Source organism: Gossypium arboreum, chromosome 11, assembly GCF_025698485.1.
Source record: "Gossypium arboreum isolate Shixiya-1 chromosome 11, ASM2569848v2, whole genome shotgun sequence".
Classification (NCBI taxonomy): domain Eukaryota; kingdom Viridiplantae; phylum Streptophyta; class Magnoliopsida; order Malvales; family Malvaceae; genus Gossypium; species Gossypium arboreum.
Genome location: NC_069080.1, coordinates 23820370 through 23892458, shown reverse-complemented (window position 1 = coordinate 23892458; position 72089 = coordinate 23820370). Strand labels below are relative to the sequence as shown.

General features: G+C 32.3%; 4 protein-coding genes and 1 pseudogene across 7 annotated transcripts; 3 read left to right on the top strand and 2 right to left on the bottom strand.

The window, feature by feature from the left end:
• Window positions 1-17249: 17249 nt before the first annotated feature.
• LOC108466016 (autophagy protein 5) lies at window positions 17250-23091 on the bottom strand. 3 transcript variants are annotated; one of them, XM_017766392.2, is made up of 8 exons: window positions 22819-23058; window positions 22623-22747; window positions 22453-22519; window positions 21975-22064; window positions 21198-21285; window positions 19099-19233; window positions 18112-18240; window positions 17250-17889 (listed from the first exon to the last, which is right to left on the bottom strand). In XM_017766392.2, the coding sequence occupies exons 1-8, from the start codon at window positions 22915-22917 to the stop codon at window positions 17552-17554; spliced, it is 1071 nt and encodes a 356-aa protein (XP_017621881.1). In that variant the 5' UTR covers window positions 22918-23058; the 3' UTR covers window positions 17250-17551. The 3 variants fall into 3 exon arrangements, with proteins under 3 accessions (XP_017621881.1, XP_052877160.1, XP_052877159.1); XM_053021200.1 differs by having other exon boundaries at window positions 22623-23091; XM_053021199.1 differs by having other exon boundaries at window positions 17250-18240.
• Window positions 23092-25410: 2319 nt separating this feature from the next.
• Window positions 25411-30332, top strand: LOC108466011 (syntaxin-61-like; annotated as a pseudogene).
• Window positions 30333-38330: 7998 nt separating this feature from the next.
• Window positions 38331-40123, top strand: LOC108466005 (protein ALTERED XYLOGLUCAN 9-like). Its single transcript, XM_017766379.2, has one exon. It carries the CDS (start codon window positions 38464-38466, stop codon window positions 39592-39594), a length of 1131 nt encoding a protein of 376 aa, XP_017621868.1. The 5' UTR covers window positions 38331-38463; the 3' UTR covers window positions 39595-40123.
• A 2618-nt stretch (window positions 40124-42741) lies between these two features.
• LOC108466015 (UTP--glucose-1-phosphate uridylyltransferase) lies at window positions 42742-48115 on the top strand. Of its 2 annotated transcripts, none has more exons than XM_017766389.2 (22): window positions 42742-42888; window positions 42996-43080; window positions 43182-43229; window positions 43317-43408; window positions 43493-43583; window positions 43688-43748; window positions 43851-43928; window positions 44022-44072; window positions 44193-44266; window positions 45085-45157; window positions 45264-45321; window positions 45421-45467; window positions 45545-45610; window positions 45981-46013; window positions 46496-46548; window positions 46617-46692; window positions 46763-46819; window positions 46904-46987; window positions 47076-47174; window positions 47251-47355; window positions 47476-47547; window positions 47874-48115. In XM_017766389.2, exons 2-22 carry the CDS (start codon window positions 43028-43030, stop codon window positions 47898-47900), a joined length of 1398 nt encoding a protein of 465 aa, XP_017621878.1. In that variant the 5' UTR covers window positions 42742-42888; window positions 42996-43027; the 3' UTR covers window positions 47901-48115. The 2 variants fall into 2 exon arrangements, with proteins under 2 accessions (XP_017621878.1, XP_017621880.1); XM_017766391.2 differs by having other exon boundaries at window positions 42759-42888; window positions 43019-43080.
• Window positions 48116-54806: 6691 nt separating this feature from the next.
• On the bottom strand, window positions 54807-59537 carry LOC108466014 (isocitrate dehydrogenase [NADP]). The gene is made up of 16 exons (XM_017766388.2): window positions 59314-59537; window positions 58575-58618; window positions 58362-58471; window positions 57878-57915; window positions 57646-57723; window positions 57501-57554; window positions 57309-57410; window positions 57095-57186; window positions 56883-56986; window positions 56718-56786; window positions 56522-56637; window positions 56358-56392; window positions 56029-56171; window positions 55821-55943; window positions 55532-55627; window positions 54807-55055 (listed from the first exon to the last, which is right to left on the bottom strand). The coding sequence occupies exons 1-15, from the start codon at window positions 59360-59362 to the stop codon at window positions 55549-55551; spliced, it is 1236 nt and encodes a 411-aa protein (XP_017621877.2). The 5' UTR covers window positions 59363-59537; the 3' UTR covers window positions 54807-55055; window positions 55532-55548.
• Window positions 59538-72089: the final 12552 nt, after the last annotated feature.

The window sequence follows — 72089 nt, the reverse complement described above, 5'->3', positions numbered from 1 at the left end:
CACCTTTTAAAACAAAAGCATTCCACATCTATTAATTATTTTTTTATGGTTGAAATTATCCAATTTGGTACGTAACCTTTTTGTTTATATTTTTAAGAAGTTGGTTTTAGAAATTAACTAAATACCATTAAAAATAATAGAAATTAAAATTTTAAAATATAATATATATAATAAAATTATATAAATAATTTAATATTTGTAAAATAAATAAATTTTCACTCGACTAGCATGATTTTAGTTTTAATTAATTTGGTAAATGATTTGGCGCTAAATCAGATTATTAGTGATACGTAAGAGTTGTTGTGGATTTAAAATTAAAAATAATTAATTAAAATAAATAGAACACATAATAATCTCTTAAACAGTTTATAAAATTAAAAAATCATTATCAATATAACAAAAGGAAATTCAACTAATTCTTTTACATTTTTTATGAAAATTAAATATTCATACTTTTTTCTTATATAATGAACAATTAGATTTTTCATAGTCATATTTTTAACTTTGGATTTAATTTCCAATTTCAAGAACCAACTTCGAGGACTATTTTTATGTACCTTGAAGAAAATATCATCTTATTAACAACAAGAATAAATCTAAAGTGTTTTTTAAAGATTTTTCTATTTTCTTTAGCAAAAATTTTATCAATCAAAGGGTTATAAAATGTTATATTTAGAAGAAAACTAATGAAAACAAAAAAGAAATAAAGTTTCAAGATAAACTCATTGGTATCAGGAATTGGTTAGGAAAATGGCTTGTTAGTTGAGAGAATTTTTTTGGGGGTTTTACAAATTTATAAATGTGGAATACGTCTTTTTAAAAGCTGAAAGCTTTAGTTAGAAAGTTTGAAGATCAGGTTGATAAAATTTATTAAATTATTTAGAATTAGGATCATATTGATAGAATATGTAAGTATGGAGGACTAAATATGTTATTATACTAGTTATTTTCGCTATCAATTTAACGACGAATGACCAAAACATGAACGAATTCAAACATTAATACCTAAATTGAAATTTTATAAAATTAAGTGGCCAAAACAGAAACATAAATATAATTGGTCACCGTATACTCTTATTATTATAATAAAAGCACAAACGTCAATGTTCGACATGCAAATAAAATAATTCATAATAACGTATACCTTATTCTTCGACTTAAATTTCAAATTAATTTGATTTTTTATAATAACATATTAGAACTTGACTTGATACCAAAGGAAAAAGATTTTGGAAACTTTAAAATTCACCCACCTTAATAATCTTTAAAAATAATAATAAACATGAAAGCAATATGTGTATATTTTTTTTTAATTGGGTGAGTTTGGATGGGCGGTGGAATGTAGTGCGGTGCGTTTAATTTACTTTTTGTCTTACGCTATAATATCTAATCTCACCGTTACAGCTGTTTTTACACTAACCGTAGATAAACAACGTAAAGACCATTTAACTTCATCCTATATTAACAATTTTAATCAAAATTAATTTATTTTAAAAATTGAATTGAATAAGTAATTTTTAAGAAAAGTCACACATTTACCTAACCAGAATATAAAATCTCAAAGCTTTGACATTGTCTTTACCTTTAAAATAAATAGAAAACAACAAGGATACAAACTAATCTTTAAATGATTTTATTTAGAGAGCATATGTAGATAGAAAATCATTAAAAATGGTATTGATTAGACTATTCAAAAGAAAGGACTGTTGAATAAGGAAATGAGAATGTTATGGAACCGCATCTTGCGAGGACAGCATATTCACCTAACAAATTACTTTTATAATACAAAAGAAAGTAAAGGTGATCCGTTACATCCATCCTTTCCTTTCTCACCTTCGAAAACTACTCATCCACCTCTCTTACATCTCCAATGGACCTCCACTCCTACTATTATTATTACACTACTAATACTACGTATATAATTTCTATATATTTATATATATGCATCGTCAATTACCAAAATCATTACACCCTTTTGATTTACTACCTACGTTACGCATGTAACTGTTTGTTTCTTCTTACAAGCGTGCATCCCATTAATCAATAATAATGGTAACCTACGTCAGCATATATAGATTATGCATGGTCATGTAGATATATATATGTGGGTGCCAAGTTTGTGAGAGTAGTGTTATAATTAATTCTAAAATTGTCAATTCGTTTTCGAAATGCCATTGGGCATTCCAGCTAGAAGAAGACAGCAAGGGATGAAACAATACAAATGCAAAAATGCATGTAAATTGGAGCATGTCCATGTGCATGTCCTGTTTTGTTATGAGCAAAGGACTAAGTTTTTGTAGGCGGTGAAAGGGAACAATTTGGCATGAGGTGGGTCTGTTTCCTTGGTAAACCTAATGGTATGGGCATGACTTTTTCTTGATATGGCTGTCCACATGCATTTGGCCACCATCGACATGGTTTGCGAGAAAACATTCACAAGCAGTTACCAAACATGCTCCAAAGCTGCCTTGCCCACCACCACATGCAATTTTCCTCTTGTCTTGTAGTAATTTTTATTATCATTATAAAACATCCAAATCTTGAGTTGAGAGCCTCCTACTTATCGTCCCTCACCCTCGTGCTATTGGGTAGCTAGGTCAATCGCCATGCATGCAGCAAATAATATATAGCTCCATTTTCATGCGATCACCAACCACTCAATGATGACCACAAGAGATGATTAGCCCTCTCTTCATCGGTCTTTATTTCTTAATACGACAACCAAATTTTAAATATAAAAGCAGCTATACGTTGACGTTGTACTGGCTTTCAAATTCAATCTTTGATATATAGAGAGAGTTGGCATCGGGAATTTTATCAAACAAAGTTTTTTTCTATTACGTATACATGGATGTGACATGGTGTCCATATATATATACAAGTTATAATTAAGTTCAACATTCATGAATCCAAATCCAAATCTTTCAAATTCATTGTGGAGAATGTTGGTTGCATATATATGGTGGTTCCAAACTTATTATCACTACGTCTTTCACATTAACACAAGCCTAACTCCTAATCATTTTCTTTTATTATGACGTGTTATACAAATAGCTGTATATAATTATAATGGATAGAATTAACCTAAATGATTTTTTTTTTTTTTGCAAGAACATCCGCCATACTGTTTGTCTTTATATGGATAACTCGTAAAGATAGATCGGTTGCAATATTATATACAAATCTTCCATCATGTTTCTTTCTTGGGTTCGTGCTTTCACAATGGTATATATGGGATTACATTGCATTCAAGCTTGTTCTGGATTCTGCTGAATGCACTTTGAGGTTGTAGTTTGGACAATATTAATTGTTGTTCATCTATCTTTTAGACATTTATACTCATATTGCAAATCTTGGCTTTCCACTATAATCTTGGCACGGGGATTAATAACCATTTACAAATATATATTTTGGGCAAATTTTTAGGTAATATAATATCAATATCATGTATTATATATGATTCCGGTTGGAATTCAATCCAACACTGTAAAAAAGTCTGTCTCCTGCACATTCAAATCCAGCATATCAAGAACAGCATAAGATTGTGGGCAACTATAGAATAATTGTTTTATAGACAAGAAAGATCAAGAAGATTTACATGTATAATTCATAGACAAGAAAGATCAAGAAAGATATTATGGCACATATGCATTCACCTCAACCCGCTAAACACAAGCAGGGAAAACTATTCAAAACAAAAGGTTTTATATAGATAAAGAATAATATATTTCTCATTGTCTAATTTATAACATATAAGTTTTATATACAATTATATTTATTTTCATAATAACTAATAAAAATTAACTATCCAACTTTCTATTTTAAATTTTAAATTAGTGTAAGTGATAAAACACATACAAATGTTGCTTTTATGATTATTCTGAGAATTTCATGAATTTAATAAATTCATATCTTCGTACTTATTTAAGCTGCACTTTCAAGTAACTTATTTATAATTTAAGCATTTCAATTAGTAAATAAAATTTCAATTCGAAATTTTAAATTAATTTTCTCAAACATCATAGCATTATAACTTTAAAATATCACAATTTCAAAATTACTTATTCTAAAATTATAATTATAATGAACATGCAATTGCTTTATGCACTCTTTACACCTTAAATTTTAAACATTAATCATGTACATTACTAGTAAACAAACAAATGAAACATATGTAATCATAACAATAATCAATCATATAGAATTTTGAACTAATCTATTTGAGAGGCAGTGTATGGACTTAATAGATTTTCTCTATTACTTTAATTATTTGAAACCAAAAACCTCTTAAATTTATTAGGGTTACGACGACTCTCGATGAGTTATCTCTTGAAGAACAAGATCACTTGGAACGCAACACCAAGAAAATTAATGTTGTAGATGTAGTGGAAAGTCTTTCTCCTGCACCGCCATCTCGATCTTATAAGGAGTCTTTGTTGAAGCCACTAGTTTCCAATGATTTATTTTAAGGAGCTTGCTCGGTGAAGAAAGATGATGATGATTCGAACTTAGATATGGAGGAGCTCTCTGATGTGTTTGCAAGTATTCCGGTGGTGGAAGTGGATAAACAATGGAAACGAAATATGCGAAAACTGTGACGAAAATCTATAATTATTAAGTTGTTAGAAAAGTCAATCTCATACAGGACCCTTACACAATGATTAACATTTATGTGGAATCTAGATGAGGAGTTTGATTGCATTGATTTGGGACATGGTTTTTATGTTGTCAAATTTTCAAACGTAGATGATGGTTTGAAGGTGATAACAACGAGTACTTGGAAGATTATGGATCATTATCTGACGATACAAAAATGGAAGTCGAACTTTCACCCGACTATCAGAATGATTGTATCCACAGTTGTGTGGATTCAATTGCCTAGTTTACCTTTGGAATATTTCAATGAAGTACTTGTTAAAGTGGGGAAGATTGTTGGAAAACCCATTAAATTATATTCTAATACGACTTATACTATTAGGGGGAAATTTGCAAGAGTTTGTGTTGAAATTGATAACGACGGGTACTTGGAAGATTATGGATCATTATCTGACAATACAAAAATGGAAGTCGAACTTTCACCTAGCTATCAGAATGATTGTATCCACAGTTGTGTGGATTCAATTGCCTGGTTTACCTTTGGAATATTTCAATGAAGTACTTGTTAAAGTGGGGAAGATTGTTGGAAAACCCATTAAATTAGATTCTAATATGACTTATACTACTAGGGGAAATTTGCAAGAGTTTGTGTTGAAATTGATTTGTGTAAGCCTTTGATTCCATAGATTAGAATTGGTAATTTCGTTCAAAATATTAAATACGAAGGGCTTCATAATATTTGTTTTTCGTGTGGTTGTTTTGAACATCGCACAGAGGCTTGAGTCTTAAAAAAAAGGCAAATAACCTTGAAGCGTCATTAGAGATGGTACAAAAGATGAATACAGAAGCAACAAGTGAGAAAACGGACAAAGTGATGACATGAGGTAAATTTGGCTCGTGGATGCTTGTACAACTCCCACAAAGGAAACAAAGAATTTTGATAACTAGGTCTCATGATTCATGTTGGGAGATGGGACAAGAAAATAGGTTTTCTATTTTTAATAATTAAAATATGGGAGGATTGGAGAATAATACGGAGGAAATGATGGAAGTAGAAATCACTAATGATGGGCTCAAAGATTTGGGAAGTCAACGTGTGATAGATATCGTGTGATAGATATGGGAGATTTAATAGCACATACACGAGGCATCTAGAAGGTAAAGAACGAAAATAGAAAGTTTCCCATGCTACCATATTTGTATGGAAAAGAAAAAAAGTTGTTGTAAACCCTAATAAGGAATACCGTAAAAGAAGTTTAAGCACTTTACAACAGACAACTTTTCAGGGTCAATCTTCAAGGGCAGAACCAAGGTCGGAAGAGACTCTAATAGAAGTAGATGTTGGTCAGCTTTGGTTTTACAGTCGACTACCTTAGGAGTGTCAACGGAGATAGTGATTGAACATATAGGTGATCAACAGGCAAAAATACAAGATGGTGAGTTAGTTTTGTTAGCGCAGAAAATAGGCTCGTTCTACGAGTGAATGATTCTTTAACTTTTATTGTTTAATGATATTTATAACCTGGAATGGTAAAGGGGTGGGTAACAGTACTTTTTACAGAATTGTAAAGATTTGGGGTTCCGTGAAAGACCAAATGTTCTTTATTTACTTGAGATGAAAGATAGTTTAGGATCAGGATCACGTTTAGCAAGGAAGTTGGGTTTCGATGGCTTATTTGAGGTATTGGCATTGAGATTTCGAAGTGGATTAATTTTTCTTTAGCATAAAAAGAGATTGGGTTTAAAGGTCAATGACTTTATGGAACAGGTTATTCATTATGAGGTTAAGGAGGGTGATAAGGTGTGGCTTGCATTGTTTGCTTATGTACAACCTTCTTTTGAGGCGAAAAATTACTTTCGAGAACATTTACGTTCTTTTGCATTTATTTATTCCGCTTCTTGGGTGGTTTCAGGTGATTTCAATAATTTTGCTTCCTCAGATGAAAATTGTGGAGGGTCAGGTGATTGTTTTGGACATATGTTGCAATTTAGGGATCGATGGAGTGAATGTAACCTTTTAGATGCTAATTTTTCTAGTTCAAAGTTTACGTGGGCTTGTAAGTTGCATGGTAGAGTAATTTTCCAAGAACACCTTAATAGGGTTCTTATTAATATTGTTGCGGCACAATGTTTTCCTAAGTTATATGTTTTTAAGCTTCCACGGTTATTTTCTGACCATCATCCAATACTTTTCAATATTAATGCAAGTGAAATCCCATGAAAGGATAAATGTCCTTTTAGATTTGAAGCTATATGGTTAACTCATAATGAATTCCCGATTGTTTTTTATTAAAGGTGGTTTGAAAATATTGGTTCGATGATGAAAGCTATTGAGGGTGCTACAAAGATGATTAAAGAATGAAAAGAGACTAGTTTCGTGAATATTTTTCAAAGGAAGAAGACCTTAATTAAGCGGCTAAATGGTATTCAGAACTCTTCACTTTATTTGTATTCTTCGACTTTTTAAGAATTAGAAAAAGAAATGAACAAGGAATATAAACAGGTGTTAGTTCAAAAAGAATTATTATGGTTCCAAAAATCCAGGCTTGATTAGATAGTTGTTGAAGTTGGCATGCATGCAGCATATGAACAGCCAAGGAGCAGACCATGAAGTCCAAGTTATGTGGATGAAGTATAAAGATCAAGCTGCTGTAGTATTTTCGAATAAAGTACATGCAGCTACTGAAGTTGATGCTACTGTTCAATTTCGATTTTATTTTGTTACTTTAAGTAATATTTTGTAACTTAGTTTAATTATAACCAAGTAGGTAATGTATTTAATGCATTCGGTGCTGATAAGATTGATAGATCAGCTTACCTAATTGTGCAAGTTGTGATTTGTAAGTTGCAATGTGCAAGCGGTGCAAGTTACAATGAAGTCTAAAAATAGTACATATGTTAAAGCTGACCAGCTTATGAGTGGTATATGTATTGGCATTATGCCATCTTTTTAATTAATGAATTTCAATAGAAATCATTCAAGAAAAATACTGTCTCAATTTTTGCATTCATAGTTCAAGCCAGATTCTGCTCGTTTACTCAAAAAAACATCCAGACTTGAATTTTAAGCTTTTGTCATTCTTTATCCGGATTTATTAAATTGTTGCTCAAGTTTTTGACTGAGCTTCATACTTCCTCCAGATAAATTTTTCCAAAATCCCAACAATTTGTATCTAGAGCCCTATTTTTAGTGGACCTTTCATTTTCAATCCTTAGAACCATGACTTCATCAGGATTCTCACCAGCACCACCACTAGTGTTCAATAGAGAAGGCTACCACATTTGGGTAGTAAAAATGAAGACTTACCTATAGGCATTTGACATATGGAAAGTTGTAAACTCAGATACTAAACTAGCACCTCTAAGAGCCAACCCAACAGTGTCTCAGATAAGGCAGCATTCGGATGAAATAACCAAAAGGCACAAAGCCATGTCTTGCATCCAAAGTAGTGTGTCTAATATGATTTTCACAAGAATCATGGCTTGTGAGTCACCAAAGTAGGCCTGGGATAAACTGAAGGAGGAGTTCCAAGGGACTGAAAGAACAAGGCAGCAACAGCTACTAAACTTAAGAAGGGACTTTGAAAACTTGAAGATGAAAGAGGAAGAAACAGTGAAGCAATACTCAGACAGAATCATGGCTGTAGTAAACAACATAAGGCTACTTGGAGAACATTTTAGTGAAGCAAGAATTATAGAGAATATGATCTCAACCTTTCCTGAAAGGTATGAAGCAAAAATCTCATCCCTTGAAGACTCAAGGGATTTGACCAACATCTCATTAACAGAGCTGATCAATGCCTTTTTATGCTCAAGAGCAAAGGATAGCCAGTAGACTAGAGGAGCATCAAGAAGGTGCCTTCCAAGTCAAAACCAGAGCAACACCTGAAAAGATAAGCTTAGAACAGATGGTGCAAGAAGATATCCACCTTGCCCCTACTGCAGAAGGCTAAGTCATCCAGATGAAGTATGTTGGTTTAGGCCTGATGTTTCAGTGCAAAATCTACAAAAAGATGGGCCATACAGACAAAGTTTGCAAAAACAAAGGTAAACAGAGGCCAAATCAACCTCAAAAGCCAAGAACTGAAGCTCGAGTAGTAGAAGAAGGCAGTGATCAAGAAGAGCAAGTCTTTGCAGTTTCTTACTCAGCTGCCAAAAGAAAAGCCACAAAAGGATGGCTGATTGTCAGTGGTTGTAAAAACCACATGACTCTTGATGCTGGCATTTTTAAGTCAATTGACAGAAGTTTCAAAACAAAAGTAAAGGTTGGAAATAGACACTTCATCAAAGCAGAAGGTAAAGGAGATGTGCTGATTGACACTCCTACAGGTACCAAACTTGTTTCAAATGTACTTTTGGTGCCTGAAATAGATAGAAATCTGCTCAGTATAGCTCAGTTGCTAGAAAAGGCTACTCTGTGGTGTTCAAAAGAAATGAGTGCCTAATCAGTGACCCAAATGGATCCAAACTCATGTCAATGACCATGGCTAACAAGGGCTTTATCATGGACTGGAATAAGAGCTTAGACAGTGTCTACACAGCTGTTCAAGATGAATCCAAGCTGTGGCACGAAAGACTTGGCCATGTCAACTGCAACTCAATAACTCAGCTAACCAAAGAAGATTTGATTGAAAACTTCACTAATTCTGTTGAAAAAGAAGAAGTTTGTAAAGAATGTCAGCTAGGAAAACAAGCTAGACTACCATTTCCTACAAATAAAGCCTGGATAGCTTCTGAAAGACTGTAACTTGTACACACTAATGTGTGTAGTCCAATGAAAACTCAAACTCTGAATGGCAGCAAATATTTCATTTTATTCATTGATGATTACTCGAGATATTGCTGGATTTATTTTTTAAACAGAAATCAGAAATGGTCTCAGTATTTTTAAAGTTTAAAGTTGCAGTAGAGACTGAAACAGGTTGCAAGTTGAAGACATTGAGGTTTGATAATGGGATTGAGTATACTTCATCCGGGTTACATACGTTTTGTAATGAAATAGGCATCACATACCAGCTCACCAATACTTATACACCTCAATAAAATGGTGTAAGTGAAAGAAAGAACAGAAGTTTGATGGATATGGCCAGGTGCCTAATGTTTGAAAGAAATTTGCCTAAGACATTTTGGGTAAGAGTAGTTAACACTGCATTTTACCTCTGAAATAGGCTCTCAACTAAGGCTTTGGCTTAGAAATATCCATTCGAGGCCTGGTTCAGGTTCAAACCATCACTGGCTCACCTAAGAGTCTTTGGATGTGTATGTTATACCCATGTTCCAGCAGCAAAAAGAGACAAGCTTGCTAAGAAAGCTCAACCTGGTATTCTGGTGGGCTACAGCAGTATCAAGAAAGGTTATAGAATACTTGATCCTTCAACAAACAAAGTCTTTGTAAGCAGAGATGTAGTATTCGATGAGAAGTCAAACTGGAACTGGGATAAAAATGAACCAGAGGCAGTATTTGAAGATCTTGCAACAGATCAAGCTGAAACTGATCAAAATGGTCCTAAAAAAGACAATAATAATGAACCAGTTAGAGGCACTAGACCATTGGCTGAAATTTATGAAAGAGCTCATATTACTGCAGTTGAACCAAGCTGCTTTGAAGAGGCTGAAGCTCAACAAGGCTGGAAACAGGCAATGGCTGATGAAATCAGTATGATTGAGAAGAATTAGACCTGGCAGCTAATTGAAAGACCACTCAACAGAAAAATTATTGGAGTGAAGTGGGTGTTTCTAGCCAAGCACAATACTGATGGAAGCTTGAACAAACTGAAAGCAAGGCTGGTTGTAAAAGGGTTCAGCCAAAAGTATAGCATTGACTACTTTGAAACCTTTGCACCAATGGCTAGGCTTGACACCATAAGGTTGCTAGTTGCCTTAGCAGCACAATTGCAATGAAAAATCTATCAGCTCGATGTAAAGTCAGTCTTTCTCAATGGTCTCCTTGAAGAAGAGATATATGTTGAGCAGCCTGAAGGCTTCAAAATTGTTAGTGAAGAAGACAAAGTGTACAAACTGAAGAAATCCTTGTATGGCTTGAAACAAGCTCTAAGAGCCTGGTATAGCAGGACCGATGGCTATCTAGCTAGCCTTGGATTTGAAAGAAGCATTAGTGAACCTAATTTGTATGTAAAAAAGCAAGGTAGTGAAACTCAACTGATAGTGTCTCTATATGTTGATGATCTGTTAGTAACAGGAGGAGACCAAGCAATGCTGACAGACTTCAAGTGTAAAATACAACAAGTGTTTGAGATGTCTGATTTAGGACAAATGTCTTACTTCCTTGGCATGGAAGTATCACAAACACAGCATGGAATCTTCCTAAGCCAGAAAGTTTTTGTCTTTAAAATTTTGAGCAAACTCTCCATGCAAAACTGCAAGGCAACAAGTACACCAGTTGCCATTGGAGAGAAACTATCGAGCCAAAGTGATTTTGAGAAAGTTAGTGAATCAACCTACAGAAGTCTAGTTAGATGTTTGCTCTATTTAACTACCATTAGACCAGACATTATGTTTGCTGTAACTTTGCTTTCAAGATTCATGCATTGCTGCAATGAAAAGCACTTTCAAGCTGTCAAAAGAGTGCCCAAGTACATCAAAGGTATACAGAGCTATGGAATGCTGTTTAGCAAAGTTGAAAACAAGAAATTAATTGGCTATGCTGATAGTGATTGGGCTGGATCGATAGATTATATGAATAGTACCTCAGGGTATCTATTCACCCTTGGTTCAGCCATTTTTTACTGGAGTTCGAAGAAGAAAAATGTTGTTGCTCAATCAACTGATGAAGCAGAATATGTAGCAGCTGCTAGTGCTGTAAATCAAGTCATCTGGCTGAGAAAAATCATGGCTGATTTGAATCTACACCAAAGAAAAGTAACAGAAATTATGTGTGACAACCAATCTGCTATTGCAATTGCAAAGAATCCAGTGTTCTATGGGAGAACGAAACACTTTAAGATCAAATTTCACTTTGTTAGAGAGATGGAGCAAGCTCAATAAGTGAAGCTGATTCATTGCAGTTCTGAAGAACAACTTGTTGATATCTTAACAAAGCCCCTTAGTGTGTTAAGATTTGAAGATTTAAGAGCCAAAATGGGAATTTGCAGCATGCAAGCCAAGGAAGAGTGTTGAAGTTGGCATGCATGCAGCATATGAACAGCCAAAGAGCAGACCATGAAGTCCAAGTTATGTGGATGAAGTATGAAGATCAAGCTGCTGTAGTATTTTCGAATGAAGTACATGCAGCTACTGAAGTTGATGCTACTGTTCAATTTCGATTTTATTTTGTTACTTTAAGTAATATTTTGTAACTTAGTTTAATTATAACCAAGTAGGTAATGTATTTAATGCATTCGGTGATGATAAGATTGATAGATCAGCTTACCTAATTGTGCAAGTTGTGATTTGTAAGTTGCAATGTGCAAGCGGTCAAGTTACAATGAAGTCTAAAAATAGTACATATGTTAAAGCTGACCAGCTTATGAGTGGTATATGTGTTGGCATTATGCCATCTTTTTAATTAATGAATTTCAATAGAAATCATTCAAGAAAAATACTCTCTCAATTTTTGCATTCATAGTTCAAGCCAGATTCTTTTTGTTTGCTCAAAAAACCTCCAGACTTGAATTTCAAGCTTTTGTCATTCTTTATCCGGATTTATTACGTTGTTGCTCAAGTTTTTGACTGAGTTTCATACTTTCTCCGGATAAATTGTTCCAAAATCCCAACAACAGTTCATGGCAAAACGAATACCAAGTTCTTCCATTTGTATACCATTATCTGCCGAAATCGAAGTAGAATCAGAGGTCTTATGATTGAAAGGTGATGGATGTCCAATACCAAGACCATCTATGAGCACATTGTGGATTTCTTTAAATACCTCTTTAGGAATGTGAGGGTGAGTCTTTTACATGAAAATTATTCCTTGTATTGTCAATAATTTATTGCCGAAAAGTGTGAGAATTTGACTACAGAAGTTGGTATGGAGAAAGTTAAATTGGCGTTATGTTTCATGAAAGCCCTTAAATCCCCAAAATCGAATGGCATCCATCCAATCTTTTTATAGCGACAATGGCATACAGTTAAAGATACTTTCTTTCAATTTGTACAAGAGGTCTTTTCTACAGGCAAGTTCGATGAAAACATTTTGAAGGTATTTCTTGTCCTTATCCCTAAGGTTATTAATGCTAATAACATAACTCCATTTCGCCTTATCAATCTATTTAACAATTCTTATAAGGTATTTTCTAATATGTTGGTTAACAACCTACGTCCTATTTTGTAACGTGTTATTAGATCCTTTCATAATAGTTTTTTGGAAAGACAAAATACTCTAGATAATATCTTAATTACTCAAGAAGTGGTTCATTTGATGATGCATTTGTAAGGACAAAATGGTCTATGCTATTCAAAATTGAGCTACACAAAGCATATGACAGTGTGAGTTAGGATTTTTACAAGAGACTTTGGTGGATTGCAGAGTACCTAGGGGTATTGTAGAACTCATAATGTTTTGTGTCCGCTCAGGTAAAATAGCACCCATTTGGAATGGTCAACGACTGGATGAGTTTCAACATATGAGGGATTTGCGTCAAAGAGACCCCCTTTCTCCATTATTTATCCTTGTGATGGAAAAGTTGTCACATATGATATTGACATAGAAATTTAGTTGTTCTTGGCAACCTTTCAAAATTGCTAGTCAATGATCGGCTTTGTCGCATCTATTATTTGTCGATGACTTACTACTTTTTGCAAAGGTGAAAGAGACATAGGTGCTAGTGGCAAAAGAGTGTTTTCAATAATTTAGCTTAGCATAGGGTTTGACTATTAATTTGGAAAAATCTAAGCTATTTATCTTGTATAATATCCATTCAACGGTCTCTTCTCATTTAAGTCAAGTATGTGGCATTCCTCTAACTAATGACTTGGACAAATATCTAGGGGTGCCCCTTATTCATAAAAGAGCTTTCAAGGAGATATACTCTTACATTATTGACTAGGTAATGAAAAAGGTCGATGATTGGAAAGGAAAAATTATTTCGCTTGCTGGAAGGAGAATACTTACACAATCTACAATGAGTGTTATTCCCTTATATACAATGCAATCGACTCTCCTACCTATCTCGATGTGTAATTAATTAGATCATATTAACAGTAATTTGCTATTAGGAGAGTCTACTGAAACTTCAAGGAATCGCTTGGTGGGTTGGTTGCAAGTTTGTTGTTTAAAGGAAAATGTGGTTTAGAGTTGTGACAAGCACGACAAAATAATCTAGCCATGTTACCAAAGGCTGGTTGGAGTCTCTTTAACATGTAGAATTCCTTGTGGTGTGATGTTTTCAGGAAAAAAATATTTTCATGATGCATCTTTTATGGAGGTGGAACAAAAGTCGAATGCTTCTTCTACTTGGCGTGGGATTTGGAAAACACAACCCGTTATCAAATTTGGCTACAAATAGAGAATAGAATATGGTCAACAAGTTCATTTTTTGAGTGATTGGTGGGTGGGCGATGCTCCTTTGTCGTGACGATATCAAAATAATGAATGGGAACATCAAACGAGCAAGGTCTTGGAGTATATTGTGAGTAATAGACAATGGGATTTGTCTATGGTTGAAAGTGACCTTGATTCAACATCTTTATGAAACATTTTTGTTGTCCCTTTATCGATGGTCATTGAAAGTGATGGTCAATTCTTGGTAGGTTCTGCTTATAACATGTTAGTCTCAACATCTTCTACTTTTGTTGCTCATGCTAATTTTGGATGGATTTGAAGGTTACAATGTCCACAACGACTTTGTTTTTTTATTTGGTTGGCTTTTTCTAATCACCTTAATACTAATTAAATTCGTGTGTTTAAAAATATGGTTGTTGCAACAACTTGTTTGCTATGTGGGCATGATACTGAACCTTTTGATCATATTGTTCGTGAATATTTACCAACAAAAGAAGTTTGGATGGATCTTCAGGTCACTACTTGGTAGCTCAATTTTTTCTCTGTTCCATTTAATGTTTGGGTGCATTGTTTTATTTATTCCCATCATATGGGGACTTTGGAAAACTAGAAATAAATTTGTCTTCCAAGGAAAAATCCAACAAGTTTGTGAGTGTTGTAATATGCTAAGAAGTTTGTTGCGGACATCTTTGCTGCCACGAGTGTTGTTATGCGAAGGTTAGTTTGAGGACCATGTTGGATTAAATGGACAAAACCGCCTCAAGAAAGTTACATACTCAACATAGATGGGCCTATAAAATCTCTTTGATGCTTAGCTTCAATTGGGGGTCTTATCCAAATTAGAGGGGCTCATTGGATTGAAGGATTTATGGTGAATATCGGGATAACAGACAACCTAAAAGAAAAGTTATGGGGGGTTCGAGCCGATCTTTGTCTCATAAAATCCTTGGGGATTCGTCGGCTCATGGTGGAGTTAGATGTGCTACTGGTGGTACAATTCCTTCGACTACCTTTTGAGAATAATCAACCTCTAAGTACTTTGATTAAAAATTGCCTTAACTTGATAAATGAATGATGGGTGGCTGAGGTTAGACACATTCATCATGAAGGAAATAATTGTGTGGACCACTTGGCGAATTTAGCTCAAAACATTAAGAGAGGTTTGGTTCGTTTTGAGACGCCGCCGACGAGCTTTAAACCCTTACTCCATAATGATGCGTGTGGAGAGGGGTAATTCGAGTTTAGTTTCCTTGTTTCTTTCTTTTTGTAAAAAAATCAATAATCAATCATTACAAAGTTCAATCGGATTAAAATTAGAATATATTTAGACTTATATCAAAATAAATTTAGATGAATCCATATATTGTGAGGCTTAAAGTTGAAAGAAAATTAATTAAGAATAATCACAAATTTAATACGAAATGAAATTTAAGTTTTAAAATTAACATTAAAATTTAAGTCTAAATTATACCTAAAATCACTAAATTATTAGTAAGTTTATATTTTGATTACTTAACTTTAAAAAGTTACAAAATGATCATTGAACCATTCAAAGCTTTTATTTAAGTCATTAGACTGTTACATTTAAATAAAAAAATTCTAGCTAGCAAGCTGTAAGCGACAATTAGATGATTGATATAGTTGATCAGTACCTATCCACGAGTAGAAGAACATATATTATATCCAAGTCAATATGACAGTTAGTATTGAAGATCAAAGGATAAAGCTATTCGGATTTGATTTGCAGATTCTTGATATTCAAAGGTGTTTCATGAAAAAAAAAACTTAAATGTAGAAGAGAATGAATGAGAACTTTCGATTGGTGCAAGTAGTGCGGATGAAAAAGGCCATCTAGTGGCTATTTTAATAGTCCAGTGACTTAAATGAAAACTTTTGAATAATTCAATGACCATTTTATAACTTTTTGAAGTTGAGTGATCAAAATGTAAACTACTAATAATTTAGTGACCTTGAATGTAGTTTACCCCAAAATTAATTAGTCCATATACTCTGTAAATTTGACTCTTGTAAACAATATGAAATTGATTAACCAACCCAAATAAACAGGTTAACGAGGTTGGTCATCACTGTTGGGATTTGATAGAATGCACCACTGTCTAAGCCTTCCCATCATTCAGCGATCTTATTTTTCCAACAAAATTGAGGATTCGTGGGTGCTGATATTATTAAAATGATCAAATAGTCATGCATTCTCCTTTTCCTTTGTATAGGCTCCTTCCTTTTGGGTGGAGAGAATAATTACATGCTTATTTACTGTTAGTTTCCAAGTGACTGTAAATACTAATACCGAGGTTTTCACTCTTTCTAGTGGGTTACGACAAGGAGATCCCATCTGTCATATCTTTTTATTTTGTCACAATGTTCTCTCTATGGCCTTGAAAAAGGCTGGACTTAAGTCAAATTCATGGTATCAAGCCTAGCAAAGGAAGTACATGGGGTCACACCTCTTCTTTGCGGAGGACAACTGCTTTTTCTTTAGAGAAAACCTTGAAAAGTGTAGGGTCATGAAAGAAATCATCAACTCATACTGCAAGTACTCAGGCCAGTGTATACACTTGGAAAATCAGAGCTCACTGTTAGCCCTTGTTGCCCTCCAAATTTCATGCACATGTTCAGGCAAATTTCAAGGGAGGGAAGAAGGTAGGGAAGTACTCGGGGTTTAACTTGGAATTTTTGTCAGCTCAAAGGAAAATTCTCCAGCCTGTTCTTGATAAAATTCGGGGAAAACTTCAGAACTGGAACCTGGGGGGAGTTGACCTTAATAAACTCCACTCTCTCAAATCTCCCTACTTTCTATCTTTCCTGTTTCAACACTCCTAGAAATGTGTGCAACTCTATTGACAAGGCAATAGGAATTTCTGGTGGAAAGGAGAGTACACTTTACCAGTTGCCAAATAATAAGCATGGCCTGGGTGTCTAAAAATGTAGAACTTTCCATCAAGCCTTGCTTGCTAAGCAAGCTTGGAGTGTCGTTAATAAAGAAAGCTCTCTGCTTAATCAAACTGTGAAGTACTGTAAGAACTCGCACCCATTGCTTCTGCAGGTACAGCCAGGAGAATGCTAAGATGATCATAGAGCGAGTTATAGAGAATTTATTTCAATTTAAAATAGGGGGTTGATTTTGACACCCAGTGAACTCAATTTCTCTTAAAAGCATCCTAATAAAAACATATTTTCTGAACAAATCATCTATTTTCTTTTTTTTTCTTTATTTTAAAATATCAAAGTGTTCATATTTATAAAAAAAAAATAACTAAGTGATCAAACTGGGCTGAATAAACCCATGCCAAGCCTATCCTAGCTCAGTTCAGTGTTACCTCTAAGTATCACAGTGGCTTTTTCTTTTCATTTTTTGCTAAGACATTGATGCAATCAACATATTCAGAGTGTAAAATGAATAAAAAGAAGAGACCCTAACCTCCTTGTCACAACAGGAGAAACATATCCACACATCCAGCCCCTTCATGTGGGATTTTATTGTGCAACTTTGACACAAACACAGACGTGAAGAAAATAGTCCGGGTTTAATAAATTGTTTGCTACCCAAGAGAAGGGTATCTCTAACTTTGGTTCGATACCCTGAATTCGGATAAGCTTGATTTTGGCACTACTGGAAATGCGGCAAGCCTCTGGTTGTTTACATACATTTTGTCCCTGGTCTTCCACTACCTTAACACTGGTCACATCTTCATTCGAATTTCTAACTGCATCCTCAAGATCTACTCCGCCTAATTTTACATTCATTAAGGATTCATCTAAAAACAATTCCGGCAGAAGGATTTTCAAAGCATCGTGTAAAGTGAAGCATTTATCTGCAAAGAAAGAGGAATGCATGTAGCACAAAAGGCAGATAAAAATTGTAAAATTCAAAATGGGATGCAATAAAAAAAGAAACAAATTAAGAGTGTCCAGTTTTGATCTACAAAGTATACTACATTGGAAATAAAGGAGATGACTGTTAGCATCCAATTCATTTCTCCACATGCACAGCTGCCAGTTACAGGTTTGTCGCTTACATAAGAAGCATTGCTTACCTTCTTTGCGGATCTCAACAGGTCGGTTTATGTAAGAGATTTTCTCCCAACTATCGACTCGAGGAATCTCGTCCAAATCATCAAAATCCTTGCTTACACTTAGAACATATAATCTAACTGGAACTCTTCCTAACACGAGTTCAGAAACAATTAAATAAAAATAAATAAATTTAAGGATGACAAAAGATTTATATTAAAATATTAGAAGTAATATCCCAACCAAATGTAAATGCAACCTGAATTGTTTTTCTTTAAGCATATAGAAAGAAATTGCAGCCATGTATATCAACTGGTTAAGATGCACATGCTTATATTCATTAATGCATGCTTAACTAGGTACACAATATGCATTATCATGAAACATAATTGGTATTGACAGCAATTATCTATTTCAGATGGACTATATAAAAACAAGTTGCTTCAAAATATTTTAATAGCTCCCAGTGCGGTTCAACAACTGAATGATAAGTTGTATTCAAACTTAACAGATGATCAAATCTGATTCTTACCTCCTTTCTAATAGTTTTGGCAGGAGATTTCTACTTTGCTAATTATGACTTCTTAATAGTAAGGATAGCAGACTGTCAATGTAGATCCATTCAAAAATTTAAGATCATTATACGTCAAGAACAGGCCACATTCAATAAGAGGTGGAATAGACACAGGAAATAGGCAAATAAATTATGCAGATAATGGAACTGTCAGAAATATTCTGGGTTCTCTACTTGCTGAAGGACTGATAAAAACTGATTTTAAATTAGATGTCATTGGTTCGATATAAGATTCTTCAGGTTAGAGTTTATATTGTTTATTTTCTCTTTTCCTACTACCTAAAGTGTTAAGATTACTCTGGTAATTCTCAGATTTTCTAGAATTACACAACCCAAGGCATTAAAATATTCCACATTGTTATGAAACATATGAGGACCGCATAACTTGAATTTATGCAATTCATGGATCTTCAAGCATAATAAGAAATATGCAAACCTGTTTTCGCTTGTGCAGGCAAATCTGTTTCTATGACGGATTGTTGAGATTTTTGCAGGCACAAACTTGCATACTCATCATCAACCGTTGCAAGTTTAAGCTTAGATGAGACCCGTTGGTAGGCTTCCAAATTACCTGTCATAACCCAATTTTAAAATTGAAGCTTCTTCGATCATAAAGACATTGTTCAAAAGTAGTTGAAATGGAGAGGGAGGAAGAAAGAACTGACAAGTGAAAAAGCTAGATATGTACATTTGTATTCTTGCTGAATGATCGGTTCTACCAGATTTTGCAGGGCAGAGGAAAATACGGCATATCTTATATCAAATACTAATCAAACATCTAACTCCCTCCATTACAAATTCAGTATCCAAATTTCTTTTTCCAGATACCCAAAACAATGCCATTTCTATTTATTTGAACAAATAGAATGCTTGCCAGACACACATTAAAGAATATGAATGGTGATGGTATAAAAAAAAATTTAATTTCTATAGATAAGTTGGAACGATTTTCCAACTCTAGATACCATTTTCACTTGACATTAAGTAAAAACTCACTTCTCTAGAGATGAGTGAAAAACAATCCAAATCAAGAAGAGTTGAGAAATCTCAGTAAGCAGCAAAATAAGGCTGAAAGAAATTGCAAATATGTTTTCCAGAATGTCAAGCAAATATAAGATTTGTCTAGTCATGCCTATTAGGCACAATAAGCTACATCAAGAACTCCTATTAATGAGTCAGTTCAGCCCTAGGCAATAATTTTTAAGAAAATTTCCATTGTATTCCCTTAGAAACCAGATGACTGACCACCAGGATGAGCTTTTCTTATTCTCGAATGCTGCTCTCAATCTGGACACTTTAATTCCATATTTGATACTGTTCTGGTTTAAGCTATCATAAATTCATAATACTTGAATCATAAAAGACCTACGAATTATAGTATCAGCTCCCCAGACATTTTTCTTTTGAAATCCCTTTCTCTAGCTCCCTGCATGCAGAAAATGATCCTAAATCTTATTTAAAACTTTGTTTTACAGAAACCCATAAGAAATGAATAGTTTATGTGGGAAACATAAACCTCAAATCCTTGATTATTTATTGATTCAACAAATCATTATTTACACAATTGAATGTACTCTAAACATTCATTCATTTCTTTCTCCCACATCAACAAAGACTGAAGCAATGCAAAAGAAAAAACAGATCCGGATAAAGAAGGGAACCAAGTAGACATTCAAGAAAATCAAGACAATAAGGTGTCTTCATTCAAGCAACAAAACAGAGGAACAAAAGAAAAGAAATAAACCAGGGGGCAGCAAAAAGACAAAGTTTTCCAGCTCCATGACCGGGAAAAACAAAATGAAAATTAGATTTGTCCATATTTAAAATGTATAATATATATGCCTTCAACAACGCATAAGTTTATATTAACCATTAAAACACACCTTTGACAAAATTGACGATGCGTAAGAATAAAATAGGAAGGGTAGGTGCATTTGTGGGCTATAAGAAAAATGAAATAGGCCAATTCAAATAAAAAAGGCATAAGCTGACAGAAGAACACATGCATTCGAGTGTTGAAAGCCATAATTTGTGAAAAATACTAGAAGTATGATCATTTAAGATCCAATTCTCCCAGGACTTCACTTACATTAATCATAATTGAGCAATGACCAACGTAAGTAGATGAAGCATGACTCAACAGGCCAGCACATGCTACTTAAAAGTAATCAAAGTCACCCAGCTCCAGAGAATTTAGTTGAGTGCATTCCTCAACATGCCCCAATGAAGCTACTTAAACTAAAGTATCAAACTACTCTTTTGCATCCTAAAAGAAAATATTAATTCATGATAAAACTAAGTGAACCCATGCTAGCTCATAGACTAATATAGGACACACCAAATCAAGGCTCAAAAATGGTTCAAGATCGCTTTAGAAACAAATCCCTTCTGTAAGTATATATTTATAACTAACGCCACCTTAACCCTGGAATGCCTTATATTACAACTAAAATAACTGAAATTTTCTATTAAAAATAATAAAAGACCAAAACAAACAAAAGCTAGTCTTGAGTCCTTATCAATGAACATACATACCATTCATGACAGAATGCCAAAGCTCCAGCTGATCAGACTGAGACATGTTCATAACATTCTTGCAATTTCCATTCATTATATACGCTGCCTGTTGGAATAACAGGACACTGTTACAGATAACAGTGATGAAACATCTTTTAATTATCAAATTCAAATGAAAAATTGTTTCGAATAGAGACAAATCTGAGAGGATTAAACAAAAACAACCATGTAGCTATACAAATACATGATGATGTTCCAAATTAAAAGAAAATGTAAGAAAGCATAGTGAGAGACATCAACATCCAGCTTTTAAGGGATTTTGAATTGCTTTGTTCCGTAGTTTTTAACATTAAAAAATCAAATAAGTATTTTAAAATAACAAAAAAAGGCACCTTAAAAAATAACAAAAAGTGTCAAACTCCGAAATCTCAAAATATGCCAAAATGACCTTTTCTATAATCCTATCGGGTAGGTAGCTAGCAAAACATTCACAACATCAAGGCTTTGTTTGGTAGGAAGCTTATAGAAAAAATAATCCATCTTTTAGATTTTATTTTTCTTACCTCAGCTTACAAAGGATATAATGAAAAAATAATATAATTTTAATTTTCTTTCGTTTCATTTTTCAACTATATAAAGCAATGACTGAAAACAAAAATTGTGCACATGCACCAGTATAATATATTGAAGAACTGTTAACATTTTGACCATTAGTAGAAGTGAATTTCCCATGAAAGCAGTGCTATCACTTTCTAGGACATCAGTGCCATCAATTTCTAGGACATCAGTGCCAACCTCTTTCAATGAGTTTATAAAGCTCCACTTCACAGAATCTTCACCTTCACAAGGTATCAATACATTTCCGGGATATCCTCTAAAATGGACCTGTAAGCAGGCAGATTAAAACCTTCAACCTGATACCTAGTTAATGGGATGAATGAAAGAAATAAATTACACATAAGAACCTCTATCCTGAAAGCATTCTGTTCCTAAAAATTACCCACAGATAAAAATGGTTCCGTCTCTTCAATCCCCCCCCCCAAAAAAAAAAAAAACCCCGCTTACTTAGCGTTGATAGTTTTAGGGTAGATTTAAATCATGTAACAAAGTTCAAAAAACGCGGGTAGTTCAATAATCCTTGTATTTTAGCAGGTACAGAAACTATGATTCGGCATTGATCTAGTAGGACAAAATGTTCACAGGCAACCTAGAATAGAAAAGCAGTCGCTAATTTTAATAATGATAGCAATAACAATAGTTAAACGGAACTTACAGTAATGTTCCAAGGCCTTTCAGGCTCAGGGCACAGAAGATCAAAAAGAACTCCAGTTGGTATGTACCTGCAACAAGAACAGTTTTTGGATTTCAGGTTTCAAATATATCTGAATAATTAAACAATAAAAAGAAAAATTCAAAAGCAAGTAAGCTTTGAGAAAGAAGGACCATTTGAGAGGGAGGCCATTGCAATCGAACCAAATGGTATCAACACCTGGAGGAAGTGTGCTGCTAAAATAGGGCTTAATCAAAGGCGCTAACAGCGGCAGATACCCGATCCGTGGAGCTAAGATCTGAAATGGTTTAGAATTAGCGAAGAAAATGTAGAAAAAAAGAAAGAGAGAGGAGAAAGATAAGAGTTGACCAGAGCAGGAGGAGGAGGAGGAAGAGTGGTGACTTGGGATTCGTGGAGATGGATTTGAAGAGGAATTGCGCCTTCCCATACATACTTTGGTGCTTCCATTGCCGCTGTTGAATCCGGATTTGAGGATGGCAGCGGCGACGCCACCGACGCCGGCGGCAGCGTTAAGGAAGGGTTGAGAGGAGATTGGCTCTGTTTTGGCAGAGAAAGAAAGAAACCACAATATGATATGATGAGCGAAAAACATGATAACCTTTGGTTTTTCTATTGCAACTAAATAATAATATTATATTAGGAGTAAAATAGTTTTATAATTATGTTTGGATAAAATAATATTTTATTATTAAATAATAATACAAATTATACCATCACTGTTTTATTTTATAATATAGAAATTTGTATTTATTAAAATAATTTAAAATAAAATATATTGTCACTTTTGGTTACCTTTAATCTTTATACATAAAACCTTTTAAAATTAAATTTATTATATTTAAGTCAATTGAATTTTAGTTCGATTAGCATAAAATTATTGTTAATGTAAAAAAATATGAGGTTGAGTGCATTGAAGCGTATTGTCCTCCTATTCATAGATTGAAAAATAATTATAATTAATTTTAAACATTATATAAAAACCAACTCTACTCAATTTATTTTTCATCAAAAGTTGTCATTAATAACTCGAAAACAAATAATTATTAAAATTTATTAATGGTATCAAGGTATGAGTCAACTTTTAAATTGGAAAAATAATAATAAATATTTTTAACATTTTAAGTAAATAAATTAAATCTTTCACAAAATATAGAGATTGACTATGTATTTTTTTCTGTACTAGGGGATGTGTATTTTTTAGTTATTCTTTTGAATCCATATCACACCTCTTTTCATAGTTGGATTCTTTGTAAGGTTTTGTTTTCAACATTAAAATGATGAAAAATATAAAAGTATAAAAGAAAATTCATAAGTACAATTAGTAAGAAAGATGGAAAATGGATAGAAAAAATAATTTGCTTATTATCCATTATTTGGTAGAGTTGAAAAATAAAGCATTTAAAAAATATATCATTTTAAGCAAACATATGCATCTTTCTCATTTTCTCTCCTTTCATCTATCCAATTTGGAAGGGATGAACAATTCCTCTGAGTTAAGCTCTTTTTTTAAGGAAATAGAGAATGGCGAATACATTTAAATAGGTTTGATTTTTTATAGGATCATAAAAAAAAATCCATTTTTTGAAGATCTCTTCCTACTCTTCGAGATCGAACATCAATTGCAACCATTCGGAAAACGATATCTCTATTTTTTTTCCTTTCGCTTTGCTTCCCAACCAAGCACACACAAAATTTATATTTTTTTTCCATTTTTCCACTCCCTTTTCTCATCCTTCCATTTTTCCACCCAACAAAGAAAGAAAAGAATAAGGGATGTTAGAGAAAAAAGAAAAAAGAAGTATGTTGTGAAATATTAATTTGAGTTAGGGACTAAATCATAAAAATATAAAAAGTTTGGTGATTCAAGTGTAAATATTTAAAATGTGAGAGGCTAAAGTATAAATATGAAAATTTTGAAGAGCTAATAGTGCAAATATCTTAAAGGCGAAAGGGTCTGAAAAGACCAAATTGAACAAATGAAGAAATGAGAAGGATTAAATTGTAAATTTTACCAAGAAGATGTCATAAAAATGATGGAATTGTAGAGAAAGTACAAGGGTAAAATAGTCATTTCTTAAATAAGATAATTATGGGAAAATATCTTTAGTTATGGACAAATTTGGGCCATTAGATTAAATTGAAAAGTAAGAAGAAATTAAGGGTCCGTTTGGTAACCGATAAAAGCTTTTCCGTAAAAGCTTTTCAGGCTTTTCTGATGTTTGGTTGCTTGAAAATGATTTTCCAGGGTAAAATGTTTTACAAAACACGGGAAAAGAAGGCTTTTTTTAAGGAAAATGTCTTACCATCTTGAAATTGGTAAGACATTTTCCAAAAATTGACTCTTCTTCTCCCCTTTCTCCTTCCCCTTCCCCTTCCCCTTCCCCTTGGGTTGCAAATCAATTTGGTCAAGGAGAATCGAAACCATTTTCTTGAAGCCATTTTCAAAGTTGGCTTATCTTAGGCCACCGACTGAGACAATGGCTTGAAACCTGGGTAGAAATAAGACCAATTGAAAACCTTGGAAGCAACAAATCGCAGGGGCGTAAGCTATTGAATAAGTTATGGGTCTTGAGGCAGATGTGGCATCTTCTGAACCATCGAGAAAAAGCTCATCTTTTTTCAATGCAACCAGAGGGCTCTTAGGACGCTAACGCTACTACCAGCCCTCAAGTTTAAACTAAAACACGACATGTCTATGATTATCAATCCATTGTACTCTATTTTTGGGATTTCACATCATTTCAGAGAACTGAACGCTCCTCTCTTTTTCCCGATCCTTCCGAACTGTGGAAAATCACTGATCTTCACCACTTGGTTTTCCTCAGATTGGCGGCAGATGTGAGAAACCATGTTACAACTTTATACTTCTTTTTGTTTAATCTAAATTATTGCTAAAGAATTGTTCCTTGCATGTTTACGTGATATATAGTTACTTCCAAGATGTCTAAAGCTCAAGATCCACTTTACATCGTCAAATAAGAGATTCAAGAATCTGTAAGTTCGGCCTTTATTTATTTTTTGAACCCTGTTAGAGAGAAAGAGAGAGAGATTGCTTGATCTTCTTTGTTTCGGATTTTCAGTTAGATAACGTTTTGGGTGTTTCTTTTTTGTTGGTATAGATTGATAAGTTGCAATCAAGTTTTCATCAATGGGAAAGAATTCTCCCCAACACTAGAGAACAAGTACATCTCATGAAAGAGCTACTTGCTAATTGTGAGAGCATCGAATGACAGGTACTCAAATTAAGAATTCCTCCTTAATTGAACTGGATCCTTGAGATAAGGGAAAAGACTATGTTGTGATGCTGTGTCTTACTTCATCTTTGTTGGGTTAATTGAACAATTTTAATCCAATTTGCTACTGCTGAAAAAGATACATTTCTTGATAGGAAGGTAGATGAGTTGAACAAAACAATAGATGTGGCAGCAAGAGATCCTTCTTGGTATGGCATTGATAATAGAGACCTTGAAAGCCAGAGAAGATGGACTATCACTGCTCGTACTCAGGTATATCATCTTTATAGTTGCTACATTTTTTTAATTAAGGATTGGAGATATATTAATAATGTTTATTTGTTGATTAGGGCATTGCTGGCATTGTCCTGTTAATATAATTGTAACTTATTGTGATTCTTAGTCTTAATGTCATGGACCCTTTTTAAGGATTGTTTTGTTGAATTAGGTAGGAGATGTGAAGAAATCTGTAGTAGCCCGAAAAGAAAATGGTAATTTCGCAAGTGCAATGCACCGTGAATTAATGAAACTGCCAATTTCGCATCAATCGAACAGATCATATCAGTATAGTGCAGAAGATAATGATGACTTTATCGCATCAAAATCAGATAGACAAATGCTTCTTATAAAGTAGAGTGTCCTTGACTACACTGCCTTAAGTTTGTTTCACTAACAGACTCCGTCATCCAATTTTAATAGTTTTCGGTTGCTTATTAATTGGTGGTTCTAGGCAGCAGGATGAGGAGTTGGATGAACTTAGTGCAAGTGTTGAGAGAATTGGAGGTGTTGGCCTTACAATACATGAAGAACTTCTTGCACAGATGAGTGTGTAACGGTATAATCTCTATGGTACTTTCTCTTTTTAATCTTTACTTAATCATGCATGAATTATTTAATATGTTCTTTTCAATTTCAGTGTAGGATCAATATCTACGATTTCATATGCTAATACTTTGGTGTTTCAGGAGAAAATAATAGATGACTTGGGTACTGAAATGGACAATACAACAAGTCGATTGGATTTTGTTCGTAATTCCCTTTAATGGCGGTTTAGTAGATGCAAAACAATCCTATCTCAATCCGAGAGTGAATTGTTTGGCCTTTTGTGCTTACATTTTAACTTGAGCTGAGTTTGCTGCCCATTAATTACATAATAGCTTGTCTTGAATGATTACTTTGTTTTGAAAATTCATGTTTTTGTCTGTAATACCTCGAAAATTTTTATAGTAAAATATTATCTATGATATAGTAAAATAAGAAAATAAAGTGACAAAAGGAAATTTTGAGTTATGTCAATATTGGGAAGTATATTATGATATATTAATTCAAGAAAGGACTAAATTGTAAAAGTGAGAAAGTTTTGTTGCACAAGAGTAAATACTCAAAATATGAGGGGTTAAAATGTAAATATAAAAAAGTTGAAGGACCAATAGTGTAAATATTTTAAGGGTGGAATGATCTAGAAACTAAGAAAAATGGATGAATTAGGAACAAATTGAATAGATGAAGAACTATGAGGGACTAAATTGTAATTTTACCAAATTAAATGATGATTCAATGATGGAATTTTAAAAGATAATAAAGGGCAAAATGGTCAATTGGAAGAGAGAGAAATCTAGAAAGTAATAATGATGCTAGAGATATTTTGATATTTTATAATTATTTAATTAGATAAATATTATTTAATTAATATTTTAATAAGATATTCTATTATTATTTTATTAGTATATAAAGAAAGAAAGATGAGGAATTCTCATCCATCTTTCCATGCGTGCAAACGTTAGAAGAGAAGAAAGGAAAAAAAAAATTCTTTTCTTTACAATTTGGTCCTTCCACCAAAAATTCAATATTTTCACCCAAAAATCAAAAGAATTTCCATAGCTACCAAGAGAGAAAAATGTTAAGGAGACTATGGGAAGTTAGAATATCAAGTTGGATTCAAGAAATGGAAACTGAAGGAGAGAGAAAATCAAGATGAAGATTGAAATAAATAGAACAAGGTAAGAACATCATGATTTCAATATATTTTTAAGTTTGATATTATTGAAAAATCTTGAGATTAATGTTAATGTAGAGTTTCCTTACATATGGTCCTATATTCTTGATGAGTTAGTAAAGGGAAATAGGAGAAACTGATGAGAAATATTGTAGAGAAAGGGAATAAAAGTGTTATAAACTTGGTAAACAACCTTTTTCACTAAAACAGTTTTGGACAGCAGCATTAGTCTGACTTTGGAAAATCATCAAAAAAATTGGAGAAAAATAATTAGGCTCTTAAAGTTACAATTTTAAATCATAAATGAGTCTATTTTCAATATAAACAAACGAGAACATCATCCGAATCCTGTACAATGAGATAATTAATTTTTAATGAAGAAGGGTCAGAACTGTCAAACAGCAGAACAGGGGTAAATTTAAAGAATAAACTGTACTTATTGGCTAAACAAAAAATTCTAAAAATTTTATGGTAAGAAGATATATGAGTCTAGTATCAAGGAAAATTAGCGGATCTTAATTTGGAGTTCTATAGCTCCAGATATAAATAATTTAGTGACTATGACACAGATGGACAGCTTGAATATTCATAAAAGTAAATAATAAAAATTATAGATAATGTTACTTACAAGTGTGTTTTATACATTAAGGATGTGGAATGGAGAGGAGAAGGAGGAAAATATATATGAATATTCAGCTAGCATGGCTAATTTGCATGTTTTAGGCTTAAGGACTAAATTGAATAAAAGTAAAACTTCAGGGGGTAATTTAGTAAAAATGCCAAAAATGACCAAATTGAAGGGAATGAATTGTTTTATTATCTAAATTAATAAATTGAATGAAATTGTCAATTTAAGATCGGGTGAAAATTGAGAAAATGGTAAATTACCAAAATGCCCCTGAATCTTGATATTTCTGCAATTTCGCCAGGTAAGTTCATGTAACTTGAATTATATTCTTAAATGCTTGAAATGTATGTTATTGATGTGAATATAATTTGAATGTTCATTGTATGAAAATTGATGAAACATTGATATATTTGATAAAAAGGGGAAGAAATCCTGGTTGAATGAAAGGAAAATTCGATGGATCTCTGAAAAGGAATTGACTGTAAAAAGGATCTAGCCCGGATAGTTGATCTTATCCTGATATAGCCCTCCCAAAGAATATGTGTAAAATGGATTTAGCCCAGACGGGTAATCCGAATTAGGGTCTAAATTTAGCCTAGACTGGTAATTCAGATCCAAGCTCATTAAAGTAATTGTCGTTGCAGGGGATTTAGCCTGGACTGGTAATCCCGACAATACCCTATGAGTTTATATTACAGGGAATTTAGCCTGGATTGGTAATCCCGCTGTAAGGATGAGGTTCGCAAGAGTGTGCTTTCTGAAATGAAATGTGTAGGACCATGGTTGAAAGATACATGGCAACATGATATGAAATGTGTAAGACCATAGTTGAAAGATACCATGGTAACATGATGGGAAATGAATAAGACCATGGTTGAAAGATACCATGGCAACGTGACATGAAATGAATAAGACCATAGTTGAAAGATACCATGGCAGCGTGACATGAAATGAACAAGACCATGGTTGAAAGATACCATAGCAACGTGACATGAAATGAGCAAGACCATGGTTGAAAGATATCATGGCAACATGACAGAAAATGAGTAAGACCATAGTTGAAAGACACTATGGCATCATGTCAAAGATAAATAAGATCGTGGATGGGAGATGCTATGGCATCTATTGAACAATTGATATTCAGGTAATATGTATCAGATGACGAATGGTTATATGAAATGGTTGTGTGAAATGTTTACAAGAACTGGTCATATGGAAATATATGTACAAAATAGTTGTATGAAATAATTATGAAGATAGATAAACGAAATAAGTATAAGTACATGGAATATAATTCATGTTAAGTTTGATATAAACTATTACCGGAATAAATATACAACATATATGGAAATGATGGAGCATGAAACATTGATATAATGAAATAATTGATATATACTTATGAAGAAACGGTAAGAGCATGATATGTTTCATGTGCATATATGATTATCTCTGATATGTTGATACAAGGAAATTATGTAAGTAAAGATAATTATTAAACTCAAGTGTGACATGTCGAGAAAATAAGTATATCAATGTTGAATTTATATGAAATATGTGTAAGTATACTAACAATGATGTTGTTTGACGCTTAGACAAGTGCCAAGCTATTGATTGAATGGTAACATGTTTAATTATAATGAGCATTGAAATGGTAAGTACTTAGATGAAAATATAATTTAAGATTTTGTGAAAAAAAATTCTATGATCCCGATTTAATTCCAGTTGGTTTCTAATGTATGTTTGGCGCTTCGAGGGCCCAATAAAGAGAGGAATTTCAAAATATGAATAACAAATGACTCAGAATTATCTGAAAATGTTCAGTAAACTCCGGTAATGCCTCGTACCCTATTCTGGCAATGGATACGGGTAGGGGGTGTTACATTGTCCATTGCAGAAAAAAGTGGCTATGGTTTTGAAGAAGGCAAGCGCTAAGGGCCAGATTATGATGATATTATTTTTGCTAGTTTTGTTCATTATTCTATTCATTCTGGTCTTCCTTACTTAGTCTTCTGATTGTTATACACAAGTCTGATATTTGGATATAACCATCAGAGCTGCGGAACATAGAGGAGTTGGTTGGTATGATATCAAAGTGTTGAATAAACGATGATATGCTGAATGAAGATAGCATTTTTCTTCTGTGCATGTGGAATTGTTGAACTTGATTTAGGATTATATAAGAGAAGGATATATGTATATGTAGACTTCTAATTGTAATATATGTAAAAACAATTTAAATAATTGAGTATTATTATATATTTAATTTGATTTATTTATTTATAAATAAATCATTGTAATATATGTAAAAACAATTTAAAATATAAATTTATTAATATATGTAAAAATAGCTTTTCCGGAAAATATTTTCAGGTAATCTGCTAAACAACAGATAATATTTTACACAGATTCATCCAAACACCAGAAAAGTAAATCATTTCCAGAAAAGTAAGTCATTTTCCAGAAATTATTTTCCGAAAAACATTTTACTGGCAAACAAACGGAGCCTAAGATCATTGGATAGAAATCATGACTAATAGATTTTTTATAATATTTTAATATTAATTAATTAAGAATTTTTTTTTATGGAAACATGAAGAAAATTCTTCAAGCTTCATCAACCCACCATCCATCACTAGTATATATAAGGGGAAATTTTACTTTTTATGCAACTTAGTCCTTTGTCGTGAAATTCTACCATTGCTTTCAAATTTTTTAGAAATTTCCCTAGGCACCAAAGAAGAAAAATAAAGAAGAAATCCTAGAGAGTATGTACATAAATTTAGACCAAGGAATTAGTAGAAGGAAGTGGAGAAAATTTTTAAAGTAAGAGAAGGATGGTCATGAATTAAAGAATGAAAGGAAAAGAAGCATAAATGGAAGAAATCCTTAGTAAAAGAGGTAAGTTTTCATGTTATATTTAATTGTGTTTCAAAGAATTGAGTTAATGTGTTATGATTAGAGTGCATACTATATGAATTTAAATAAAATACTAGATGAAGTAAGTAAATTTATACAAAGCATCAAGTTTCCATGAGAAAAACAAATGTATTTACTAAAATAGATTTGGACAGTAACAGTTGCTTAAATTTGAAAGTTCACCAAAAATTGTAGATACCAGATTACAGGTTTGTTGAGTCTAGTTTATCATAAAAGAAATGGTGTAAGTAAAGGAGTATTAGATCATGATATATATGAATTTTTGTGAGAAAATGTCAGAACGATTTTGAGTTCCCTTGTTCTAATTTTGAAAAATCACTATAAATTGTAAAAGAATGTTTAGGAAATGAAATTTATATGGATGAAAGCTTAATGAGCCTATTTTCAAAGGAAATAAACAGTAACTTAATATGATACTTTTTTGAAAGATAATAGATTTTTAGTGAAGAAGGGTAAGAGTTGCGTAACAGCAAAATAGGGGAACATTTGAAGAATAAGTTGTAATAATTGGCTTAAGTAAAAATTTTGAACTTTTTATTGTAAAAATTTAATTGAGCCTAGTTTCAAGAACAAAAGACAAATCTTAGTTTTGAATCTTGTAGGCCGAGATATAAATATTTTAGTGATTGCCACTCAAATGAACAACCTTGATAAGTGTGGGGTATGTCTCGCATTTCAGTCAAATTAAGACGAAAATAAGATTGCTATCTCAACAATGAGATGCCACCTCGTCTCGACGACGCGAATTCCATGTCACGATGTGGTGATGTATCATGCAATTTTCACAATTTTCTTCTCCCAATTAAACTCCTATTATTTGTTTCAATCGAACTTTGATCAGTATAGATTATTTTAATATTATTTGACCTACAAAATTAACTTATAAATAGACCTTTTACAACCCTAGAAAGGTAATCTATAACACATTTAGGTATTAACTTTTACAAACTTTCAGAGAACTTTGTGTTTAAGTTTTGAGGGTTCTTATTTTCGGGTTTCAGGGCTTAGTTTTTATTTTTATGTTTGTACTCTTCGTTTTTTCCGTTATAGTGAAGTTATCTTTACCCGTGGTTTTTATCCTTTTCTGAGGTTTTTTTCCATATAAATATTTGTGTTCTTTTAAATTTTCTTCAGTATTTTACTTGTTTGTTGCTTAATCGAGTTTATCCCTAACAAACTAGTATCAGAGCTTGATCGATTTTCACATTCAACCCGTTCAGAGATGGCAACAATAAGGTTTGACATTGAGAAGTTCGATGGCATCGCAAATTTCAATCTGTGTCAACTTCGCATATCAGCAATTTTGATCCAAAGTAACCTTGATAGGATCCTTGCTGAGAAAAACCTAACGACATGGAAAAATAAAAATGGGATAGGTTAGATAAAAAGGCTTTATCCTTAATTCAATTATGTCTAATAAATAATGTGTTATAAGTGGTGTTAATGAAGAAAACGACATAAACCCAATGGAAAAAGTTAGAAACCCTTTACGCGACAAAGTCTCTAGCTAATCGGTTAGTATTAGAACAATGGTTGTACACGTTCTGCACGAACGAAGGTAAGTACTTTAGAGGTCACATCATTCAATTTATTACTCTTTTGAATGATTTAAAGAATATTGATGTTCATATTGACGATAAAGATCAGGCTATGCTATTATTGTGCTTTACCCCCTTCATACAAGTCTTTCAAGGAGACTTTAGTTTATGGTAAAAATAGACTCTCGTTCGAGGAAGTGAAGGGACATCTATTGAGCAGAGACAAACTTGACAATGAGCTTGGTTCAGATAGCAAGTCAGATAAGAAAGCCTCAGTTTTGGTAGTATCAAGGAAGTGAGACAAAAGATTTCATTATTATAAGAAGCTAGGTCATGTCAAGATAGATTGTTACAATTTACGAAATAAAAGGGCAACTAAAAGTAATGAGGAAGATTTAGCTGGTGCCAATTTGGTCGATGACAAGGGTGATGATTTCTTGTTGATGTCAATAAGTGAAAGCTTCAACCTTACGTCCGAATGGATCTTGAATTTGGGGTGTTCTTTCCATATGTGTCCCAACAGGGATTGGTTTTCCACATACAGTTCAATTGAATGTGAAGTTGTGTGTATGGAGAATGGTTTACCCAGTAAGGTAACTAGTATTGGTATTGTTCAGATTAAGATGCGTGACGGGACAATCAAGACACTGTCAGATGTCAGGTATATAGCTTATTTAAAAAGAAATATCATTTCCTTAGGAATTTGGACGCAAAGGGTTGTAGAATTAATATCGAGTCAAGCGGCATTAAGGTATCCCGTGGAGCTCTCGTTTTGATGAAAAATGTAAAAAGATTGACAGCCTTTATGTTTTGGAAGGATCAATGGTGATCGGTGAAATCAAACATCCCTCATTCGTTAAAGAGTCGAAGTCAACTCATTTAAAGTAGAGGCAACTTGGTTATAGTAGAGAAAAATGTATGATCATTTCATATAAGAGATATTCTCTTTTAGGTGCATGTTTTGAAAAGATAGGGCACTGCATTCATGAAAACGAAAATTGGGTAAAAGTCTGATAATGCAAAAGTCGAAAGCTAAAAGTCTTTTAACTTCAAAGCACAGTTTTGAATCATTTAATATCTTACAAAATTTGAGATAGGCCTGTGGCGAGCTTTGGCAAAGAAGACATTATGGAAATACGAGTCAATGTGGAGATTTGTGGAGTATGTCTCACATTTCGGTCAAATTAAGACACAACCAGAGAGTGACGCTATAATGAGGAGGAGCTCCTCGTCCCAACGAGCTACCAACATCATGACGAAAAGAAGACTGTCATCCTAACGACACAACGCCACCTCATCCTGAAGACACAAACTCCATGTCACAATGTGGTGACGTGTCATGCAATTTTCTTAATTTTCTTTTCCCAGTTAAACTCTGATTATTTGTTTTAATCGAACTCTAATTAGTGTAGATTATTTTAATATTATTTAACCTACGAAGTTAGCCTATAAATAGGCCTTTTACAACCCTAGAAAGATAACTCATAACATATTTAAGTATTAGCTTTTATAAGCTTTCAGAGAATTTTGTGTTTACGTCTTGAGGATTCTTATTTTTTGGGTTTCAGGGTTTAGTTTTTTTATCTCCATCTTTGTACTCTTTGTTTTTTCTCTTATAGTAAATTTATCTTTACCCATAGTTTTTTATCCTCTTTTGAAGAGTTTTTCCATGTAAATATTTGTGTTCGATCTTTTCAATTTTCTTCAATATTTTATTTGTTAGTTGCTTAATTTGGTTTATCCTCAACAATAAGAGTTTGTTTGTGTGATTAAAGAATCCTTAATTAATGTCACACATAGGCATGATATGTTAAGAGCCAAAGATTCATGTATATAGAAAAAAAACATTAAGGATATAGAATGGAGAGGAGGAGGAGGAGGAAAATAATTGAAGAGTTATAATATTAAGAAATTGCTACAAAGGATGTTTTTGCTAATACATAAAGGAAGTGCAAATGTTTTATTGAAATACTAAGTAAGTAGTTAATATAAAATGAATTAAGGAGACCCTGATTGACAAATTGATTGGTAAATGTTAATAATAATGTCATGTAGAGAGGATAACCTACTTTTAGAGTAAATCCTCTAAAGGACTTATTTGTTCAATGTTGATAAGTGTGTTAAATTTATAGATTTGGAATTAATGGCATGTTCATAAGGTTCATTACAAAACATCATATGTTTAAGAAATAAGTGGTTGGGTAATGATTTTTTATATTAAAGTTGATATGTTTTAAAGTTGAAATGAAAAAGGGACTTAATTGTAAAACTTGATATTTGCTTAAAATTATATGAGATAATTATATGTTTATGAATTGGTACATGAAATTAGGATTAAAGGATGTTTGGAGATAATTTGGTATATGGATTAATATGGTTAAAGTTGACAAGTAAACATGGACTAAAAAGAGGTAAAATATGAAGGACTAAGGTAGTAAATTAACCTTGGCATAAAATAAAGCATCGAATGACAATTTGGTATTGATATCAAGCTTAAAGTATCGATGATCTTATGGAATATGATTATCGATACATTGGACAATGTACCGATACATAGGGTATTTTTCTTGAATTTTTCAACTTCGAAGCTCATACCTAAGCCCAAGTATCAATACCTTAGTGCTAGTATCGATACTTTGGGCCCTGTTTTACATATAAATGATTCAAAATGAATTTTTTCACTCGTTTTAAGTTGTACACTGAAATTATGTTAAAAACATGTTCATAGGGTTAAAATATAATTAGAAAAGGGTTTAGATAATTGAATTTAGCTAGGATTACTATGGCACCCAAATGTGACATTCCTATATTCGACTTGGTAGTCTAGTCAGGTATAGGGATGTTACATGGTGTGCAATGGAATACTATTTTTGGAATTGATTATTGTGGAGGTATAGATTTTAGAACCATAAACCTTTGGTATAAAACTTAAAACCATAAATCAAGATTTCTCTTGTCAGATTATCAAGAACAAAATGCGAAAACATATAAGAATCTTTCGATATCTTAAAATCTTCAAATGTTGTGGTTTCGATCTTCCAAATTAACACGCAAGTATTTTAGAGAATGTGTCTCTCTTTTTTGAATATGGGATGTTAAAAAAGTTAAATATGTGTAATCCAAGGACCATAACCCTAATATATAATTTGTGCACACTAACTTTAATTTCCAATCAATCTATCATCAATTAAAAATTAGTTAATAGAGTATCTACACATATTTGGTCATACTTTATTCAATAACTGAAGCCTAACAAACTTTAATCTAATTAGATCACTTTTAATTTGGGCTAGCTTTTAAGATGGTAAATAATAACATGTAATTTTCTTATTATTTTCTTATTATTTTCTTATTATATATATGCGATGCACATATTATTCAACAATCTACCAGTTGGGCCACATATATAACACTAATTATCTTATAATTACATGTCATTATATAACCTTATGAACTCAAAACTTTACTATCATAACTAAAAGGTATTTCAAACAATCTCATCCATTGATTATATTAGCATTGAATCAATGTGAATTTTATTACATATGTCATAAATAAATCCATTTTTTATCACGTGTATTAACACAACAGAATGACATAGATCAAGTATGGATGTGTAGTATGAAAATTACATACAATGTAATCTAAACATGCCCATTTTCAATTGATCCTCTTTAATCTTTAGTAAGATCAAATTTTACTAAAATCAAAGTGTGAATAAACCAAATAAATCTTATTTTTGCAGAAAATAACCTCAAACTAAAATAACTAAAAAAGTGTCTATAATAAAAAAAAATTTAAAATTACAAACTCTCACTAAAATTGAATATCCTAAAATGACATTACACCCATATAAGCGATGTGCACATAAAAAAAAACATTAGGTGAGAGTCCTTTAGTAAGGGGGTCTACACTCATGGAGTCTGTCTTAATATGCTTTATAAACAACAACCATGAATTTAGAATCTATGTGCTTTGACTTTGATGTGCTCTTATTGTTATTGAAATAAATGAATGTCATTTATTGTTATAATTTGTACCTTGTTAACAACATTTTGCATCCATATTCCATCAAAACTAGAATATGTATACTTGATGATCTTTTACTTATTAGACTTTTGATATATGAGCATATAACATTTTATTTTTCTAAAAATAGTATATGAATCATTTTGTTACTTTTTAATTTTCCATACATGAATTGTTCAAATATCTGCACAACATCCAATAATGCACGCGATATTCGGATACATATAAACTTGAGCACACATTAGATTCTCCACTACTAAAGCATAGGAAAGCTTTTGTATTTTTAAATCTTAAAATCATTCTTGAAACATTGTTTGAGAGTAAAATATGTCATCAACATATAAAATCAAAATTAAAACTTTATTCCCAATAAACTTATTGTATATATAATTATCAATCAAATTCTTGTCCATGGAAATTTATAATACAATTAATGAGAGATCTATAATTGTTTATTCATCGACTACACTAGTGGCTAATGTCTTTATGCAAGATCCTAGGCATTCTTTTTATGTTCTTTGCTATAAAGATTTGGTTCATCTCACATCCAGTTACACGGACGACTACAGCAATTATTGGATTTGATTACAACTTATCTTTGATGGGATCTATGAAAATTCAATGTTTCTTAAATGCTTTTGCTTTCTCTTTCTTCACTTTTTTTTTTACTATTGCTGCTTGTTTGCCTTTTGCTTTGATCAATAAATCAAATAATAATTGACGAGTTGGTGCCGTTTGTCTATATTACAATTTATTTTTTTGAGTAACATCAATTTTTATTGATAGTAAAATCAAATAGGCTAAGCTAATTCTAAATGAACCATAGATCCAACTTTTGTCGGCATTATTCTATAAGATAAAAAGTTATATAGGTTTAATTCTAATGTTTTATTTAAATCTAGGCTTATGTAAAAAAACTTTGAAAATAATTAAAAATCAATTGAATTTTTTTGTAATTAATTAAATTATTAATTAAAATTAATAATCAATTGAATTCTTAAAATATAGTTTTTCGTCAAGACCCTGATGAATTGTTAAATGTTGACATGGTAAGTAACATAGTGACTGACGTAAAACAATAATGTTGACGATTGGCATGGCATTTGACTTGAAATAAAAGTATAAGGACTAATTTTAATAAATAGAAAATATAGAAAAATTACTTTAAAAGAGATGAAGAAGAAGAAAAGAATATAAAAAAAATTTAAAGAATATCAAAGAAAAAAATTAAATTATTTAAAATGAAAAAGTATATGGATCAATTATATAATTTAACTTAAAATTTTGTTTGAAATAATAATTTAACGTGTCACGTCACTACTATAATCAATGATTAAAATGTTACAACACGATAATATAAATGATTGAAATGTAATATTTCAAATATAAGTGACTAAAATGTAATATGAGAGAAATAAAAGTGAATATTTTGATAATTTATCCTAAATTAATTAAGAGGGAAAATTAAGATTAAAAGGGAAATAAGATGTGGTAAACGCAACACAATAATTAGTGACCATTAAAACAAATTAAGAAAAAACAAAAACCTACGATTTCTATAGTGTTGAGAAATGCCCACGTCTACGTTTGACGAATGCAAAAGAAAAGGATGAAAAGGAGAAGAAGAAGAAGATGACGATGATGATGATGATAACGATAACGATGATGATGTTAATGGCACTTATGTTGGGAGCAGCGGCGGCGTGCATCGTGGTGTTGGTTCCATTGGGAATGGCTGGATGGCATTTGAGTCGAAACAGCGTGCTCCTTTTCAGCGGCGCCATTTTAATTACTCTATCTGTTTGCGTCCATTTCACCCCCTATTTTTCCTCCGTTTCCGATTACGTTACCTCCGTTTCTTCCGTTGCCGTCTTCCATCGCCCTAAATCTTCTTGCATGAATCTGATCCACCGGATTCATTGGGAGGTGAAGCCCAACGCCTCTCTTCTAAGTTTTAATGCCACCCAAAACCTCTCTTCCTCTTTCGATTTTTATGAAAAACACTGGGATTGGTCCAAAACCCAAAGGATCAAGGCTTGCCGCATCCACAAGTTGTCTAAACCCGAAGCGTCCCATTTGATAAACGGCTCCTGGGTGTTGATCGCAGGTGATTCGCAAGCTCGATTGTTCACCCTCTCTCTATTGAATTTGATTCTGGGTTCCGAACCCCAACGCATGGATTCTGTTAAAACTGCTTTGTTTAAGAGGCACAGTAATTACAGCATTTCAGTTGATGAAATCGGTATGAAATTGGATTTCGTTTGGGCACCTTATGTATTGAATTTAACCCATTTGTTGACGGATTTCAAGACTAAAAAGAAATACCCTGATGTTATGGTAATGGGGGCTGGTCTATGGCATATGCTTCATGTAAGCAACCCATCAGATTACGAACTTGTTTTGCAAACGTTAAAAAGTTCCTTGGTTTCTTTGTTTCCATTTTCAACCGAGTTAGGCATTAAGTCACCACCCCATTTGTTTTGGCTCGGGTTTCCGATGCTCATCAATGGGATGTTGAATGCACACGAGAAAAGGGTACATATGATTGATGCAATGTGGCATGCCTATGATAGAGCCCTCAGCGAGAGTAGGCTATTGCGCCAAACTGGTGGTCCTATGATCTTGTTAGACATCCAGTCTTTGACTTGGAATTGTGGGGCGCATTGTACCTATGATGGCATGCATTATGACACAGCTATCTATGAAGCTGCTGTTCAAATCATGCTTAATTCATTGCTTATTAAATCTCGTCACAGGCATTGAAGCCGCTAGCAGTTTTTGTTTTCCTAAATTGTATCGACCCGCTGACCGATCAAGTATTCTCATTCCTCATTTTCCCGCGCTGCGTTGCACAGCATCATGCTTACAATTTGGTACCGTCTTTTTGAAACGCTCATAGGTCTTTCAAGTCTTTTTCATCCCAACATGCACCTCTTAAGTTTGAACTGAAGACCTCATTGCAACCATTGTATTATAACACTGGATTGTGTGTACAATGTTGAGCGACATAGCCTGGAAAAAATGAGAGTACCTGGTAGTTCGATGGGTTGTGATAAACTAGTTAGCTTTCCACCAAAAAACTAATGGGCTTACAGCAAGCTTCACAAGCATTTGTCCCTTGAGACAGCTAGTGAGGGTCATTTCTACTTGCCAATCTAGAATCTTTGATTCTTGCCAAGGTTTCCCAAGGCTCTAGATTAAACACACTAGTAAACTTTCTGTGTATATTGGAGGTTTTTTTTAATTACTGTTTTATTTTTTTGATATTTCACATGTTTGTATAGTATAGTTATGATTCACACTCAATTTTGTTATGACCTAACTTGACAATTGTATAATATTTGGATACATCTTTTTTATTTTTTGCAATATATAATAGCAGCAGTGGGCTTTGTGATATCCTCCGGTTGTTTTAATGGCATAGCTTTTCTGAATTGGCACTTTTTTAGTTTGTATGGCATTTTCAAAAGGAATGTTGACAGATGGGGTCTTTTCTTGTTAATGTGTGTGTCTCATACATACATACATACATAAAAGGCCGCAACAAATCAAAAAGGGTAAAAAGGTTTTGCGGAGAAGGAGCCGTCCAGTCATTTAGACAAAACCAAATATAATATTCCTAGAGACTTACAGTATTATTTGCTTCCCGACCGGTAAAAGAGAATGATGCATGCAAGAAATAATAAAGAGAGGAACGAATACCCTGTTCGTTCGTCAATATATTCTGACATTCAGTCAAATAGATAAAATAAGTTGAGCACACGGCAAGGTAGTCATTGCCTCTGTTACTTCGGCTGTTCGGCATAGTTGGCAGAGACAAGGTCTGGCATCCGGTCAAGCAAGTTTTATTGTTTATGGTTTCTTCTCATACTATATGTTTTAGTTCTGCAGACATGTATTGCAATGAAAGATTAAATTTGTACGCTTACCAGTCATATATGAACTAATGGACGTTGATTAGGGACTTTCCATCTTGTGTAATGAATGCTTGCATGCGTTAAGGAATAGTAACCCCCTTTCTATTAAATATCCGAAAGTTAAAAGAGAAAAAAAGGGGGTCATATTTGCGTTGTTTCTACATCAGTACCTGCACATATTGATGCGTGGTTCTTTTCTGGAGTTGGTCTTGTTTAAACCAAAAGGACGAAAATTATTTATTTTTAGATGATAAATCGACGAAGCCTAAAAGGCTCAATTTGGGAGTTATATCTGTTGATGTCTTCAAGGAAGTGATAGCTAATTGTAGAGATCCTAGGCATCATCCTCCAAAGGAGAAAAAAAGGGTCCGAGAATCGCAAAAAGACAAAAGGGGGGGAGGGACAACGAGGCGAAATAAAAATATATTTTATTAGCCTGCCTTATTTTATTTGATTATTCGTTAATAAGAAATCTTTCTATTCGAATTTAATTAACTGAAATTGCAATAAAAAATATAATCTCGTCAAATTAGTATATCTACTATTAAATGGATAAATTTAATATTTTATTGTTAAAAAATCAAATAAAATTAAACTTGAATAGAGTTAATTTTACTATTCAATTGTATTAAATTAATATTTTACTATTTAAAATTATTATTTATTGTTTAATTATGCTAATATTTTTAAAATTTTTATAGTTTAGTAAATAAAACATTTTATTTAGAATTCAACTGTAATTAAAAAAAATTTAAAACATTTTTATATAGTAAATATTGTGAATTAATTTTATTTTTAAATAATATAAAGATTAAATTAATTTATTTAATGATAGAAAAATTAATTTGGACCTTGTAAATACTTCAATCAAGGTTCATCCATAGCGATTTGGGCAAGCCGCAGGCGATGGGAATCACATGTTGAAGTTTGATTTTAATTGGGTAAGGCACTCCCTTTCACTCAAACGCACGGGAGGTTGATACCCACGTCGATGTGTTAAGTACGTCGACTTCGAGTACGTAAGACAAGGGATTCCTGGTCTGGCTCAAGGCCTGACCCTGTTGGCCTTTGATCGAAGCCAGGAATTGGGCACGGGCTGATAGGGACTGGCTAGATGGCTGCAATCCATTTACATCAATAAATCCAAAATATTCCCTGGTTTGGAAAAAAAAATTAAGGAATGGAATCATTTTGGAGTTTTTTTCAAAAATAATTTATTATTAAACATAACATATTCATATTTTAAACTTCTAGATCTAGTCTTAAATATAAAATTAATAATAAAAATATTTATGTAGTGATATCATGATTCATAAGCCTTTTTGCCTACATGAAATATAATCAGGGAATATGCCAAACCAAGGGATGAAAAGGTAAAGAAAGATGCCGCGAGTGAGGTGTCTCGTTTTGGTAGAGATGAGCGCCACCCCTTAGTCCACCCCCTCTCATCTCTTACTTTGCTGTGGGCTTCGTATTCGTCCATAGTTCTCCTTTTCTAGAAGCCCAAGCAGAAGTAACTCTAATTTCTCTTTTCTCTTTCAAACTATTCATTCTTCTTTTACAAACCAAGTTTAAGACTTTTTATTACACCTCTCCATTTTCCTTCTTTCCTTTATGGACTTTGAATTTAACTTTCGCTTTGCAATTTTGAAAACAATATTTAAAGGGTTAAATTGAATCATGTTATAAAATAATTTAAAAAAACTGCTTCATTTCATTGCCATTTAATTAAAATTCCAGTCATTTTGTTCATTATTTATAGAGTATTTTATACATTTAAATTATTTAAATAAGTACTAATTAAATAAAAATTAATATCATGCTTAAAATTAAATTATTTTAATATTTCCAATTTGTGATTAATTAATTAAAATAATAATAAACAAGCATAAAATGTCAATTTAATATTTTTATTCAATTAAAAATTAAATTTATAGAGAGACAGAAATGTCATGTCAGGCTATTAATTCCATTGCACTCCATTTTGTATTTTTTTTATTAATTTATATAAAAGTAAAGGGAAAAAAAATGGTTTAGATATAAATTTGTATATATGCGTTATATTTTCATTTCACTTGACGAGCTTAGATAATTTGTTTTGAAGGTGACAAACAACAGCACACCACACAGCAGCGCATTTGTAAGATTCTTTCTCTGTTGTGAATTCAGATTCCTTTCTCCTTTGCTTCGATTTGGTTTTCTTGGATTTTGTGATTCATCGATCCTAATACTATTATTCTATCAAAGTCTTGTTCTTGTTCTTCTTCTAGTTGTTTCCAATGGAAAAGCTGGAACACCTCAAATCTGCCGTCGCTGCTCTTTCTGAAATCAGGTTTGCTTCTTTTCTTTCGTTATTCACTAAGTATTGTGGCGATTACTGAATTAACAGAGAGTAATAGTAAACAAATCTGTGGTTTCTGATTTGTGTCTCAGTGAAAATGAGAAAAACGGATTCATCAACCTTGTCTCCCGCTATCTCAGGTATTATTATTTCAAATCAGTTCTCTTCTATTTGTTTTCCGTTAGATTCAGATCCTGATGCTGAAAGTTAATTTCATTTGATTGAAGTGGAGAAGCTCAGCACATAGAGTGGAGTAAGATCCAGACTCCAACTGATGAAGTGGTTGTTCCTTATGACACCTTGTCTCCCTCTCCTGATGGTAATGATCTTAACCTTATACTTTATCCGGTCAAAATCAAGTATCTTTTGGATTCGATTGATCTCTCCCTATATCTAATTGCAGATCCTGCTGAAACCAAGAAGCTCTTGGACAAACTTGTTGTCTTAAAGCTTAATGGAGGTCTTGGAACCACTATGGGATGTACTGGTCCCAAGTATGCTTCTTAATCCTTCACTTTTACTCTATTATATAGTTTTTCATTCTGCACAAATTCATCTAACTGATTTTTCCTCTCCTTTTTTCCAAAAAAAAACACAGATCCGTCATTGAAGTTCGCAATGGCTTGACTTTTCTTGACCTAATTGTTATTCAGATCGAGGTCATAAGCTGTTGATTTCCTTTCCTCTCCTTTCTTTTTTTTCCTTTTTGTTTTTGTATGATCAGATCAAGCTAACATTTTTTTTATCGGTATTTTGCTCAGAATCTTAATTCTAAATACGGATGTAATGTTCCGTTGGTTCTGATGAACTCATTCAACACCCATGATGACACATTGAAGGTTCCCGCTTTTATGTTACATGTCTGATTACTGATTTATTTTTACCTTTGTTAAACATGGAATTTAACTTCATATAACTCTTCTTCATTGCAGATTGTCGACAAGTACTCAAATTCAAACATTGAGATTCATACTTTCAATCAGGTTGGTGATTTCAATTTTCAGCTTCTTCTGCAGTTTCAATCGAGACTTTAAGACTTGAGAGATATATCCTTTACTTGTATTATCTTTTCTCTGATTTCTCCCCGTACTGGATTTGCATAGAGCCAATATCCTCGTCTGGTTGTTGAAGATTTTGCTCCATTACCAAGCAAAGGCCAGCATGGCAAGGATGGATGGTAAAACTTCTTCCTTATTTACTTCTTTTCACTTTAGTAGTCAATTAGTCATTCTGTTGCAATGAAAGTGCCAGCTTGGCACGGGTAAACTGTAACTTGTAGCTAAAGATGAATCGGAAGTTAAATGACCTGAAGTTCTTTACTTTTATCTGTCGGTTTAATTTTATATGTCTTCAGTATCAGCTTTGAATCACCATAGAAAGTTGTCATTACTTTTGAACTTTGTAGCTTAACTGAAAATTGTAATTCTTTGAAGCTTTGAAGTGGTTCCCCAAGGGATGGATGTATCATAAAGGTTTGTTTAGTTTTAATTCAAGAAAGTACGAGAATACATGTGGCCATAATATTTAGAGTTTCAGAGATTTTAAGGCATTCTAATCTGAGCCATAAGACTTTCTAAAAATGAGCTATAAGATTATAAGAATTTTATGCCAATGATGTACGTTACTCTTATAGTATAAGTTATTCAGAGGACAGTTGAAGAGGTTCAGTAATTTTTATATGAAGTTTAAGATTTTTGTTCAATGATGAATTGTTTCCTTCTATGTTAACATTTTCACTTGATTCTTTATGGATGTAGTGGTTGTTGAAGTCATAGGACTGGTTCATCTAATATTATACCTATAGCTTCTATAATGTTCTATCTGCATTCACTTGGATAGTTTCCTTTTACAACATCTGTATGTTCCTACTGTTTTAGTTATCTACATTTCATGCAGTGGTTGTGTTTGAGAAGCATTCATGGAGATTTTGATGATATTTTTGAATTGCTTATTTGGTGGTAATACTTTTACCGAAACACACTTTTCTGGCTGAAGGTATCCTCCTGGTCATGGTGATGTGTTCCCATCTCTAATGAACAGTGGCAAGCTTGATGCTTTCTTATCACAGGTTGTAGCTGCGATTTGGTGTGGTTTTTTTAATATATAAAAAAAACTTTTGATTTATAAAGGTTCCTTGTTTTGGTAATTTATTTGTGCTTCGTCGTTCATTACAGGGCAAGGAGTATGTCTTCGTTGCAAACTCAGACAATCTGGGTGCTATTGTTGACTTGAGTATCCTCATTCTGGTTTTCAGTGAACTCTGCTTTCTAGTTGTTAGTTACACATACAAGTTTTTTTCTGCCAGTTTTAGTCCTTGACGGGTTGCTCTAGAAATCTTAAACCATTTGGTCCAAAACAAGAATGAATATTGTATGGAGGTACAAAGCGAACTGTAAGCTATGTTATATGGATTTCCTAGCTCTGTGGTTTTGCTATATTACTTCTATTTATGTAGGTTACACCCAAAACCCTAGCTGATGTCAAGGGTGGTACTCTTATTTCTTATGAAGGAAAAGTTCAGGTATGAAATGATCTCTTGTTTGATTTTAGAATTTATATATTTCAAACCTCCTTTTTTTTTTTTTTTTCTCTAAACAGAAGTGTATCCGAGGTTCTAAAGATATGCTCCCTCTCATTCTTATAAGCACCTTAGGTTTTGGAGTATAATTATTGTTTCACATGTTTTTCAATGATGACTTGGTAAACCAACCAAATGTGTATCTGATATCTTTCTAAAACTTCTTTTATGAGATTTTCAAGTTGTATTGTATGAGTTCTACTCTAATCTCCTTATGATTATTGAATAAAACTTGGTATGATTTCTGCAACAAAGAGGCTTATTGCAGTTATCAGAATTGATTAACACCCTTTCATTTTCTTCTGTGATTCAGCTCCTTGAAATTGCTCAAGTCCCTGATGAACATGTGAGTAATCTATTTCTCCATCTTTGTTTTTCTATTCGTTCTTCTACCTTGATTTTATTTAAACTCTATTAATTGAACAAAGACCACCTGGTTTTAATATTAGAAATTTGATCATGGTTCAAAGGGCAATTGGACTGCTATGTGGTGCTTGGGTTTACCATGATAAGCTACATCTAATTGTATTGGGGATGTTATTAACTGTCTGTAGATTTTATAAACCAACCCCAAAGCCTTCTTATCTTTGTTCATCCCGTCAAAACTTCAAAATAACTAGTTCTTTGTGAATTTGGTACAACCGTTTTCTTACCCTGATACCAATTGGCCTCTAAATTTCTTTTTCTACGAGGACATGAGGTTCACTGCTTGAAACTGCCAAGGCTAAACAACTAGACAACTGTAAATGCCATACATTGAAAAACTAATGAAGATAACATTCGGAAGCTTTATGGTTGAGGCTGACATGATTCTCTCTTTTGTAACAGGTCAATGAGTTCAAGTCTATAGAAAAGTTTAAAATTTTCAATACAAACAATTTGTAAGTCATATTGCCTTAAACATGCTAGAACTGTCCATTTGGGTTAGTACTAACAGTCAATGTTACAGGTGGGTCAACCTGAATGCTATCAAGAGGCTTGTGGAAGCTGATGCACTCAAGATGGAGATCATTCCAAACCCGAAGGTTTGTATCTCTTTCTTACTATGTCGTCTCTGGTGGATTTCTGATTTCTAAACTATAAAATTGGCTGCAGGAGGTCAATGGAATCAAGGTTCTTCAACTGGAAACTGCAGCTGGTGCAGCAATTAGGGTATAAAATTGGACCAATTATGGTTATGATGTACTAAAATGTAAAAAGATCTGTCTAACCATGTGTTTTCCTTATGTGATTAAGTTCTTTGATCATGCTATTGGTATCAACGTACCTCGATCGCGATTCCTTCCTGTGAAGGCAACTTCAGATTTGCTTCTTGTTCAGGTCCTTTTCTTCTTCCCCTGACATCACAATCAATCTTGAATGATAATATGTAGTTTCCTCAACCCATCTCTCGTATTTTCGTTTGCAGTCTGACCTTTACACCTTAGTTGATGGATTTGTTATCCGGAATAAAGATAGAGCGAATCCTACAAACCCATCCATAGAATTGGGGCCTGAATTCAAGAAGGTCAGTGCTTGTGACGTCAATCTTGCAATATAAGTTTCCGTAAAAGACCTTTATGTATATTAAAATCTCTTAACAGGTTGGTAACTTCTTAAGTCGATTCAAGTCGATTCCGAGCATCATTGAGCTTGATAGTCTTAAGGTGACTGGTGATGTTTGGTTTGGTGCTGGCATTGTGCTCAAGGTATCTTTCTTTTTCCGTTTTAAGCAGCAGCTGTTATTTAGCAAGTTGTATTTCGAAACTGTTGAAGAAACATGGAGAAGCAGAGCAGGTGGGTTTATATTCTAAAATATGATTTTTCAGGGGAAAGTGAGTATCGCTGCAAAACCCGGGGTGAAGTTGGAGATTCCTGATGGAGCTGTAATTGAGAACAAGGTAAAAACTTTCGCATGCATGCACTAATGCAACCTAATTTCCTTATTACAAATTTTTAAAATCAGAAAATTAGGAAAATTTATATTTACAAAAAAGCCAAGGATGAATTCCAAAACATTTAATAAAATAATTGTTTTTGTTAAAAATCCAGTTTCAGTGGTTCTCGGTTCTCTTTTTTTTTTTAGGGTTCTGGCTGGTTTTTTAAAAATATGTTGCCAGTTTCTTAGTTATTGGGTGGAGGCGGACAATGTGGTGTGGTCTAGTTTTGACTTGTAATCCATTTTTTTGGTTTTGTGAACTAATCAGTAATCTTATTGGGTGCATAGGAAATTAATGGCCCCGAAGACATCTGAGAGAGGCCTGTCTACCAGCTTAAGTTTCCCCGATTTTGGTGTGTTGCAGTAGATAACGAACGCATCTTTTATATAAATAGGAAGTAAAATAAAATAAAAAAACTTGGAACAGAAGTAGTATTTGCGTTTTATATCACATATATATGTTGTATGTCTTGCGGGAGTTTCCCTTGAATTACTATTTTTCGAGGTATGATGAAAAACAGTGTTCTGAATGTTGTATCTACTTTTTACACCAAACAAGCCCCTTTTACCAAGCATCTTCAGTTACGACATTTTAGAACATACAAATTCTTTAGTATTTTAATTTTGGAAAATGATAATTATTTGACACAATAACAGTAGAGATTTTATTATTAAGTATTTTAATTTTAAAAATATAATTATTTGATGCAATAATTGTAGAGTTAAAAAAAATCCCATTTTAACCCTGTGAGGAGTTAAATTAACTCTTTAAAAAATTTTAGGTTTTGCAGGCCATCGCCCATGGAATGTATAGGCCTTCGCAGGAATAAACAATGTTACAAAGGCATTTTATTTGTCAAATGTTCCTTGTTTTTAATTCTCTCTGTCAGAAAAATCTGGGATTAAAAACACTGTAACTGAGAAAACATGGATCCTCTCTATTATTAGCAAATGTGACAGTACAACAAATTTTATTTATTCGGAGGCTAACTTTATAAAATCATGATTATCAGATGAAGATGATACGATAACTACAAAATTATTACTAAAAAATTCCCGGTGGCGGCGGATCCTAGAACTAACTTTTACGTTACGTTTGGTTCATTGTAATGGAATAGGGTTGTAATTGAATAGAGCTGTAATGGAATAGAGTACATGTCAGAAATTCAACCTGTTTGGTTGAATGGAATGGAGTAGAGCTGTAATAGAATTCTTGTGTTTGGTTGAATGGAATGATGTTGTAATAGAATAAGAAAAAATGCTAAAATGACAAAAATACCCTTAACAGAATTTTTGTTGATAGATGATTATTGTTATTAAATTTTAATAAGATTATTGTTAAATATTTTTAATAAAATAAAATAAATAATTTAATCATATTTTAACATAATTATTATTAAATATAATTTAATAAAATAATATATAATTTAATAACATTATTAAAATAATTTTTAATAATAATTTTAATATAAAATTATTATTATGAATATTTCAATGCCTAATATATTTGCTTTAATCTAACCTCTCACCTATTCTCTTAAGTCACAATCGCCAATATAAAAAATAAGTTTAACATACGCTATGATAATCCTCTAATAACATTTTATTTTAATAGTCAATTTTAATAGAAAACATATTTTTATATTTTATTTTATCCTTTATAATAACATGATAACAAGAAGTTTGCGATGCCGGTGACCAAAAACTTCTATTAGGCTTGACAAAAGAACAGATACATGAAGTGATGCCAAATAATAGCAAATTTCAGCCATAATAAAAGCTGTGCGGGAGTCATCCCAAATGATACAAATGCTCAGCGATTACATTTCCAGTTCAATATGATCCCATCATGAAACCTAAAATTCGATTTTAAGAACTTATCTGCTGATTTTTTGAACTGAATGCTCCCATCTTTCACAACCTCTTGCAAGTTTCCGATTTTTGGGTTCAACTTCATAAATTCGCAAATTATGAGCAGATAAGGAAATCACATTCTAGGAATACACAAACAAGTATAGCAAAATGAGCATCTCCTGTATTCTTTAACAAGAGTGAAAAATCTATAGCAAGCTTCTAAAGTACCCGAAACGAATACTTGGAAAACAAAACAAAAGAATGCAAAATAAAGAAAAAGTACACCTCTTACGACCTGACAAAAAGCCATTTTCTTTCTTGGACAGGTAGCCGATTCAATACACCAGTCTTGTTTATGTAATTTTATATGTTTCAATAAAAGGAATTGATCCAATTTTGCATTTCCTACTCTGTCCTATTCAACATTTGCATCAATGCAACACGCGATAGAAACTTGCAGTATTAAAGGATTCTATTTGAACTCCAATTCTTCTCTATTATGATCAATGTGCTTCTATTTCACACTATCTAATGAACTGCTCTAACTTCAAATCCATGCCAAATTGTTCAAATCACCAACCAAATAAAGCAGTGTCAGATGATGCAAGAAAAGAGAATCTAATTTCTTCTCTATGGAAAATAGACATTAAACAAAGCTAACAAAAACAAAGATGGAGACAAGGCATTAAAAAAGCTTAGAGAAGGATAATATTGACCAATTATTGTTGCTGTTTCATTGTGCTCCGTAGATATGCATAAAGAATGTGGTTAATTCACTGGAGGACATGGACTGGATATCACAACAGAATATCAATAATCACTGTATTTAATCCAGCATGAGTTTATTAAAATGCTTGAGAGAATCAAGAGACCTTTCTTCCTTTTTTAAAGCTACTTCCAGCTCTTTTGTTCATACCAAATAGACCTTAATGGCATATTTAGGAACAAATTTACCAGTGCATATTTTAACAGAAACAATGACAAGGAAGACAAACCATAGCAGTGCATAGATCCATGTTATACTGGATCTAAGCATAAAAGTCAATTTTCTAGGTACTAAAAATCCAATAACTTGTCTATTCTGCTAAGTTCTTCATCTCTGCTCAATTCAACAAATATAATATGGCTTCATGCAATTTACCTGGATATAACTAGCTCTAAAAAAAGCACCATTTCCCATTTGAAATTGAGACCTGTAGTCTTTACCCTGTATAAGGAAAACAAAGATGTCACAAGACAAAAACCAAGATTGTATCCATGGCAGCAAACACCAATAATACAAACATACCAGTTCTATCATCTGGATTTAACCAGTTGGTTAATGAAAAAGGTCCCAATACCAAAATCTACAATTTCTAACCCTATCCACAGACTGCAGTCTTTGCAACTAAAAAAATTCCATTTTTCTTCAAAATTCAAGAAAATTATGGAAAAATAATTGCTGAACCAAATTGTTTAATGTGATCACGGGTGGTCAATCTTAGAACCCCCAAGGGGGACTCACACACAGAGAGAGAGAGAGACTTGATTATCCTCCTATCAAACCTACCAAAGAAATATCTATTCCTAAATCAATTAAAGAAACTGATGCCTAGAATAGCGTGAAATTATTAGCCAAAATGCATCCACCAAAGCAAGAGGCATACCCAAGTATTTCAATCATTCGCCTTAGAAGATCAAATTCAAGCACACAGGAATAACGGCGACCCTAAAAAGAGTTCGACAACTATGCGACCAAAGGACCACATGTCAATATCATTGTATATCGAACAAGGATCAAGGTTCAAACTAAAACAATCATAACAGAAGACATTGAAATCAAAATCAATGTACTGAATCATCAAAGATAATAACAAATCGCAACCACAGAACACCTTTTAGAGTGAGTGTTTTCTAATATTACTTCCAAAGACTAAAAGATGTGATAAATAAAAAGTTATATAGGTTGCAACTTGTTAAAGAAAACAGCGATAGAAAATAAGACCAAATATTCTATATGCTAAGAACCAGTCATTCTTCCATATTCATTCATGAATAAACTCACGTATTTAATACAATGGAGAAAGAGACTTTAAGTGCTAACTAATATTAACAGACTAACTGTAGTTGTTAACAGACTAACTAACTAACTGCTAACTCTTAACTCTATCATGCCCCGAACTTGTCAAACTCCTCTCCACATTTCCATTTTTACTGATTGAAACTCGAAGCTGACTTGTAAACTTGTTGTGTTGATTTGCTGATAAGGGTTTTGTCAATATATCTGCAACTTGTTCTTGTCCTGGAACATGTCCAATCTGAAACAACCCTTGTGCTACTTTCTCCCTTACAAAGAAAAGATCCAACTCGAGGTGTTTAAACTTTGAATGTAGAACTGGATTCCCTGCAACAGCAACAGCGGCTGAACTATCACACCATACAAGAGCCTTGCCCCCGGAAGTAACACTTAGCTCAGCTAGTAAAGACAATGGAGAAAGAGACTTTAAGTGCTAACTAATATTAATAGACTAACTGTAGTTGTTAACAAACTAACTAACTAACTGGTAACTCTTAACTCTATCACTATATCATTATTTGAAAGATATCAACTTCACATAGAAATAGAAAGATCTTAGTTATACTGCAGATACTCAAGCAAATAAGTTATTTTGCCAATTTAAATGCAGATACTCAAGCAAATAAGTTATTTTGCCAATTTAGATAGAGTTCCATATCATCCAGGAAAAAAGAGTTAAATACCTTAAAGATAATCTGAGATATTACAATGAGTGCAAACCTACCTTTATCTCGTTTCTTTCCAGTCCATCAACGGTAAAACAATGACAAAGGCAGACAAGCCTAAACCAACATTTTCAACAATCTACTTGAGGTTTAATGTTTGGTATTTTATGCCCTTCCTACCTTATGTTATACTTATAATAGATCAAACAACAGATACAAACCCTGAAACAGGTTGAGATGAAAGAAAAAAAGATCTCATTAAGGAAACAAAAATTGCAGTAGTAAGTTGTTATATCAACAAAGAACACCTTCAACAAATTCAGAACTATATAAAAGGTCAGGATAAATTTTCGCACCCATAATGAACATAAGCCCTGATGATTCACATAATAAATAACCTGAACTCCAAAGGTTCATTTAAAACCTGAGGATTGGTTATGTCAAATAAGTTCTATTGATGTTCATTCCACCAAAGTTACTGATTCGACAAGTCATTGAAGATGAGAAGAGATACTACAAGGAAAGAAACAACACCATGATCCACCAAAAGACAAAAGCGGTAAGCAAGATCAAGTGATAGAAATGAATTAATGCTATAAATCCATGTCAAAGGATACGATACCAAGAAGAACTTCAAGAGACCTATAATAATAGCTCTGCGAGAAGAAAAGAAAAAACACAGCCATAAGACCCTTGTGAGCATGACAACAATGAACAGTATAAGACGCGATAGTGATAGTTGAAAAAAAAATTCAAGACTGCGCAACTAAAAAAATTCCATTTTTCTTCAAAATTCAAGAAAATTATGGAAACATAATTGAAATTATAAAACAAGAAGGGGAAGAAGTTGAACTTACAGAGTTCTCACCAAGGAAAGGAGGCTGCGGAGGTGGGGAACGAGTCGAAGATAAATCTATGGTTCACAGTGACGGAATCGAGGGAGCAGCACTTTTACAACAACGACAGAATTGACGGTCGAGGGGTGAAGAAACACAGGGTAAAATTGTCTGAGGGAAAATTTTTGCTATTACATCCGTCGTTGAATGAGCTATTCTTAACTCACTTCGCCGAATGATGATTCGGTAAATTAGACGAATAATAAAGGAATAGCCATTCGCCGAATGAAGAAAAGCAGTGAACCAAACTATGCCATAGTGTTCATCCAAGAATAAGGAGGAATGGCTATTCCATTCCCTCCAACCAAACGTGCTGTTAGGGTGTTTATAAAATGTAAAAATTTTAAGAGTTTAATAAGAATTTTTTAGAAAAAAGAAAATCTAATTAAATTTTATAATATTTTATGAGATCAATGATAATTTTAAAAATTTTAAGAGAGTTTACTTAAAATTTTAAAAATAAAAATAAAATAAAAGATATAATAAGAATTATAAAAAATTTAAGGGATCTAATTAGAATTTTTAAATATTTTAAGAGAAAAATCAAAAGTATCCAAAATTTTGGGAGAGTCAAAGCCCTCCTAGGCCATCATAAGGACACGCCTCAGAGATGCCTAAACTTGGCAATATGTATGGTAATATGTATTTACTTGGTACTTAAATTTTTTTAATTTAATTGTTTGCTATCTAAATTTGAAAATTATAAATTAATTTGGTAATTATTTCATGTACATAGTAACATCATTGAAATATATTGATGTATCATTGATGACCAATAATATGATAACACATGGCAACCTCACATTTTGATATGTAGAAAAAATAAATATATATATATAATTTATAAAAAAAATTTACACAGGGAGTGAATCTACACAATTGATTGTCAAGTTACATTTAAATTTAGACAATCATTTGTCTAAGTTCATTCTAGACATACTTTTTAAATATTTGTAAATATTTTTAATTTTTTCATATTTTTATATTATTATTGTTTTGAAATTAAAAATATATAAAATTTTAAAAAATTATAAATTTTAATTAAGTAGTTAAAAAGTATAAGATTAACTCACGGTTTTCAAATTTAGATACCAATTACATTAAAAAAATAAGCATAAAAACTATCTAAATTCAAGTATACCCTAATTTAAACAAGAGAAACGGAAATTTGAGTTTTTTCTTTTTACAAACTGGAGGAAGTTAGAAAATAAAAAGCATAACAAAGTTTTAAAGACAAATTATTTTTCTTTCTTTTCACTGGTTAAAATTATTTCACTTTCTTTTCTTTTAGAAAAACAAGATAATTGAATCATAAAATATTTTCAACATTCAAGATAATATTTAAGCATTTATTGCTCAGCTTTCCTCTAATTTATTTTCCTTTCTTTTCTTATCCTTTATAATATATAAAAAGTTACTGCTGAACACTTTTTAAATTTAAGATTATAATTACACAAGGTAGGCATATACCATGCAACCAAATTACATTTTATTTGTTACATTAATAAAACATTATAATAGAAATATTGTTGTACATGTAATAGAACATCAAATTAACTTCCAATGAGGCGAGGCAGTTAATTATCCCATTTCTTTCCAAATATGTTTACATCCGAATTATTTTTTTAGTATCTACCATGCCCATGCCCATATCCATTTTCTTTTGTTTTTAAATATTTTCTATGTCGGTTTTCATCCATTTGTTGCATCATACATATCATAGGGGTGCAGATATGGTGTACGACGGAAATTTAACCAAAATCCAAATCCTTAAATATAATGTTACATTAAAAATCGGAACCCTTGAAAACATAAAAATGAGATGAATCAAGTGAGAGAGTACTCGTCTCTGTATTTCATAAAATGGTGATTAAATTCATCTATTGACAACATCCATCCCCACCGCCCTCCTCACCTAATCCACGCCACCTCCACTGACGCTTTTTATTATTATTATTTTTCCTGCAAACCCACAAAACCATCCCCTTCCATTTTCAACCTGCAACAGATAATAACGCAAACATTACCAACAGTGTCTAAAGAAACATCAGGCCACAAACACAAACGCAAAGGTTAAATTTCCCAGCAGATTTTGTACAATAAAGCTTAAGTACAAACTTGTCCCTCCAACATGAAAAAAAATTGAGCAATTTAGTCCTTTTAAATTACCGTCAGTTAAAATTTCACAACTTTGCTTCAAAATTAAATGTATAATTTGCTCCCAAGTCTATAGTACAAGGACCCGGCACCAAAGCAAACATCAAGAAGCACAAAACATGCTATTAAAAAAATTTCTCATATTTATCCAAGTTAAAACATCTATTGCAAAATGTGCAACTTGCTAAAAAAACGTTTTTCACTTAACAATTACGCAAATAAGTTAATTTCATATGTTTATCTTCCCAATAAATTGGTCTATACAAGGTGAAGGGGGCAAAACAAGCACAACGAACTTTGATGGTTAGGAGTAGTTACCATGTTCAAATTTATACTTAACAAAGTCTTGCTTTTAGATCTGCTGCAACAGCATCAATGAACTCCTCAGTATTCAGGTACTTGTCCCTAGCAAGCCTGCAGCATCCATGTCAATGTTATAACCAAGTTCTGTATAACATATATGTACATGTATGCAAAGTAAAAAAACGAATTATATGAGTACCCACTGACATGCACAAACATTTCTTATGAAGGATCATTTACAAGTTAACAGACCATAAAAATCACTGGCAGTTAAATTGCATAAACATGCTTGATAAATACTTACTTAGAGCCGTGAATGATTAGTGCAAGATCTTTGGTCATCTTTCCAGATTCCACAGTTGCAATACAAGCTGCCTCTAGTTTCTCAATGAAATCTAAGAGTTTAGGATTGTCATCCAATTTTGCCCTGTAAACAACATATTAGTTCTAGTAAACATTTAAATAATTTTGTTAGCCGCCCATGTGAAAAATAAAGATGCCATCAGTACTACCTGTGTGCAAGCCCACGTGTCCAAGCAAAGATAGATGCTATGCTGTTCGTGCTGGTCTCACCACCCTTTTGGTGAACTCTGAAATGCCGTGTAACAGTACCATGAGCAGCTTCTGCTTCTATTGTTTTCCCATCTGGGCAAACCTGAAACACAAACAAATTCATCATGTAGGGTAAGTGGCATGTAAGATGGTGCTCAGGATAGGATTGAATTTACATCATCCCATGTTTAGTATTCATCTTCATTCCAGGAGGAAGATAAGAAGACTATTTATCACCAGCAGAGAGAAGATAATAAAATTAAATAAAAACTGTTGACATGAGATATACCAGCACAGATGTCATCAATCCAAGAGATCCAAAACCTACAAAAAGCAATTCAGGTCTAGTTAGAAAAGCAATATAGCTACCATGACGCAAGAATAATGTGAAATTTTATCAATTTGGGGCTGAAAGGGGAACATTTTTTCCTTCTACTAGTTTGTGACACAAACCTTGGGCTAAGAAATCACTCTGGACATCACCATCATAGTTCTTGCATGCCCAAACATAACCACCTTCACTCTTTAGAGCATATGCCACCATATCATCAATGAGACGGTGTTCATACCTTAAATTAAATAATCTGAATCAATATTTGACATAAATATAAAGAAAATTAATTTAAGTCAAAGTAAAAAAGATCCTTACCATATCCCAGCAGCCTCATATTTTGATTTCCAGTTAGCCTCATAAACCTCTTGAAAGATATCCTTAAATCTTCATTAAATAAACAAACATAGCTATAGGAGTCAAAAACAGAATAACAAAGAGCTTGCAGTAATAAAAGTTTTACTTATTAAGCAAGCCACATACCTTCCATCATACTTCTTAAGAATAGTATTCTTCGTACTAAGATAAAGAGGCCACTTCTTCTGATAAGCAGTGTTCATGGAAGCCTCGGCAAAGGCACGAATAGACTTCATTCCCAAACCAAACATTAAAAAAAAAAAAAAAAAAAATTATCAGACACCACTAGAACAAAAGAGAAAGGCAACAAGACCACCAACAGAATTATAGATTCAGACCTCATCTGTGTTATACATGGCCAGTGAAACTCCTCCTTCACCAGTGAAGTTGAAAACTTCATATTCAGTCTTCTCACCCTGTCCCTCTGGAACTGCAAACAATAGCAATCGATGCTAATTATCCAAAAATCAAGCGCCAGGTACTACTAAATACCATTAAAAACAAACAATTGAATATAAGAAATCATCAAGTAAGGCAAAGAAAAGATTTTACCAAAAACAAGTTTAAGTTTCCCAGCTCCTTTAATGACAGCATCAGTTGCTCGGTACTGATCACCGAAGGCATGCCTTCCAATGCATATAGGCTTTGTCCAACCTGATGACACAAGAAATCAACATAGCTTAATATAAATGTGAGTAACTAAATAAAAATATACATCCACAACATCATGATAAAGCTAAATACCTGGGACAAGTCGAGGGACATTTTTGCAAATAATTGGTTCTCTAAAGACGGTGCCTGAAAGATTACACCAGTCAAAATAACTGATATTGAAACATCACAAAATAATAGGAAAATTCTAGAAAGATATGAATGCATTGATGCTAACCGTTCAAAATATTCCTAATAGTCCCATTAGGGCTCTTCCACATCTGCTTCAAGTCAAACTCCTTAACACGAGCTTCATCTGGCAATCACCAACACCATATTGTAAGAACTTGCCGGATTTCAAGCTTCCAAGCATTTTACCGTTCCAGTAAGAATCCAAATTTCAATAATTCAACAAGTTAATGCATGCTTCTTTCCAGGAAGAACTGCAGCGAAGGTTCAGCCATGTATACCTGGAGTAATAGTAGCACACTTGATGGCGACATTGTACCTAAAATAAGAACCAGAAACACTTGAGGTCAGCTGAACACAACATAGATAACAAAGTGGAAGTACATACACCCAATTAAGTTTAGCATGTATTTCATTAGCAGTTATGATAATGTTGTCAGGGGGAAAAAACAGCACAAAAAGATACGCCTATTAGTACCAAAGCAAGAGCAAGAAGCAGATTCTTAACTGCTTTATTACTATCGGATACTCTAATCAATCAAAAACTGGTTCATAATTAACAGGAAAAATGCAAAGAATAAGAACAGCAATAACATGTAAATTTCTATCATGGTAAATGAAGAAATAAGCAGGAAAGAATATGGCCAGAAGGGTGTGCCACTAGGAAAGAAGCAGATGGAAGAATTAGCAACAACAGCATTGACAAAATATTGCAACAAAGATATTCATCCCTCGGGAATTTAGAAAGAAACAACTAAAACATACTTAAGAGTAGCTTCTGCACTTTCAATTGTAACTTTGTCATCGGTAGCATCACGATGTGGAAGACCAAGGTCAAAGTACTTTATGTCCAACTCCACAAAGGGAAGAATGAGCTACAAAAGAAAAAATATATATTACAATCACAAAAATATATTATAATTTTTGTAATTTTTTACAAAAATTATATATACGTCATCATATAAATCAACGAATCACCTTATCCTTAATTGATTTCCAAATAACTCTGGTCATTTCATCTCCTGCGCCACAGAAATGAAAAACCCCATATGATCAGGAAGACAACATGATGTACAAGACTGTATTATACCAATTCAACAGAAGCAACACAAAGAAATCGCAAAGTTTAATATACAACAATGTTCCACGATATATATATGCTTTTGCGTCTGTACACGTCTGTTGGAATGTACTTGCACCCCACATGTTCGATCAAATGTCAAGAAACTATTGTTTTCCATATAGTTAAGTTTTCATTATAAGCAATGCAGTAAAGTAATATAGCATGCTTTTAGATAATCCTTTCTATGAAATATATTAATATAAATGAAAGATCTGCTGATTCCAGTCCAGTCAACTTGACGTAAAACTCATTAAAAAACGCCATATGAATACGATAATCATCATGGTGAAATTAACAGATGAAGAACGAAGTGCTTAACATATGAGGCAGGCGTAACAGAGTGATAAAGGATGTCGTTGGCTTTCAGTTTATAAGATCTGCGTCCAGATTCATTTTAACACCAGCTTTTAATTCATTTTTTTGTTTACCGACACTGCTGATTATACGGCGACCGGAATCAAAAAGTAACAACAGATAGTAGCAAAGAAGAAAGACAGATCTGAGTGAGAACAACATCTAATGTACGGAACTGAAGAAAATAAGATCTGAATCTGAATCTGAATCTGAATCTCAAAGAAAAGAAAAAGGAGATACCGTCCATCTCAACGATGGGATTGGCGACCTTGATCTTCTCAAAACCCATTGCTATTCCCACCGATTTGACCTTTTTTGTTTCGGATCAAGATTTAGATGAAAAATGAAAAATGAGCAGCCACTGCGGATGCCGTGTCTTACAAAGTTGAGTATAAGTAGAAGAAGAGTAGATGTGCATCGGTAACTTTAAGACGGCACCTCACCTAACCCAAACTACCTTTTTTATTTTTTATTTTTTATTTTTATTTTTATTATATCTTAGACCCCAGTCCCCACTAGATTCTAGTCGGGTGAGTGTTAATTAATTGTAGACTTTAATAACGGATTTTATTTGGAAAAAAAACCTTATAATAGGTAAATTATAATATTTAGATTTTATTTGGAAAAAACTGATGTTATTATACATCCCTTTTGACAATACATAAATTAAATAAAAATAATATAAAACTTTTATAAGAAAAGTTATTTAAATTGTTAAATAATTTTCATAACACTTCCTATAAATAATATATATTTTATTATAATTTTAAAAAATTTATAAATAAGTTGTAATAAAAATTTTATAACATTTTTTATGAATAAGTAACATATAACATGGACACATAAATAAATTATGTTTATATTTTGTGGCAAAAAATTATAAATAAATATATTATAACACTTTGATAACATTTAAATTATTTTTATAATAAACCTTTTAGCCATAACTTTAAAATTACAAGTAGTTTTAAAATTTTGTCATGTATCTTTTTAAAATATTTATTTTTTAATATTTTATTATGTCTTTATAGGAGATTTGTTTATAGAGTCTAAAAATTTTATTGAGAGTGTACTAAATATAATAGGTCCCACGAAATTGGGTGTAAATGAAATATTTTAGTTACACCTTTCAATTCATACAAGAAAAGTGAGAATTAAAGTAATTATATAGATAATTACACTTAAATTTAATTTTAAAAATTATTTTTATACTAGTTATAAAAATTATATAATTTTGATTAAAACTTATAATATTTCAATTATACTTATATATATATATATATATATTTTAAGATCATTTTTTAAAATCATATATTTCATTTAATTTTAAAAATAAATATAATATAAATCAATTTTGCTTCAAAAGTCAAAAGATTTTTCCTTTTGAGTGCCATATTAAAATATTAAAATTGAAATAAAATAAATTTTAAAATAAAATCAAAAGAAATGTATAAAAGGGAGTCAAATATTTCATCTCCCACTGTTCCTATCCCTATCACCAACCAACTTCCTCAATATACGAATATTTATGATCGTTTTTTACTTGAAAATGGCGAGATTTTATATTATTTTATAAACTAAATATTTTAAAAGTTATTTTCTAAAATATTATTTTTCAGTTTAATATTTATAAGTATAAGTTTAGTATAAAGTTTTGATTATTAAATTTTTGAAGATAAAAAATATTGACTGATTTTATTGAATAAAAAATATTGACTGATTTTATTGAAATCAAACTTTAGACACCTTTTACAAGTGTCGAATTTCATATTAAATTTTGAATCTCAAAGTTCAATTTAATATATAGACTATCTTTTCTTCTTTTTTTTTTATACATACAACAAATTTTTAACTATAAATTCTCTTATATTTCTCTTTCACAAAAGAAATCCTTTTATAAATAAAATACAAGTATAAGATGCTATATATTATATAGTATAGTTGGAAATCTGAAATTAGATAATAAAATTTTAGTTCAAAGTGTATGGCATGTTAACACATCGTTTATTCTGACATAAGAATTTTGACACTTTCCCTCGTGTCTTGCATTGCCTTGGAATAATGTCAAATCAAATACGAAATCACATGAAATATTGGTAAAATAGAAAATAGAAGGGCATTTGCAGGCTTAAAATTTATATCACAAGCAGTTCTGTTACTAACTCGTTGTTGTAATATACATTATGATTTAAGTTGGAGCATGTTTAATCGTATCTTATTTATTGATTTAAGAGTTTAGAAAGTTATAGGTTATAATAAAATATAAAAATAATTATTAAATTATTGATTTCATTTTATTTTAATCATTTAGCTATTTTAAAAATTTAATCATTAAATTTTTAAAATTAAATATTTTACTCACTTGATTGTTGACATAATCTTTTTATTTCTTTAACTAATTTTCAGGAAGTGTGATTAAGTTTTTCTTTTTAGTTGGACTTTCACCGGCTCTTTTCTACTCTTTTTTTTTTTTTCTCTTTTCACCTTGCTTTGACCGTCTTTATTCGTTTTTTTTTTATAGGAAATAAATTATTTCTTTGGCTAAATTGTCTGTATATGCCAAAATTTTTTGTTAATTGGTTACATAAGTTGTTTTTTTTATTTAGAAAAATAGGTCGATTTTAGAAAAATAGTGTGAAAGCGCGTTCAGTTAGGTGTGCTTTCCTCTAACGATTTTTTCCCTAACGGTAAAAATTCAAACACTCCAACGGTAAAATATTGAAACAGTCCAACGGTGACTTTAATTTCTTATAAATACCCAAGGTATTTTCCATTCTTTTCACTCAAATCCAACTCTCTCCATTATCTCTAAACTCTCAATTCTCTCAATCTTTTCAAGATTTATTCGAAATTTTCCAATAAACATGTATAAAAATATCATAGTTTTATATTATTATTTCGTAGATTATTTATTTCGATTAAATTTTCAAGAATGACAACTTCTCTTATTCGTTTCAACAACAAGCACATTTTCGCCGCTTAATTGGTAATGGTAAGGAAAAAATTTAAATTTTGTTATTTTTAATTAAGTTATTTTTTAAGTTTTAAAGTTTTTTAAATTTAAATTATTTTAAATTATTCTATTTTGTTGATATAAATAGGCAAATGATCATGTTTTGGAGAGGTTCATACACAATTTATCAAAAAGCGCACCCAATGAAATTCAAGGTTATTTGCAATATGCAAGATTCTTACATGCACGTCGTATGCTCTGGGCTGTACTTTGGATCCTACACTTATCAGCGCATTGGTGAAAAGATGGAGACCTAAGACACACACATTATATCTTCTATGTGGTGAGCGTACAATCACACTTAAGGATGTAACTTTACAACTCAGTTTACCTGTGGATGGGTCAGTCGTTACGGGGTCAGTGGTCATTCTAGGTAAAAAGGACCTTTACGAGGCATTTTTAGGGAATGTGCCAAACAAGTTTCAAGGTGGCCGGGTAGAGATGAAATGGTTACGAGATAATTTCAAAGACCTTCTTTCGAACGTGATTTACGTCGTGAAAGAACAATATGCCCGAGCATTCATTCTAAGGCTAATCGGGGGCATTTTAATGCCCGATAAATCTCTCTCAACTGGACGCGCTTTCTATCCACCACCCTTCAAAGCCTACCAAGATGCCCTGTCCCTGGGAATCTCAGGTATGTTTTCAAGCACCATTTTCAGATATTCGATGAAAATGCCTTTTCTGCGACGTATTTTCGACCACGAGTTGTTTTTTTTCTTTTCAATCTCACTCCTCCCCCGCGCCTATAAAAGGAAGTGTAACACCCTTAACCCGAATCTGTCGCCGAAATAAGGTTACGGAGCATTACCAAAATTTACAGATCAAATAGACAAAAAATGCAAACATTTCATATCATATAGCATTCATGTCAAAACCCAATCAAAATCATACATATTGTCCCTTATACGAAGCCTTGGGGCCAAAAATACATATTAAAAACAAGTCGATACTAAATCGGATATTTAAATTTTTTTTCAAAAAACATGAAATTTCTCAAAGCTACAGGGGTCACACAGCCGTGTGGGCAGGCCGTGTGACTCACACAGCCAAGAGACACGCCTATGTGGACATTCGAAATAGGGACACACGACCATATCCCAACCCGTGTAACTCCCTGACTTGGGTCACACGGCCAAGCCACACGCCCGTGTGCTAGGCTATGTGAGCATATTGACTTGTGCTCTATTAAAATATATAGGGGACACATGGCCGTGTGTCACACACGGCTGAGACATACTCCCGTGTCTCTATCCATATAGACGAAAACAGGTCATTTTCCAAGCCATATTTCTCACCCAAATTGGTACCAACCTAAACACAACAATTTGCATATATCCAAGTCATAAATAGGCATCCAAAACTAGCCAAAATCAAGCTTAAAACATATAATATCATCACATTCAACCAATATGCCCATAGGCACCTCAATTGACAACATCAACCATTTGGTACCCAAAATACCAATTTACACATCAAACATGATAAGACCATTTATATATACATAGCAAAATATATCAAATCACAAACCAATTTAAATAACTAAAAACATAACAAAACATGTAGGCTATCATTAGCTAAAATAATCTATACATGCCATTATAACCAAAATTAGATAACCAAATTGTACCAAAAGAGCTGATAGATAGTGTGAAATAGCTCCGACAAGCTTCCAACCTGAACGAGCTTCTGAATTACTATAAAACACGAAAAATAACACAGAGTAAACATTCAAGCTTAGTAAGTTCGTATAATAAAGAAATTAACTTACCATTTAATCACATTTAAGGTAAGCATACAAAACATATCCAAATCAATTTGGCCAAAAGCCTAAACACATATCCTCAACAACCATGTTAGTCATGTAATTCAACAACTATTCAAATTCCATATACATGTAACATCTATACCATATATCCATGTATCACATATAAATCATTTCCATATAATTCATGTAAATACCTGTACTAGTTTGAATTGAACTCTTATAAACTCTTAACAGAACTATGCTCTTTGAACCATTTAGAATATCTTGGATACACGGGTAGTACACACGAGGTGTACTGAACTGTAATCCGTCAATTCATTTACATGTCTGCTCATACGAGCTATGAATCGGTAAGCTCATACGAGCTGTGAATCGGTAAGCTCATACGAGCTGTGAATCGGTAAGCTCATACGAGCTGAGAATTGGTAAGCTCATACGAGCTGTCGTGTGTCTGCAACACATACAGGACCTCAACTAAATCGATAACCTTAATGACATGTCATTTGCATCCTACAAATTCATAAGGTTCAAACGGGACTTGATAATCGTCGGATATGCAATCAGTATTTATACATGGCAATTATACAAATCACATACATATAATTCAATTTAAAACATATAAATATACAATTTAATTGCACGAAATTACCTTGATGAGTGTACGTAGATACAGATGCAACTAATCCGATATTTTCTCTTTACCTCGATCTAACTTTGTACGAGGTCTGACAGGATCTATACGAATAAATTTAACTCATTTCAATATATTTCTCATTCAATTTAATCCAATATGGAATTTTGGAAAAATTACCATTTTGCCCTATATTTTTAATTCATTTGTAATTTAGTCCCTAGGCTCGAAAAATGAAATTCATGCAATTTAATCCTTACTCAAGCCTAGCTAATTTTTACACATATTAATTGTAGCTCATATATTTCACAAAATTCACAAATTTTACCATAAATTCATCACCTTTTTTTGTAACATCCCGATTTTGGGCTTCAGAACAGTGGTTTCGGGACCACAAATTTGATGAGAAAAATTTCATTTTTATTATATTTTTATGGTCTACGATTTCACATAATGATTTCATGAAAATTTTGTTCGAATATTTCGACGTTTGGGCACTCAATTTAGTAAAAATGACTAAATTGTAAAAAGTGAAAAAGTTGAGTTTTACATGTTAGAGGTGTCTAATTGTCATGAAATTTTAAATAGGAGGTTCTTAAATGATAATTAAACCATTGTGTAACTTTTTGGGAAAAAATGGCTTTGGTTGGGTAAAATTTGAAAGAATCGTAAAAAGGCCATTTTGATCATTTAGGGGTAAAATGAATTAAAAGACAAATTTTAAACCCTAAATGTGTCCCTTTCTTCTTGCTACAGCAGAATGTACCAAGAGCAGCCATGGTTAGGGTTTGGCCAAGCTTCCAAGCTTAATAGTAAGTGATCCTGAGCTCCGTTTTTAATGTTCTATGTATTTTTGAAATCCGGGTAACATGATCTGCTCATTTCAACCATTATTTTGAGCTAGGATTTATGTTTAAAAATTTACCCATGAATGATATGCATGTATTTTGATGTTTAGTGGTAGAATATGAAGCTTGAAATTGTGTTAAACAACTTTTGCTAAGCGATTTTACGTGAAAACGAGTAAAACGACATAATTGGTAAAAATTCCTAATGTTCATAAGTACATGTTAGAGTGAGAATTTGATGTTTCTATAGAAGGGAAAAATGATCAGCATGTCATAAAACATAAGAAAATAGGAAGAAGTTTAATTTCTGAACCTTGGGGCAAAAGTGTAAATATGAAATAGTTTAGAGGTCAAAATGAAAATTTGTAAAAATATTATTTTTAGACCCATATGAATAGTGTGACTAATTAGTAGGCTAAATTTGATATTACAGATCAAGGAAATCGAGATTTGAGCTTAAATCGGGAAAATACAAGGTTACGGACTAGAATGGTAAATTGCCATTTTTGGATCCGAGGTAAGTTCGCGTGACTTAATAAGCCTATTATTCATGTTATTATTGATATACATGAAATATAATTTTTTATAATTGTATTGAATTTGATGTTAATAGAAATTTGATGGAATATGATATTTAAAAGAAATGGGTGATTACCGAGAATATGAGATCTTGCATATGATTGTCCTGTTTGCATGAGTGGTTGTGCTAAAAGATAGCACAGGTACGTACTCGAAACTCATGAGTACATGTTTGAAATGTGAAATGAAATGAACTTGTGAAGAGAGTGCAAATGAAATAAGTTTTAGTATTGTTCAATTAATAGACACAAACGGTGATTTGTGGTTGATGAATTGAGATTAAATGAGGAAATCTCGGTTGAACCTTCGGAATGAAAAAACGTGGTGCTAAGTGGATATACCACGATTACACATATTGATACATATAACGTGGTGCTAAGTGGATATACTACGTTAAACATGTAACATGGTGCTAAGTGGATATGCCATGGTTACATATATTGATTCATTAACGTGGTGCTAAGTGGATATACCACGGTTAAACATGTAACGTAGTGCTAAGTGGATATGCCACGGTTATACATGTTAATTTGAAAAGTGGCACTAAGTGCTTATGCCAAAATTACATGTTAGCCCAATAGTGTGGAGCTATGTGCTAAAATCACCGGATATTGTTACTTTCCGAAGTGTTCACCGGGAGAAACAAGTTTACTAAATGAAATTTAACGTAAAAAAAAATGTGGGATAATACCGGAATATGAATATATGAGTTTTGAATTATGAGTTAGATATGTGATTGAATTTTTGATAAGATGAATATGGATAAGTATTATCTTGAAAGTTGATAATAAGAAATTTTAGTGAAGGAATGAAATTTGGGATAAACAGTCTAAAACAGTAGCAGGGGAGTGATTTTGAAAAATCACCAAAAATTGTAGAAGTTGAACTAGAAGTGTAATGAGATATGAAATTAAAGCTTATTGAATCTATTTTCATATAAAAGAAACATAACAAACAAATGAATTCTGTATTTTGATATATTTATATTTTTGTAAGACTGATTCAATCTGATTTCGTGATCTCCTGTTTTGAATTGTAAAAATCATTAAAAATTGTAAAAAAATATTTAAGGAACATAATTTATATGATTTGATTCCTTATTGAATTTATTTTCAGAAGAAAGAAACGAGAACCTCATTTGAATTTGGTACAAAAAGATAATTAAATTTTAGTGAAGAGTGGTCGAAGCTGTCAAACAGCAAAACAGGGGAGATTTTAAATAATAAACTGTACTTTTTAGTTGGACCAAAAACTCTGAAAATTTTATGGTGGAAAGATATATGAGTCTAGTTTTTTGGAAAATTTATGGATCTTAATTTGGAGTTCTGTAGCTCCAGATTCAAATGATTTAGTGACTGTGACTTAAGAAAACAGCTTAACCATAACATGTGTAAATGTACAATTGGGATAGTTTTACTATGGAAAGCATGTTAGTAAATTGCTTATTATTTTCATGCGAGCTTACTAAGCGTAAAACTTACCCCCTCTTTTCCATTTCTTTTAGTTTTGTCAAGTTAACTCGGGGTTGGAGATCGTCGGAGGCAGTATCACACTATCAAGCCAACACCTTGACAGTATAAACACATATGCTAGAATTATCAAGTGAGTGGCATGTATAGAGACCTAGTTTTATAACATGTGTTATTATAATTTGGCCAAATATATTGGTCTTTAGTGAGCTAATGATTCTGACTTATAAATCTAGCTATTCATGTTATGTCTGATATTGGTGATGTGCATATGCTTGTTTGCCATGGATGGTTGGTAATATGTTATGTGTTGTTGTAAGAATGCCATGCATGTATATTGATTGTGAATATATAATTATTCAAACATGCCATGTCAATTGCTATGAAAATGTATAAGTGTATGTAGGTAATTAAGGGTGACAATTGGCTTGGAAAATAGCCTTGAAATTGACCACACGGCCCAATCCACACGGGTGTGTAATTTTCCGAAGCAAGAAAATTAGTTAAATTGCCCAAAGATTTTCAAAGTTCTCGGTTTAGTCCCGAATCACCCCAATGTATGTTATGGGTTTCGAAGACCTATATAAGGGACGATATGCATGTGTTCGAGATGTTTTAATTTTTGGTGAAATTTTGTGGTCCGATTTTGCATGTTGTGAATGTTTAAGTCCGGTAACGACTCGAACCCTGTCCCGACGTTGGATACGGATGAGGGGTGTTACATTTTCAATTTAGTCACTAATTGATGATTTCAAAAAAAATCTCTTTACAAAAATTATTTATTTAACAACAACCATTCATTTTCTATCATCTAACTTCAAAATTCAAGCATGTTCATAATAGCAAAACCCTAATACTTTAATAGTTTTGCAAATTAATCCCTGAGCTAGCTAGATCAAACTAAACGATCCTGGAAACATAGAAATCATAAAAAAATTGGACAAAAATTCATACCTAATTGAGCAAAATAAGCTTGCCTAAATTTCAAGCTTCCATGACTAGGTTTTCTATTTTTCTTTTTTATTTTGATGGAAGATGATGATAATGGATAATAATAATTTATTTTATTTAATTAATTATACCTTTAATCACTAATTTCCAAAATCAACCTTAATAATTAATTCAAATTCCAATGATGACAAATCCATGCTTATCCACTAACAACCTTAATGGCTAATTACTATACAAGGACATCCAATTTAAAATTCTATAACTATTTAATACATTTAGCTATTAGAACACAATATTTGCACTTTACGCAATTTAATCATTTTATCAAATTAAGTATGTAAACAATAAAATTTCTTAACGATAAAATAATTTTTATACGGTATTTCTATATCATACTGTAGACCATAGAATAACAATAAAATAATTTTTTTGACTTCGGATTTGTGGTCCCAAAACCATTGTTTCGATTTCACTGAAAACGGGTTGTTACAGGAAGGCTCTTCTTCCATACTCTATCATCTCTCCCGATCATCATCCCTCCACTTTACAATATTTCTCTCTTTCGATTTTTCCCTGCTTCAATGTTTAAAATTTTTGTCGATAATATTTATTCTTGTTTGAGGTATTCTTGAGTCATTGGTGATGCGATATTGCTCTGAAACACTCATTTCATATATCATGCCGATACAAGATGAAACTATTACCTCAGAAACCTATCTTGTGGAAGTCAAGTTTCGAGGCGACGGTTTATACAGTCACGGGTGGAAGTTTACGTTGAGGTCTTGGTTGACGGTCATTATGCGGTCACAAGCTCAAACTTTTTGGATACCCGAAGATGTTGCATTATAAATATCATACATAAGTTTGAGGGCATAATCATAAGAAAAAACTGTGAGATTTCCAGCTATAATCAATGTAATTTTTTTATTCATTTCCACGTAGTTGATATCTTTAACCTTCCTTCTTATCTGAAGGCCGACACAGCTATTGACACAGAAGAACTCTTAGCCGGGCAATGGCTGTTGTGGTGGAGTAAAAGTGATGCTCCTTTCGGGTCGACAACAATTTTCGTTATTAAACAACCTATTTATAACTATAACTGTTGTCGTGCTGACCTGAGTTTGACCTCTACTTCGCCGGAACATTCGCTCTCTGCCTGAAAGTCCTATTGTGTCCACCTCAGTGTCAACCTTTAAATAAGAATGAAAGGTTAAAGATATCGGCTGACTGGAAATAGAGAAAAAATTTACGTTAATTACACTAGAAAACCCTTTGTTTCCCCTATGATTATGACATCAATATTATGTATAGTATATATAAGACATCATTTCCGATTATCCAAAAAGCTTGAACTCGTGACCACTCAACGACCATCAAATGACCCCCAGTTATACTCGAACCCGTGATCGCATTACAGTCGTCGACTGAGACCTCCACTTAGATTTCAATCCATGACTGTATCAAGCACTGCCACCCCGAAACTCGACTTTCATAAGATGGGTTTCTAAGGTAATGGTCCTATCCTAGCATGACATATGAAATATATGTGTTCTGAGACGTGTTATTGCATCTCCAACCCTTCAAATCTACCTATAAACTTTCACGGTGTCGCCCTCAAAACCTTAAACAATAAAAACCCTAAATACATAAACCTAAAAAAACTTAACCCTAAAAAAATAGGTGGCCAAAGGGAGAGTGTGTGGGTGCGCTTTCTCTCTCTCTCTCCAAAATCAATCTATTTTCTTAACTAAAAAAAGGGCTTATATGGCCAATTAACAAAAAAAAAAAGACGACATTTTTAGACAATTTAGCCTATTTCTTTCATTCATTTCCTTCTCCTCCGCCACATGTTCTCTTTACTCCACTGGATTCTCCCCCACCTTCGTCCCACCCCAGTACATCATCCTCATCTCTCTTTCCTCTACTCTTCTCGCGGTCGCCGTCATTTTCTTTCTCATCGTGCTTACCCATATTTTGTTCAATTTAATGATGACATGTTATGTTATTATTCATTAATCATGCATGAAATTTATGCAAAGACAATGCATCAAATATTATTCCTTAATTATTACCAAATTAAGTTAGTGTATAGTTAACTCGTGATATTAACTCAATAAAAAACTTAATATATAATATAAACCATACGAAGACTAAGTTCAGCTATAATTTTTTAAATTTGGATTAGCTTGAACAAATCAATACTTTGTACAATTTATTTAATTGCACTTTTATTCAAAATAATATTTTGATAAATTAATATTTTTATGTATTTATTTTATATTCTTATATTTTATATTAGATCATGTTCAATGTCATTTTTTAATATTCTAATATCACATAAGTTATATATGATTTTACGAATTTAGTTTTAATTCATTTAATAATATATTTTTATTTTCATATGATGAATATAAAGTAATATTACTCAAATTATTTATATTTTTACTATTAATTGAATGAAGACATTTAAATATAATGGTAGCTTTTAGTTTTAGTTTTACATTCTCATCGTATCAAAACTTTCTTAAATTTATATCAAATTATGGCACATATATGTTTAAAAATATGTAACAAATATATTTATAAATATAATTTGGTTGAATTAGAGAAATTAAGATGAAATATTAAAATTATGATATTCTATATTTAAATCTCATTCCACGTATTCAATTTTTAATTTTATATTAAAAAATTAATTAAACAAAGGATAGAGTAGATATCTCAGGTGGTCCAACATTCCTATAGGAGGACGGCGGTGCCGCAGATTTCAGTCAAAATATCTCCGTCTCTTTCATCGGCTGATAAGCTTTTGCGTTTTAATTTCTGTTAGCCATTCGAAATGGATAATTGGATGTGGGAAGTGAAATACTTTCTGTTTTCCCTAGAAAAGTGAAATCCCGTTTTAAGCTTAAAACGAATGCAACCAAATTTTCTTTTCCTTGCTGGACCATTTAAGAAATCTCGTAATTTGCTAACAATTATATTTACAAACAAGGAATATATATAATAAATTCATTTTACGTAATTTTGTTACTAATATAAATAAATAATTCTAGTAAACTGTAATCATCAATCTAGTGTTTTAGTGACAATAATTTATGTGAAGTTTGTTGGTGTCTTGATTTGAATTTTGTGGATAAATTATTTTAGTATTTATTTTAATTTTTCATCTCTTTTATCTTTAAATTCATATTATTTATTAAATTATCTTAAAATAAATAAATAAAATAATATTTGTTAATTTTATTAATGTGACATATCTGAAATTATCACGTGAATGTTACATTAGTAATTAACTAATTTTAAAAATAAAAATTATAAAAATAAAATTTTAAAATGTAAATTACTTAAATTATTTAACAAATATAAAATAATTATTTTAACTTTTATAAATTAATTCCTTATACATACACATGAGTTCCATATCAACAAAGTTAACAAATAACTTTTTTTGGCATTTTAAATGATTGACAATAAATGATGAGATAGATGATTATGCTTTAAAAAAATTAAAATATAGAACATGTAATTAGTTATGTTAATCAAAAGGAAGTTACGTATGAAAAGCAATAATAATTTTTGTGGTAATAAAACTCCAAACTTTATTAGATACTTGAATGTGTCGTTTTTGGAAATAAATGAAACGACAAAGTGGTAGTGAACACCATAGCTTCAAATGCAAAGAAATTAGTTAGGTCAGGTTAATTTTCGAAATCAGCACCTAACTGTATATGACATTTCTCTTAACTAAATTGTA

Excerpts from the sequence above, each read along its gene's own strand:
- LOC108466016 (XM_053021199.1), bottom strand. The coding sequence starts at position 22,917 with ATGGAAGCACCAAAGTATGTATGGGAAGGCGCAATTCCTCTTCAAATC. Across the intron at positions 21,286-21,974 it reads TTATAAACTCATTGAAAGAG|GCAGCGTATATAATGAATGG; the intron begins GTTGGCACTGAT and ends TTATTCCAACAG. Across the intron at positions 18,241-19,098 it reads GCCTGCACAAGCGAAAACAG|GAAGAGTTCCAGTTAGATTA; the intron begins GTTTGCATATTT and ends AACTCGTGTTAG.
- LOC108466005 (XM_017766379.2), top strand. The coding sequence starts at position 38,464 with ATGACGATGATGATGATGATAACGATAACGATGATGATGTTAATGGCA.
- LOC108466015 (XM_017766389.2), top strand. The coding sequence starts at position 43,028 with ATGGAAAAGCTGGAACACCTCAAATCTGCCGTCGCTGCTCTTTCTGAA. Across the intron at positions 45,322-45,420 it reads GGGTGCTATTGTTGACTTGA|AAATCTTAAACCATTTGGTC; the intron begins GTATCCTCATTC and ends GGGTTGCTCTAG. Across the intron at positions 46,820-46,903 it reads CAGCTGGTGCAGCAATTAGG|TTCTTTGATCATGCTATTGG; the intron begins GTATAAAATTGG and ends TATGTGATTAAG.
- LOC108466014 (XM_017766388.2), bottom strand. The coding sequence starts at position 59,362 with ATGGGTTTTGAGAAGATCAAGGTCGCCAATCCCATCGTTGAGATGGAC. Across the intron at positions 56,787-56,882 it reads CTTAAGAAGTATGATGGAAG|ATTTAAGGATATCTTTCAAG; the intron begins GTATGTGGCTTG and ends TATTTAATGAAG. Across the intron at positions 55,628-55,820 it reads CTAATCATTCACGGCTCTAA|GCTTGCTAGGGACAAGTACC; the intron begins GTAAGTATTTAT and ends TGGATGCTGCAG.